The sequence below is a fragment of the Salvelinus namaycush genome, chromosome 14 (genome assembly GCF_016432855.1).
Source record: "Salvelinus namaycush isolate Seneca chromosome 14, SaNama_1.0, whole genome shotgun sequence".
NCBI lineage: Eukaryota > Metazoa > Chordata > Actinopteri > Salmoniformes > Salmonidae > Salvelinus > Salvelinus namaycush.
Genome location: NC_052320.1, coordinates 41,373,857 through 41,445,945, shown reverse-complemented (window position 1 = coordinate 41,445,945; position 72,089 = coordinate 41,373,857). Strand labels below are relative to the sequence as shown.

The following is a 72,089-nucleotide window of genomic DNA, read 5'->3' as shown; positions in this document are numbered from 1 at the left end:
GTCGCGGTTTTGTTTCACCAGGGGTGATGGTTGGATTCGCGTTTATCGTCGAAGGAATGAGCGTTACACCGAGGTCTGTACTCTGGAGCGGGATCGATTTGGAGGTGGAGGGTCCGTCATGGTCTGGGGCGAGGTGTCACAGCATCATCGGACTGAGCTTGTTGTCATTGCAGGCAATCTCAACGCTGTGCGTTACAGGGAAGACATCCTCCTCTCTCATGTGGTACCCTTCCTGCAGGTTCATCCTGACATGACCCTCCAGCATGACAATGCCACCAGCCATACTACTCGTTCTGTGCGTGATTTCCTGCAAGATAGGAATCCCATTGTGCACGTCTGGGACCTGTTGGATCAGAGGGTGAGGGCTAGGGCCATTCCCCCCAGAAATATCCGGGAACTTGCAGGTGCCTTGGTGGAAGAGTGGGGTAACATCTTACAGCAAGGACTGGCAAATCTGGTGCAGTCCATGAGGAGGAGATGCACTGTAGTACTTAATGTAGCTGGTGTCACGAACCGGCTCAAAGCCCGTAACAAAAGGGAGACAACGTGGAGATAAGGAGTAACAAAATATATATTTATTAAATAAAGTAACTAGGTATAATATACAATGATGTGTGTAATCAGTAGTGTGAGTGAGTGTTTTGCATGCTTGAATGTGATAATGCAGGGTGTTGAAAAATGCTAAAGCAACCAACCAAAAAAACACCAAGAAACACAACCAACTCTATAAAGGTGTCTGCATGGAGAGAGTCTCCTCCATGAATGGGGAAGTGGTGTATTTATCCTGGGACACACTGGGCTCAGGTGTTTCCCATGTAGCTGACGACCCTCCCAACTCCGCCCACCGGCATCCTAATAAGGAAACAAGAACAAAGAGAGAATACGGCAGACAGAGTGGGAGGGTCGTCACACTGGTGGCCACACCAGATACTGACTGTTACTTTTGATTTTGACCCCCCTTTTGTTCAGGGACACATTATTCCATTTCTGTTAGTCACATGTCTGTGGAACTTGTTCAGTTTATGTCTCAGTTGTTGAATCTTGTTATGTTCATACAAATATTTACACATATTAAGTTTGCTGAAAATAAACGCAGTTGACAGTTTCTTTTTTTGCTGAGTCACTAGTTGCCTAATTGACAGTGTTTTATCCTGAAATAACTAGGCTAATTATTGACTCCAAACTGGATGTTAAGATAAAGGAGCGATAGTTTTAAAATTTCACATGGTGGCGAAGCAAAGAGAAAATGGTGGCCAGTGCTGCTATTGGATTCTTTGGGGAGAACACCAGTGGAGGCTCCTCAGAGAAGGAAGGGGAGACCAATCCTCCTCAGTGAATTTCATAAAAATAAAAATAGTGAAACATTCAAAAAGTTATCCTTTTTAGATAAAACTATACTAAATATATTCACTGATTATTGATTAAAACATAGCACTCTGTAGGGAGGCACCATGTCGTAGCCGGAGGACAACTAGCTTCCTCTAGATACATTGACTTCAATATAAAACCTAGGAGGATCATGGTTCTCACACCCTTCTATAGACTTACACACTAATTACGACAACTTCTGGAGGACATCCTCCAACCTATCAGAGCTCTTGCAGCATGAACTGTCATGCCTAGTTAAATAAAGGTTAAATAAATAAAAACGAACATGTTGTCCACCCAATCAAAGGATCAGAGAATAAATATAGTACTGGAAGCATAAGCTACAGCTAGTTAGCACTGCAGTCCATAAGATGTGGTAAGTAGTTGACTCAAAGAGAGAGAAAGACAATAGTTGAACAGTTTTGAATAAATAAATGTATTCAAAAATGAAGGATTAGCAAGAGAGAGTGAAAGAAAGAGCAAGCTAAGAAGAGCCCTCACTGCTGCTCGATCAGCCTACTTTTCCAACCTGATTGAGGAGAATAAAAACAGTCCCACATTTATTTTGGATACTGTCAGAAAGCTAACTAAAATGCAGGATTCTGTAATGAGTCCTGTGTGTAGCTGGTGTAGAGAGTCAGGTGCAGGACAGCAGATACTTTACTCAAAAAAGACAAATATACAAAGTAACATCTAGAGCATACACAGACGGACCGAAATTACAATAAACAATCACTCACAAAACCCATGGGGGGAACAGAGGATTAAATAATAAACAAGTGATTGTGAGATTGAAAACAGGTGTGAAATACACAGACAAAACAAATGGAAAAATGAAAAGTGGAACGCCGCCCGAACAAGGAGAAGGACCGACTTCGGCGGAAGACCGACTTCGGCGGACACATTCCCCAATAGAGGATGGCCTTCACTTCAGCAGTGATGAATTCATTAATTTATTCGATGAAAATATCATGATCATTAGAAAGCAAATTATAGACTCCTCCTTGAATCTGTATATTTCTCCAAAACTCAGTTGTCCTGAATCTGCACAGAACTGATCAATGGAGACACAAGTTTTTTAATCCTGTATCTCTCAAAACATACACGAAAATAGTCAGGGCTTATCTGTCGAAAAGATATCAGTTCGTCTCTGTGGATGGTTTGTCCTCTGACAAATCAATTGTATGCTTCGGTGATCGCCAAGGTTCCATTTTAGGACCACTATTGTTTTCACTACATACAATGCATTTGAAAAGTATTCAGAACACTTGATTTTTCCCAATTTATTACGTTACAGCTACACACAATGCCACATAATGGCAAAGCAAAAACATTTTTTTACAGATTCTTGCTGATTTATTGAAAATAAAAAACAGAAACACCTTATTTACATAAGTATTCAGACCCTTTGCAATGAGACTCGAAATTGATCTCAGGTGCATCATGTTTCCATTGATCATCCTTGAGATGTTTCTACAACTTAATTGGAGTCCACCTGTGGTAAAATCAATTGATTGGACATGATTTGGAAAGGCACACACCTGTCTATATAAGGTCCCAGAGTTGACAGTGCATGTCAGAGCAAAAACCAAGCCATGAGGTCGAAGGATTTCTCCGTAGAGCTCCGAGACAGGATTTTATTTTTGTATTTGTATTTATTATTGATCCCCATTACCTGCTGCCAAAGCAGCAGCTACTCTTCCTGGGGTCCAGCAAAATTAACCTGTTTGGGATAGGGGGAAGCATTTTCACATTCGGATGAAAAGCGTGCCCAGAGTAAACTTCCTGCTACTCAGGCCCAGAAGCTAATATATGCATATTATTAGTAGCATTGGATAGAAAACACTCTGAAGTTTCTAAAACTGTTTGAATGATGTCTGTGAGTATAACAGAACTCATATGGCAGGCGAAAACCTGAGAAAAATCCAACCAGGAAGTGGGAAATCTGAGGTTTGTAGTTTTTCAACTCATTGCCTATCGAATATACAGTGTCTACGGGGTCATATTGCTAAGGCTTCCTAAGGCTTCCACTAGATGTCAACAGTCTTTAGAACGTTGTTTGAGGCTTCTACTGTGAAGTGGGGGTGAATGAGAGCTGATTGAGTCAGGGGTCTGCCAGAGTGCCATGAGCTGATCATGCGCGCACACGTGAGAGCGACCTGCGTTCCATTGCAATTCTAAAGACAAAGGAATTCTCTGGTTGGAACATTATTGAAGATTTATGTTAAAAACATCCTAAAACTTCCTCTATACATCGTTTGACATGTTTCTACGAACTGTAATATAACCTTTTGAACTTTTCGTCTGAACTTTCGCCTGGACTTGCCCGCGCATGAGTTTGGATTTGTTTACAAAACGCGCTAACAAAAGGAGGTATTTGGACATAAATGATGGACTTTATCGAACAAAACAAAAGTTTATTGTGCAACTGGGATTCCTGGGAGTGCATTCTGATGAAGATCATCAAAGGTAAGTGAATATTTATAACGTTATTTCTGACTTTTACTGACTCCACAACATGGCGGGTATCTGCATGGCTTGTTTTTGTGTCTGAGCGCCGTACTCAGATTATTGCATGGTTTGCTTTTTCCGTAAAGCTTTTTTGAAATCTGACACAGCGGTTGCATTAAGGAGAAGTATATCTATAATTCTGTGCATAATACTTGTATCTTTTATCAAAGTTTATTATGAGTATTTCTGTAAATTGATGTGGATCTCTGAAAATTCGCCGGATGTTTTCGAGGCACAACATTACTGACCATATAGCGCCAATGTAAACTGATATTTTTGGATATAAATATTTACTTTATCGAACAAAACATACACGTATTCTGTAACATGAAGTCCTATGAGTGCCATCTGATGAAGATCATCAAAGGTTAGTGATTAATTTTATCTCTATTTCTGCTTTTTGTGACTCCTCTCGTTGGCTGGAAAATGGATGTGTGTGTTTTTGTGACTAGGTTCTGACCTAACATAATCCTATGGTGTGCTTTCGCTGTAAAGCCTTTTTGAAATCGGACACGATGGGTAGATTAACAAGAAGTTAAGCTTTAATTTGGTGTATTGCACTTGTGAATGTATGAAAGTTACATATTTCAAAACAATATTTTTTAATTTCGCGCTCTGCCTTTTCAGCAGAATGTTGTCGAGGGGTTCCGCCATAAGAAGTTTTAAGTCAGTTTATACAATTTTAAAACATTGCAATATATTCACAGATGTCACAACACACCGTGTGCCCTCAGGCCCCTACTCCACCACTAGCACATATCCTACAGTACTAAATCCATGTGTATGTATATTGCGTATGTTATTGTGTGTGTGTGTGTGTGTGTGTGTGTGTGTGTGTGTGTGTGTGTGTGTGTGTGTGTGTGTGTGTGTGTGTGTGTGTGTGTGTGTGTGTCTGTGCCAATGTTTGTGTTGCTTCACAGTCCCCGCTGTTCCATAAGGTGCTTTCTTATCTGTTTTTTAAATCTAATTTTACTGCTTGCGTCAGTTACTTGATGTGGAATTTGAGTTCCATGTTGTCATGGACCTATGTAGTACTGTGTGCCTCCCATAGTCTGTTCTGGACATGGGGACTGCGAAGAGACCTCTTGTGGCATGTCTTGTGAGGTATACATGGGTGTCCGAGCTGTGTGCCAGTAGTTTAGACAGACAGCTCGGTGCATTCAGCAACTCTCATAAATAAAAGTAGTGATGAAGTCAGTCTCTCCTTCACTTTCTGCCAGGAGAGATTGACATGCATATTATTAATATTAGCTATCTGTGTACATCCAAGGGCCAGCTGTGCTGCCCTGTTCTGAGCCAATTGCAACTTTCCTAAGTCCTTTTAACACTTTTTCTTTGGTTACTATATGATTCCATATGTGTTATTTCATCATTTTGATTTCTTCACTATTATTCTACAATGTAGAAACATTTTAAAATAAAGAAAAACCCTTCAATAAGTAGGTATTCTAAAACCTTTGACCGGCAGTGTATATACAGTTGAAGTCCTGAAGTTAATCCTATACAAAATCCCTGTCTTAGGTCAGTTAGGATCACCACTTTATTTTAAGAATGTGAAATGTCAGAATAATAGTAGAGAGAATGATTTACAGCTTTTATTTATTTCATCACATTCCCAGTGGGTCAGAAGTTTACATACACTCAATTAGTATTTGGTAGCATTGCCTTTAAATTGCTTAACTTCTACTTCATCACAATCCCAGATCCGGGAGCACCCCCATCAGTAAAAAAGCTGACTAGCATAGCCTAGCATAGCGTCACAAGTAAATACTAGCATCTAAATATCATTAAATCACAAGTCCAAGACACCAGATGAAAGATACACATCTTGTGAATCCAGCCATCATTTCTGATTTTTTAAATGTTTTACAGGGAAGACACAATATGTATTTCTATTAGCTAACCACGATAGCAAAAGACAACTTTTTTTTCCCACCATTTTTTTCCTGCATAGGTAGCTATCACAATTTCGACCAAATAAAGATATAAATAGTCACTAACCAAGAAACAACTTCATCAGATGACAGTCTGATAACATATTTATTGTATAGCATATGTTTTGTTAGAAAAATGTGCATATTTCAGGTATAAATCATAGTTTTACATTGCAGCCACCATCACAACTCCCACCAAAGCAACTAGAATAACCAACGTGAATTACCTAAATACTCATCATAAAACATTTATGAAAAATACACAGCGTACAGCAAATGAAAGACAAAGATCTTGTGAATCCAGCCAATATTTCAGATTTTTTAAGTGTTTTACAGCGAAAACACAATATAGCATTATATTAGCTTACTACAATAGCCAACCACACAACAGCATTGATTCAAGCCAACAATAGCGATAACGAATAAACCAGCAAAAGATATTAATTTTTTCACTAACCTTCTCAAACTTCTTCAGATGACAGTCCTATAACATCATATTACACAATACATATAGAGTTTGTTCGAAAATGTGCATATTTAGCGGCACAAATCGTGGTTATACAATGAGAATAGTAGCCAAGCTGCCAACAAAATGTCGGGAGAAATCTTGGGAGAGGCACCTAATCTAATCATTAACTAATCATAAACTTGACTAAAAAATACAGGTTGGACAGCAAATGAAAGATACATTAGTTCTTAATGCAACCGCTGTGTTAGATTTTTAAAATTAACGTTACTACGACATACAGCGTGCGTTAAAGCGAGACCGCACCGAAATTAATGGCGGAATAGGAGTTTTACATTTTTCAACAGAACAACGAATTAACATCATAAATAGTTCTTACTTTTTGATGAGCTTTCATCAGAATCTTGGGCAAGTTGTCCTTTGTCCAAAAGAATCGTTGCTCGGTTGTAGATTGTCGCCTTCAACTTTGGAATTAGCAGTAAACATTAGCCATGTGGCCCAGACGTGCCCAACTCACTATAACGCAGCACAAAGAAATATCCGAAAATTGCAATATACTGATATAAACTGATATAACTCGGTTTAAAATAACAACATTATGATGTCTTTAACACCTATATCGAATAAAATCAGAGCCGGATATATCTAAGGCCTATAACGGGAGCTTTCCAGAACGCCATCCTGAGGTCTGTCTTGCGTCATGGCGAATGTTGAAAAGACTGCACCCCACGTTCCAAGACCCTTTATATGGCCTCAGATCTGCCTAGAAACTCCATTCCAATTCTCACTATTTGCTGACATCTAGGGGAAGGCGTATGCAGTGCATCTCGACCAATAGAAGACATGCAAATTAATAAACTGACCCCAGAACAGCCTGCCTGATTTCAGATTTCTCACTTCCTCACAGGAAGTTTGCCCCAACTTGAGTTCTGTTTTACTCACAGATATAATTCAAACGGTTTTAGAAACTAGAGACTGTTTTCTATCCAATAGTAATAATAATATGCATATTGTACGAGCAAGAATTGAGTACGAGGCAGTTTAATTTGGGAACGAAATTTTTACAAAGTGAAAACAGCACCCCCTATTGAGAAAAGGGTCAAACGTTTCAAACGGCTCATGGTTCTCACCCCCTTCCATAGACTTACAAAGTAATTATGACAGCTTCCGGAGGACGTTCTCCAACCTAGCAGGGCTCTTGCAGCATGAACTGACATGTTGTCCACCCAATCAAAGGATCAGCGAATTCATCTAGTACTGAAAGCATTATCAACAGCTAGCTAGCGCCACAGTGCATAAAATGTAGTGAGTAGTTGGCTCAAAGAGAGAGAAATAAAATAGTTCAACAGTTTTGAACAAATTAATTTCTTCCTAAATGAAAGAGAAGCAAGAGAGAAATAGTTTTTTTCACTTTCACTTTAAAAAAAAGTCACTTTCAGTTTAATTTACTTAGCTAGCAAATGTAGCTAGCTAGTTTAGCCTACTGAAACACCCTGCTCAAACAGAGGGATGCTATGTTAGCTAGCTAGCTATTACTATCCAATACAACACTGGATTTCTTCCAAGTCAAGGTAAGCTTTTGGTTTGACTAATTTATTGCCACCCGGGGCCCACCTGTGAAACTGCTTACTGACTACACTGTAACGTTACTGCATGATTGTAGCTCGTTTACTAAGTTCTATTAGCTATGCTGACTCTGACATTACTTTAGCTAATATGGTGACAATGGTTTGGCTTGGAAATGTTTTTTAGCCTTGTCACATACAGCTGATAAGTTGTGCATTGAAGTCCAGAATCGAAGGGATGAGGTGAAGGGAGGAGAGTGCATAACGTAGATGCGAGAAGTAATACAACGTGTCTGCTATGAAACTATGAACTGTGTTTATGCGTGATCAGTGGTGTATTCGTTCCCCCGATTCTGTTGAAAAACATTTCTAAAACAGAAGCAAATGGAACATAACGGGGATAAAGATACCTCAATTTGTTTAATAGAAACTCTCTTTTGCAACTGTTGGACTAATGATTACACCCATAATCATCTAGATGCAGGCAAAAGTGTGCAAGGCGGTATTAATTGTCACTGTCTGTCCATGTGTCACTGTATGTCACATCAAATTTGTCTCTCGACCTGTGTGCACCTACGTTGAAAACGTTCATTCATAGGCTAGGTTGTAGCAACCTCACGATGGGTATAGGGAACATTTGAGTATCATATAGTAGCCTAAAGCTAGCGCTGTTACATTTATCTGGGTGAATGGAATATGAATGACAGTCATCCAATATGCTGTAATAGAAATAAGGCCATGCTCATTAATTTTTTTGTTGTCCTCTCTCATTTGAAACGGCACTGACCGCCACTGATATATAAACAGTGCCTTCGGAAAGTATTCAGACCACTTTATTTTTTCTACATTTAGTTACGTTACAGCCTTATTCTAAAATTAATTCAATTGTTTGTTTTTTCCCCTCATCAATCTACCCCACAATGACAAAGAAAAAACGTTTTTTTAGAAATCTTTGCTAATTTATAAAAAAAAAATATATCACATTTACATAAGTATTCAGACCCTTTACTCAGTACTTTGTTGAAGCACCTTTGGCAGCAATTACACCATCGAGTCTTCTTGGCTATGACGCTACAAGCTTGGCACACCTGTATTTGGGGAGTTTCTCCCATTCTTCTCTGCAGATCCTCTCAAGCTCTGTCAGGTTGGATGGGGAGTATTGCTGCACAGCTATTTTCAGGTCTCTCCAGAGATGTTCGATCGGGTTGAAGTCAGGGCTCTGGCTGGGCCACTCAAGGAATTTCAGACTTGTCCCGAAGCCACTCCTGCGTTGTCTTGGCTGTGTGCTTAGGACTGTTGTCCTGTTGGAAGGTGAACCTTCGCCCCAGTCTGAGGTCCTGAGCGCTCTGGAGCAGGTTTTCATCAAGGATCTCTCTTTACTTTGCTCCGTTCATCTTTCCCTTGATCCTGACTAGTCTCCCAGTCCCTGCTGCTGAAAAACATCCCTACACCATGATGCTGCCACCACCATGCTTCTCCCATCTCCACAGAGGACCTCTAAAGCTCTGTCAGAGTGACCATTGTGTTCTTGGTCACTTCCCTGACCAAGACCCTTCACCCCTGATTGCTCAGTTAGGCCGGGCGGCCAGCTCTTGGAAGAGTCTTCGTGGATACAAACTTCTTCCATTTAAGAATGATGGACACGTGTGCCTTTCCAAATCATGTTCAATCAATTGAATTTACCACAGTTAGAAACATCTCAAGGATGATCAATGGAAACAGGATGCACCTGAGCTCAATTTTGAGTCTCATAGCAAATAGACTGAATACTTATGTAAATAAGGTATTTCTGTTTTTTATTTTTAATACATATGCAAAAAAAACTAAACATTTTTTGTCACTTTGTCATTATGGGGATTGTGTGTAGATAAAAAACAATGTTTTAGAATCTATCTATATATTTACATATCTATCTATCTATCTATCTATCTATCTATCTATCTATCTATCTATCTATCTATCTATCTATCTATCTATCTATCTATCTATCTATCTATCTATCTATCTATCTATCTATAGTTAGTCGATTAGTTGATTTCGATTAGTTGATCCGCACCACCAGCTAGGCCGAGTCACCGGCATAATTTCTGTATAAAGAAACACAGGTGTGCTAACCTCAACCGTACGCAAACGTTAGCTCAGCTAGTTAGCTACTAGACAGCTCCTAGCTAGCTAACGTATGCTGCTAGTTTACACTCACTGAATGTTAAGTTCTCAACAGAAAATATAAGGTCTCAGAGCTAGCTAACTTTAGCTACACATTTTGTATTTAGCGCGGGAAAGAGTCAATGAACTTCTGACCTAACTACCCCTTTTCAGACTGCTGGTAAAGTGTTTGTCGCTGGTGCTGTTGGCAGAATTCCATAAGCATGTTGTCATTGCTCGTTGTCCATTCATGTCAAGTTCAAAACACCTCGGAAATCTCTATCTTCCGTGAGTTCAAGACAACTAGGAAATTGTGGGCAAAAAACTAGCTTAGACTGGGAAAAATTGTGTTGAATTTAGTATTTTGTTTTATGTAACCTTTATTCAACCAGGAAAAGCCCATTGAGACACAGAGTCTCTTTTTCAAGGGAGACCTGGCCAAGAAGGCAGCACCAAAAATACAACACTTTCACGATTTAATTTCAAATGTGTAGCCTACAGTTAAAAAAAAAAGTTGTATTTATTTATTTCAGGATGTAGGATGAAATCTTTTGAGATGCACCATCTAGTTATCAAGAGGTTCCAAATGAAAAAATGAAAAATAAACAAACAAGGCTACCTATACAAATATGGCAACTACTGTCTAATAATAATAACAAATAAATAATAATAATTAATAACAAAAACTTACATTAACAGCAAAAATATACAACTCTGGTACTCGACCAATGGTTGCCATCGTCACAGTTAATTTTTCAGTTTCCTCATTCCTTGTAGGTCCTGTTGGTTAAGGGCTTGTAAGTTAGCATTTCACGGTAAGGTCTACACATGTTATATTCGGCACATGTGACAAATAAAGAATGACTTGATTTGATTTGTATTCCTTCATTTTCAGAATTTTCATCTAATCCTTCACTTTATCCATTTCAGAAGTTTCTGCAATTTATCATTCTCTGCACATTTGTAATAATGTACACACTGTGTTACGTTTCCTCTTTCGTCTTTTTAATTTTTACAATATTTCTCAGCTGAGATCGCCTATTTTCAATGGGTTCAAGGAAAGTTCTTACTTTATCTACCAGCGGGCAGTGTCGCTATTCTGGACTCCAATAGGCTTGCTACTTGGCAGCTCCTGGAACACTGTGCCTGCTAGCAGCGCTTAGAATAAGCAGTCTTCTACTGGCGGAAAAAAAATAACTGACGATTTACATAATGATATTGAGTTTCATTACTCTCGCAACATTCTTCCCTTCAAGCAATGTTCGTTTAAGAAGCTTAATCAACTCGTCGTCACTGTAATATGTGTGTTGTGGAGAAAATTACCAGGCAGGAGACGAGTACAGTTAGTGCAGTTTAGTAAGAACCACTCGTGTCCCACAGCCCCTGGCCCTTAAAAATGCCTTACAAGTATTGTATACCAAACAAATTTAAGGAAGTGCACTTTAAAATTTTACATAAGATATATCCATGTAATTATATGTTGTCCAAATTTGTGGCTATTGATGCGTTTTCTGTGAAAAAGAATGTGAAAATCTGACTAATTTGTTCTATGAATATAGATCTGTGATGGAATTTTGGGATAACCTTGCAGAATAATTATTTTCCATTTTGAACACTACCCATGTTTTTGACATGAAGGATATAATATGTTATTATTGCAATGATAACAAGACCATTGAAAGGATTGTGAATTGTTTTATTCTTTTTGCCAAATACTTTATACACAAACAAAGATTTCAGAATTCTATACCAAAATTACAAATATTTTTGATGGAATTTAATCATCTTAAGACATTATCCCAAGTGAATAACAAAAAGAATAACAGAATCATTATAATGAGATTTTTCAGAGTGAATACAATTGCACTAGAATTGTGGTTATGTTTTCTTTATTTTTGTATATATTTAATTTTTCGTATGTATTTAATATTTTCTTGTTCATACCTGTGTTTTATTTTGTTAGACATGTTTGATGTAAAGTTGTTGATAATTTTGTATTATAAAAAAAAAAAAAAAAAATTAAACAAATTAAACAAAAAATAAATGAATCAAAAAGGGAAATACGGCCCCCAGCCCAATAGTGCGCATGTGCACTTCCTATTTGGTGTTGTAACATAACACTTTTGTAATACATTACTGCTTAGTAACAGCATAGTAACTAATATAGATAGATATAGATCACCGATACTGCATATAGCACAAGTCAAAGTATTTCTACGAAATGTCACTGGACTAAAGATGAGCATTTTTTGTGTTTAGTGAGATTATAGTTTGATAATAAACAAAGCATATACCTGCAAGCAAAGTTGTAATAAAATTACTTTAGTTTATTGCATTTTGTACAGACAAATCTATAAAATGGTTTGAGGAAACCATTAACCATTGTTGATGTATAAGCCTTTGACATGGTAAAACAACATGGTAAAACAACTGTTTATATATCCTTATTGAACACAATAGATAATACATATGTCTATATCTGTAAAATATTCAACTTGCATTGACACACAAATTAAACATCTAAGTTCTACTTTGATAGTTATTGATGTATTTACAGATGTTATGTCTTTATCCTTTCCTTACAGGTACATACACCGTCATTTCTAACACACACACACACACACACACACACACACACACACACACACACACACACACACACACACACACACACACACACACACACACACACACACACACACACACACACACACACACACACACACACTACATTTTTACTCTACATCATCACTTTTGTTGCTAGGAGTGTGAACATAAAATTGTGAACACAAAACACCTACTAATCAATATATCTATCTTTAGAACTACACCAATTTCTACATTTAAAAATGCATTACAATGCTCCTATGGACCAAGTATAAATACAGTATCATAAGTGAAGATTTAGAAACACTAGTTCTTGTTTTTTCTTTTCTTGCTCGCATTAAGTGCTCACACTTCTCGAGATGATGAAGGAATCATGAGGGTTGCACAAAAAATCTACCTTCTAAAAAAAGGAGGCTTATTCAACATTAATACAACGTGTTGAGGTTTACTTTACTGTCATGAAAACGACACACCTACATGCATATACTAGGTTCTAAAGTCTGAGGGAACTAGAATACTGAACACACAGTAGTGCATTCTCAGTAAAAGCTACCAAATCCCCCTCACACTATGTATCATCCTCAGTGAAAAAACAACAAAAAAGTTCCTTGCTTAAATCAAGAATCAATTGCTATTTTAGAAGAATATGGGGTGGTTGTGCAGTACAGCAGTTGGAATTAGTACATAAAATGGGAGCATGGGGTATATTTCAAAAGTCCAAATATGCACATAATTGCAAATAAAGGGTGTCATTTGAGACACAGATATGGAGGAACGTTCTCCAAAAATAATTATGTATCTAGATTTCTTTGGACTGAATAGCCCTTCTAATGTTATTGTTGATTTAAGTTTTATTTCCCTTGTGACTTTAATGATTACACTACACTGGAAGTAGCTGACGTATGCAACCTAACATAATTGTTTTGGGGGGCAAGTCATCTGTGTTGTAGTTAAATAATTGCATAATAATACATGTTCAATCTAAATCAACATGTATAAACAGGTAGGCCTACTGAGAAAATATTCTCAGGAGGACCATTCTATTTATATGACCCCTGTGATTAGTTTCACACTGTTAATGAAATACTTGTGGCCAAATTCTTTATCTAAATTGTAAAATAAATAAATGAATATTACATTGCAGAAACAAACTGTAGAATGCACTGAGTGGACAAAACATTAAGAACACCTGCTCTTTCCATGACATAGAGTGACCAGGTGAATCTAGGTGAACGCTACGATCCCTTATTGATTTCACTTCAATCAGTGTAGATGAAGGGGAGGACACAGGCTAAAGTATGATTTTTACGCCTTAGGACAATTGATACATGGATTGTGTATGTGTGCCATTTCAGTGGGTGAATGGACAAGACAAAATATTTATGTGCCTTTGAACAGGGTATGGTAGAAGGTACCAGGCACACCGTTTTGTGTCAAGAACTGCAACACTGCTGGGTTTATCACGCTAAACAGTTTCCTGTGTGTTTCAAAAATGGTCCACCACCCAAAGGACATCCAGCCAACTTGACATAACTGTGGGAAGCATTGGTGTCAACGTGGGCCAGCATCCTCGTGGAACACTTTCGACACCTTGTAGAGTCTATGCCCTGTCGAATATTCTTCATGTTTTGTACACTCAGTGTACATTACTTGCATGCATTGAACAAGTCACAGTTATTCACATTTGTGCACATATGCGCTAGAACTATCACAGTGCAATGCCTGTATCTGCTTTGGACTGACACAAATAGCCTCGCAGCAATATAACATGTTGGATTCTACATTAATTAAGCGGTGGTCGAATTAAATTGGTCAAGTTATTTGACAGGGTTGTAAACAGAAGTGCATTCCTGATGAACACTTTCATATCTCATGGTTTCAATGTAGTCAGCAAGGCAAGGTCCAATGTAACATGGTAAGAATACATGGATTCGAGAGCCCTTTTCACACCATGTTAAAAAATGGATGTAAATTATCTGACATCTTTGTTGCTGTAAGGAAGGATTCTAATGTATATTGGGACATGATACTTTGGAAACACCTGAAGGATGGCAGCTTTACTGCAACAATTCTGTCACTGATTTTGTTGTCTTTGATAATATTGATAACTACCACAGTCACACTGCTGGTGGATCAGTAGATTGGCAGGTTATAGGGGAAATCTTATGTGTCTTTAGAAACCACATATCTAAGAGCCATGCTGTAGCCAAACATACACAGTATCTGCACAACATACATCCGTGTGCCAACACAGTCATTTTCCAACCATAGATATTTAAGCTCTATAGTTCTACGGCTCCAGCACTTGCCATCTCATGTACCCAATAACCCCACGCACAAAAATGGATGGATCTACTTGATTCAGAAGAATGAGGCAATTTAAACATCGTCCTCACGCAATAACAGTAGGCTCATTAGTGTACTCCCAAGGCCGGACAACATTTTTCGTCCATGTCAAACTGTTGATATGGGGATGGACACAGCTGAACTCCTATTCTGACAAAATATAAATTTCCAATAAATATATACACTACCGTTAAAACATTTGGGGTCACTTCGAAATGTCCTTGTTTTTGAAAGAAAAGCAACATTTTTTGTCCATTAAAATAACATAAAATTGATCAGAAATACAGTGTAGACATTGTTAATGTTGTAAATGACTATTGTAGCTGGAAACAGCAGATTTTTTATTGAATATCTACATAGGCGTACAGAGGTGTTCCAATGGCACATTGTGTTAGTTAATCCAACTTTATCATTTTAAAAGGCTAATTGATCATTAGAAATCCCTTTTGCAATTATGTTAGCACAACGCAAAACTATTGTCCTGACTAAAGAAGCAATAAAACGGTCCTTCTTTAGACCAGTTTAGAATCTGGAGCATCAGCATTTGTGGGTTCGATTACAGAATCAAAGTGGCCAGAAACAAGTAACTTTCTTCTGAAACTTGTCAGTCTATTCTTGTTCTGAGAAATGAATGCTATTTCATGCGAGAAATTGCCAAGAAACAGAAGTTCTCGTACAACGCTGTGTACTACTCCCTTCACAGAACAGCGCAAACTGTCTCTAACCAGAATAGAAAGAGGAGTGGGAGGCCCCGGTGCACAACTGAGCAAGAGGACAAGTACATTAGAGTGTCTGGAATGATGGTTTCTGATAATGGGCCTCTGTACGCCTATGTAGATATTCCATTAAAAATCCGCCATATCCAGCTTCAATAGTTATTTACAACATTAACAATGTCTACACTGTATTTAGATCAATTTTATGTTATTTTAATGGACAAAAAAAATTGCATTTCCTTCAAAAACAGACATTTCTTAGTGACCCCAAACTTTTTAACGGCAGTGTATGTCCAAGAAATGTCTTGTGTTTTAGGTTTACAGTAGGTTTGTATTGCATATATACCAGAGATTTAACACTCAAATCGTATTCCACAGTTCCAAATCTCCATATCTTTTCATGTTTTCTGTAGTTAAATGATGACTGAGGCCAAACATATTGACTCAATTACTAGTTTCCCTAGGCAGACAGGTTGCCTCCCACAATGTAAACAATGTTCCAGCTCTTGCCCTAGGTCTGGGATATCTGAGACATATCAACTACCTATTTTGAACTCAAAAGATAAACTTTGGACAATTTTCTTCATGCATTCATTTATCCGAAAAAAAAAAACTGTTGAGTGAGAAGAAAAGTGACACAACTGTGTGCTAAGTGTCTTGTCCTCCATGACAACTAACCAACTCCTGTCTAAAAGGATACCATATGAAACTACTGTTACAAACACCATGCCAACAGGAATATAAATAAATACATTGTTTTCAACCATCAACTTTTAAACAAGTCATATCATATTCATATGTCCAGTTACTGTATATACGTTATAGTATTTATATTTTACTTCAATACTATTATAGATTGTATAGTTAAATATTTCCAAGATTATATTATTTTGTTTTTTTTCTGTAGTATTTGTGTGCCACTTAAAAAGTGTGCTGACTGAGGATAACTATCTACCACTATCTAACCCCAGACCTCATCACCTCTCCCTCAGCTTAGAGCTGTCAACAAATCCGGAGTGTCTTACTGGTATCTATGGGACCTGTCAAACACCTAAATAGGTCTGTCCCCTCACTGATTTCAGCATACGTTGAAGTATATTTGGGTAACAACTGAATATTTAATAATATCTCAAATAAACTCCATGAAGGATTGTATATATTTTCATCTGCCCTTAGACCTGCCCTTCAATTTCAAGTTCAAAATATCGTTTTGTGGCTTGAATCTACATTTTCTCCAACTAAACAATGCTCAGTGGAGATGTTGATTGACTAACGTCAGCTATAAATTCTTTCATATTTTTTCACAAAGAAAACAGTGTCATGTCCAGGTCAATAACTTCATGAACTATGGGATTTGCTGGAGCAAACTGTAGCTGACTGTTGAACCTCAAGGACAGTGTTGAAAACCACTGACTAGTGTCAAACATCCCTGCCTTGCTACCCAAGTAACTCGAACCCTGTATACCCTTCCTAGTCCCCAATCTGATTTATAGATTTCTTTACATTTTTGTTTTTGGTTCAATATATACACATCAATCAGAATAGCAGCTTTAAAATTTTTTGAACATCTATAATATGTCATAATATGTTAGATAAAGAATATCCTTCACAGAATACAGTGTACATCACACACAAAATATATTGTTTTTACGTAAACTATTCAGTAAATTTAATTCAATAATTTTCTTCTGAAAACAATATCATACAAATGTATATCATATATCCTATGTTTCTATCACGTGTTCAACAGTGCCATCCAGTGCACAGAAACTAACATGTTAAATCTTTGCAAATATGAGGTCTACCTGTATGTACATATATCTGTATAATATTTGTTTACAAAAATAATTAATATGATTAATGTATTATTCCAGGGTTGATTCTTTAGACATACCTTTGTAAATATGCAGAACATAGGGATTCACAGTCATATTCTATTTAGCAAATAAATAGGTGTGCCACACTGAAAATAAATGGTTTCTTCCCATTCTAGTCCAAGGTTGTGAAGATTTCGGATGGGTTCAAAACTATCAATTCAAACCAGTTGTAATTTCACTGCTAATTTCCATCTAAAGCATAGTTTGTCCATTCTCTACATCGTTTTGCCTTTGTACTAAAAAGAGGTTTGTATCAAAAAGTTATTTATTGTCCTATGGCACAATTTGTATATTTGTATTTGGCAAGAATTGTAGAATTCACATTTCTAGACTGGAATTAGTGTAAACCAAATGATGATAAAGAAAAACAGAGGTATTTACTCAAATATATCAGTGTATCACAAACATTATATATTTATGAGTGTCTCTAAATGAGAAATTTACATTTTCTAATGTAGACTACATGGTAATATATTCAAATTGTTGCCATTTGGTATTATAGTTTCAAACACATGGACTTTTGTTTTAGATTGTAACACAGTAGTTTCTTGACATCTACTTTATATCAATACATTTTCAGGGTTTCTCCTTACAGTTGTATAACTGTAATAACAATAGTTTATGCCACCTAAAAGTCGTGTCAGCACTAGTCACTGATCAGGAGGAGCATCAGGTGCAGCTGGTAACAGTATGTATTAAATGATAGGACAAAGCACACTATTTACGGTAAACAACACCAACCATCAGTATTCAGTGAGTTCAGTGAGAAATGTAATTCATTCGATTAATCGATTACATTTCAACTCCCGTCTGTGAACGGACTGGTATGAAGTTGACCTCAACCCTGACAACAGCGTCCTAGTAGCAGTTTGCCTGTCTCCTCCACACGTCACTGTGTGCTGTGCCTATGCATGCAGTTATCCTTCCTTCAAATTGATATAGACTGTGCTGCTGCTCACGATTCGTCAACTGACCTTGTCCCCGAGGTGAAAATCCATAGGAAGACATGTTGATGGTGATTGATGAATTCTCAACCCATCCCCTTCCCTCAACACATCATGTCGTACATTACATTTAAAATAAACTAATGTGCAACAACAAAGAGAGAAAAAGATATGAAGTGTATCCTCTAAATACATGAACAGATGAATAAATCAAAGTGCAAAATCAAATAGACCAGCAATGAGAAGATATCAATCCCTCTCTTGCAAGTAACCCACATCCCTACAAAAAGAAGAAGAAAAGCAACAATATTGACAGACAGGTCAAATAAAACACAAGGACAAACAGAACAAAAACCGTGGGTCTACCAAACAGAAATTACTTGAAGTTTGGGGAATAATTTGTCTTTGGGATATGTTCACTCCTCAGCATAAGAAGAAACTCATGTGCCATTTGGAATCTAGTGATCTGATAGCCATAAAATAACCTAAACAGGTTGATGCCACAGCTTTCTAGATGATGGGAGGAGCAGCCATAATGCTGGTGGGGGTGACTGATAGTAAATGAGAATTCAGCCAGTGCCTTTAGGGGGCTAACTACATGGTGCAAAGTGAGCTGATATGTTATGAGTGTGTGTGTGTGTGTGTGTGTGTGTGTGTGTGTGTGTGTGTGTGTGTGTGTGTGTGTGTGTGTGTGTGTGTGTGTGTGTGTGTGTGTGTGTGTGTGTGTGTGTGTGTGTGTGTGTGTGTGTGTGTGTGTCTGGGGAGGGGTGTTAGTGGGATGTGAGGGATGTGACGGGAGTAAAAGTGTAGAGGGAATAGAAGCAGGGGCCATAAACCATTAAGATGCTAGGTGAGTGGGTGGTGGGGTTGATGTTTTGATTTGAGGTTGTTTTCTCAGGAGTAGATGGTGATGACCTCACGTCCACCCCCACGTACTAGGAGGACCCGGTTGAGACCCTCGGTGAGGACCTCGAGGAACTCCATATCTGACAGATGATTAGAGTTAAGGAATATGCACGTTTTCACAACTGGCGTTCATAGCCTATTCATGAAAGCTATTTGCTATCTTGTATAGCTCTTTGGTTTCACTTACTTAAATGACAGTATAAGCCACATAATGTTATAATATAATATCATATAATACAGTAGGCAATAATATGATACATCATGCCAAAGAAGTGATAGGATACAGTTTTCCTCTCCCATGCGGTTCTTGGGTGGTCCGGGCATGTTCAGCAGAACCAGTTTGGCATCCTTGGACTTCTTCATGATGACCTCGTTGAGCCTCAGAGCTGTGTGCATGCGCCTCACGTTGGACTGGTTCCTAATGGGACAGACAGGTGAGGAAGAAATACAGTACAGGGTGGATGTTGAGTCATTACTGCTATTTTTGCATGAAAGAAATGTAAACCTCATGACAATGTAATACTTACAGGCTCTCCCACTCCCTGCAGCATGGTAAGAAGAGAATGACAATGCAAAGATGACTCTTTACAATACTGAAGATACATTGAGAAGTTGTGCTGTGCAAAAGCCTTTCAAACTTTTGGGCCATTACTCCTGAAACTAGCTTTTAAACCACTGCCACTCCCCAACAGCAACAACGTATACATACTTTCTCCTTATCTTCTGTTTACTTTGGAAGTAGCTGATGTCCACATAAGCCTTTGGACACGATGTGATTGAAAGTGAAAGTGAAAGCAGACTCACGGCTTCATGTTGAAGATGTCTTTGACCCCGCCCTGCTCTGGGTGGGCTGCCGCGGCCTGGTGCTCAGCCTTGTCTGTCCAGGTCATCTGCACCTCCGACCCGGGGGTGGCAACTCCCCCTGCAGGCGTGATGGGAGACGTGGGGCTGGTGGGGGTAGCGTTCTTATTGTGGATCAGCTGCACCTGTTTAGGGCGGGAGACAGCCACAGACTAAGAGGAGGGAACCGCACGACAACGTGAGAGGGTGAAGGAAAGAAAGAGACATCTGTCGGTTGGGGTGACACATCAAAAACACCAGACCGCCACTAGGCAGTGAGTTGAAAGCACAATTGGGTCATTTATAGCAAAGCAAGTATGTAAGATGCTGCTCTGTCATATCCCTTCTTTATGCTGCGGAGGAAAAGGTCTCCTTAAAATGCTACACGCCGGAGGACAATGTCAAAGTGAGAGAATTGGCATTTTGACAGAGGACAGAGGATTAGGTAATGCAGTAGGCCTAGAGATGAGAAAGAGGATAGACTGTAGAACAAAGAAAAATGCAGTGGATGTGAAAGATGGTGTGAAATAAGAAGAAAGTTTAAACAGCAGAATGAAGGACTGATAGAGTCATCTTCTGCACCTCAGTTGGCTGAGCATGGCACTTACAACACCAGGATAGCAGGTTTGATTCCCAGGACCACCCATATGTAAAATGTATCCACGCATGGATGCAAGTCGATTTGGATAAAAGTGCCTGCTAAATGGCATATATTATTAAATTATACTACAAAGGGTTATCAAAGAGCAGTGGAAGCTCCTCAGAGGAGAAAGGGGAGGGCCATCCTCCTCAGTGAATTTAATACAAATAAAAATTGGAAAACTTTATTTTTTAAATTACTTTTTAGATAAAACTATACTAAATTTATTCACATCACTAAATAATTGATTAAAACACACTGTTTTGCAATGAAGGTCTACATTAGCATCAACAGCACTCTGTAGGGTAGCACCATGGTGTAGAGACGAAGGTCAGCTAGTTTCCGCCCTCCTCTGGGTACATTGGTTCTCAACCCCTACCATAGACTTATACAGTAATTATGTCAACTTCCGTAGGACGTCCTCCAACCTATCAGAGCTCTTGCAGCATGAACTGACCCAATCCACCCAATCAAAGGACCAGAGAATGAATCTAGAACTGAAAGCATAAGCTACAGCTAGCTAGCAGTACAGTGCAGAAAACGTGGTGAGTAGTTGACTCAAAGATAGAGAAAGAAAATAGTTGAACAGTTAGGAACTAATTCATTTATTCCAAAATGATAGCTAAACTAGCTAGCAAAATGCAACTAGCTAGTTTAGCCTACTCAAACACTCTGCTCAAAGAGAGGGATGTTATGTTAGCTAGCTGGCTATGACTATCCAACACAACACTGGAACTCTTCCAAGTCAAGGTAAGCTTTTGGTTTTACTAATTTCTTGCCACCGGGGCCCGCCGGTGTAAGTGCTAAACTTCTTACTGAATGTAAACTGTAACATTGCTTCATGATTGTAGCGGGTTTACTAATGCATTCGTTCTATTAGCTATGTTGACTATAACGTTACTTTAGCTAATATGGTGACAACGATCTAGGCTGTGTGTAGCGGATATGGTTTGGCTTGGAAAGGTTGTTCACCTGGTCACATACAGCTGATGTGTTGTGCATTGAAGTCAACAAGCAAAGGGAAAAGGTGAGAGGAGGAGAGTGCATAGATGCGAGAAGGAACACGACGTGGCTAATATGAAAGTGAAACGTGTTTACGCGTGTATTCATTCCACCGATTCTGTTAAAAACATTTCTTAAATGGAAGCAAACGGAACGAAACGGGGATAAACATGCCTGAATTAGTCCAATAGAAACTCTTGTTTGCAACTGTTGGACTAATTATTACACCATAGATCAGCTAGAAGCAGGCAAATGTTTCTCTTGACCTGTGTGCACCTAAGTTGCAAACTTTCATTCGTAGGTTTGGTTGTAGCAACCTTATGATAGGGAAAATTTGAGCATCGTGTAGTAGCCTTAACCTATCGCTGTTACATTGAACTGGGAGAATGGAATATGAATGACAGTCATCCAATATGCTGCAATAGAAACAAGGGCATGCTCATGAAAAAAAGTATAATCTTCTCTAATCTTAAACGGCACCGACCGCCACTGTCAGTGAGTTAGGTAAGATGACACTGCTGTACCTCCTCCTCCGGTTTCTCCACCACGCTGACTCCAGCCGGCTCCTCACTGCTCTGCTGAGACCGCAGGTTAGACGGGTTCTTACGACGGATAGAACCACGGGATGAATCAGTGATGCTCTGGATCTGCGGTAGTCAAAGCAACAAGGGATTTGAACTTTTAACAGATACAATGAGTTCAAACATGAGCGTTTGAGTCGAGATATGAGGGTGCTGTTGCAACACTTCAGGAAATCACATAAAAGAAATGTGTCAACACTTGACATATTATAATTTGCTCAACACAAAGCAGATTTGATGCATATTTGAAGTCGATTTTCTAGAAATGCATGACATTATAGAATGAAGACTTCTTTGTAAGATCACACAGGTTGTTCTGTAAATCCTCGCGGGGTATCTTAGATTCCCTGATATGTTATTGTTGCTTAGTCTGCTTTCTTGATTAACGAGACAGATCAAACTGGGCAAGTGCAGACGCACAGATTACATTTTAAAACCAGCTCAGTAATTATAATCATTCACACGCTGCATTGCCCTGTTGCTGGCATTTAAAATTGGGTGAGTGATGATGGCTGGTAATGAAGGGTGTTAGAGAAACTACTTAGGAGCTTTTTTTGGACACTATGGGCTTTGTTTGGTGATCGCTAACAACTACACTGATCATATAAAATCATATTCAGTTACCTATGTATGAGTTATACTGTACATATTACATGGGATGTGTCAGGGCTTTACCTCTCTCTCCATCTCGTTTTTGGTGAGGTGCATCTGTTTGAGGATCTGTGAGCGCTGCTCCATCACTAAAGTCTTCTCATATGTATAAGCCGAGATGTCACTGTCATGCTAAAAAGGGACATGGGTGTTAAAACACATATCCATGCACAGTATTCGACTGAAATGCTATTTCTCTCACCAATAAATCAATTTATAGAGCATATAATAGTTTTTCGTTTTTGTCTCTCACCATTTCCACCACCTCGACCTCAGCATCGATACGCAGGTGATACAGGAAGGTGATCAGGTCTTTCTTCATCTGGATGCTGTTGTCGTCCATCTGGGCCACGGTGAAGATACGCATCTTACACTTCCTCCACACCTGTCAACACATGGAAGTCTACGACTGATATCTCAATAACCAACACTGAAAAACATCCCAATGGGCACACACTGGTTGAATCAACATTGTTTCCACGTTATTGCAATGAAATTCAGTTGAAACAACGTGGAATAGACGTTGAATTGACGTCTGTGCCAGGTGGCATGTGCTATCTCTCCAAATCCCCAAATGGGGTCCAAATAGGGCCGTTGGTTCCCACCTTGTGCTGGCGCAGAAGGAAGGGCAGCAGCATCAGCATGCCTCCGTCATGGACGATCCACCACACGTCAATATGGCCTTCAGTGAAGCGCTCTCCATTGGACGGGTAGGCCGCAATGTTCTTAGGGACCAGCAGGGCCATGCTGGCTGCAGTCGTCTCCCTAACCACCTCTTCAAATAGATTGAACAGGAGTTGGCATATAATGATGATAACACACAAAACCATCCAAAGCATAGTTAGCCTATGGAAAAACTTCTCCTCTGACCACTTCTTTAACTCACCAATGAAGTTCCTGAAGCGCAGGTTGTCCTCAGCCTGTTTCCAGGTGCGTGGCCAGCTGACCAGCACAGTGTTGTGCTTCAAGCCTCCCAGTCCCCCGACCTGGATCAGGTGGGAGGTTCCGTCCCTCAGGTTGGAGGAGATCACCACCTGGGAGAAACCCTTCACCTTCTCGGTCTCCATCAGCTTCCTCAGAACCTGGAGCACACAGTGGGAGAGGGGGCAGGGCCAGAGACCAGGGTGTTATAAATTATTAATCAATGATTCATCAGTGTATGTGTCTGTGTCTGTGTGTTTGTCTCAGACAATACTGACCTGGTCTGCCTGCTGGGCCTCTGCATGGTTGTTGAGGTATGTGCCCACCACCGAGGTGCCCACAATGGTCAGGCCTTTTCCTGCTTTCAGCTGATTGGTCAGGGACAGCAGACGGGGCTGCTCTACATTATGTTCTGCATCCACGCTCACCAGGACCATGATCTGAGGCCTAACCAGGAGGAATATCAAATCACATTCAGACTTACAGAGAAAGTAACTAAAGCTGGAAACCGACAGAAAACATGGGATAGACATGGCCTGTTGATGTAATGTCTGTTTTTGAACACACTTGAAAATGCATGTGTTACCTACAAAACAAATACAGTACCAATCGAAAGTTTAGACACCTACTCATTCAAGGGTTTTTGTTTATTTGTAATATTTTCTACCATGTAGAATAATAGTGAAGACATCAAAACTATGATATAACACATATGGAATCATGTAGTAAGCAAAAAAGTATTGAACAAATCAAAATATATTTTATATTTGAGATTCTTCAAAGTAGCCACCCTTTGCCTTGATGACAGCTTTTCACATTCTTGACATTCTCTCAACCAGCTTCATTAGGTAATTACCTGGTATTCTTTGTTACAAGTTAATATGTGGCATTTCTTTCCTTCTTAACAGACGCGTTCTGTCTCCTAGAGATGAATGTAATTTGGTGCAAAAAGTGCAAATCAATCCCAGAACAACAGCAAAGGACCTTGTGAAGATGCTGGAGGAAACGGGTACAAAAGTACCTATATCCACAGTAAAACGAGTCCTATATCGACATAACCTGAAAGGCCGCTCAGCAAGGAAGAAGCCACTGCTCCAAAACCGCCATAAAAAAGCCAGACTACAGATTGCAACTGCACGTGTGGACAAAGATCATACTTTTTGGCAAAATGTCCTCTGGTCTGATGAAACAAAAATAGAACTGTTTGGCCATAATGACCATTGTTATGTTTGGAGGAAAAAGGGGGAGGCTAGCAAGCCGAAGAACACCATCCCAACCGTGAAGCACGGGGGTGGTAGCATCATGTTGTGGGGTTGCTTTGCTGCAAGAGGGACTGGTGCACTTCACAAAATAGATGGCATCATGAGGGAGGAAAACTATGTGGATATATTGAAGCAACATCTCAAGACATTGCAAATGGGTCTTCCAAATGGACAATGACCCCAAGCTTACTCCCAAAGTTGTGGCAAAATGGCTTAAGGACAACAAAGTCAAGGTATTGGAGTGGCCATCACAAAGTCCTGACCTCAATCCTATAGAACATTTGTGGGCAGAACTGAAAAAGCATGTGCGAGCAAGGAGGCCTACAAACCTGACTCAGTTACACCATCTCTGTCAGGAGGAATGGGCCAAAATTCACCCAACTTATTGTGGGAAGCTTGTGGAAGGCTAGCCGAAATGTTTGACCCAAGTTAAACAATTTAAAGGCAATGCTACCAAATACTAATTGAGTGTATGTAAACTTCTGACCCACTGGGAATGTGATGAAAGAAATAAAAGCAGAAATTAATAATTCTGTCTACTATTATTCTGACATTTCACATTCTTAAAATAAAGTGTTGATCCTAACTGACCTAAGACCGGGAATATTTACTAGGATTAAATGTCTTGAATTGTAAAAAACTGAGTTTAAATGTATTTGGCTAAGGTGTATGTAAACTTCCGACTTCAAACTGCATATCGTTATTACATGTTCGTTGCGTAGAACTGTCAATGTGATAATGTCATTGTCAGTCCTGTCATTGTCAGTTACAATCGGGTAATTACCACACCTGAAGATGTTACGCAATTGGGTAGCTTTGACAATCAAATGGGTGGGTATAAAATGGCATGCAATTACAATGTGTAATGATGCACAATGGCTGCTTTGGCACTGTTGGAAGATTTGGCGAATGGAAGAATTTGGAGAGAGCGAATTTTCAGAGACCAATGATGATAAGTGGCGTATGAGCCGTGCTTCTACACCTGCATTGCTTGCTGTTTGGGGTTTTATAATGGGTTTCTGTACAGCACTTTGATATATCAGCTGATGTAAGAAAGGCTATATAAATACATTTGATTTGATTCTGATTACCAAGAGCTGTTCTCTTGGATCTCTGTGCTGTAGTGGGCCCAGCTTCACAGAGAAGCACCCACAGAAACCAAGCCTTGCCTGTCCCACTTCAACTCCTTGGAAACCTCGTTAAGAGCGTTGACGGTGCCTCTTTTTGGCCTCCACTTTTATGTCAGGACCACGTCTTTTTTTATTTCTGAGATGGTCCGACCTTCTGAGCCAGCAGCATTCACAGCGCCTGCCACATGCTGCCGCTCTAACGCCTTTTTGGCTTTTGTAATGCCCACACTGTGTCCACCAAGCAACATCTTTTTTCTTGCTTCAACCTCCCCTACAATAACTTCTATTTCACACTGGGTGAAATTTCTTTTTTTTTAGCTGTCATTTTTGTCATGCAGTCATTATGGAGGAATATTAATTGGGGGTGTTTCACTGACTATTCATAGGCAACTATGGGCGTTAAAAGGGTGGGACAAGACGCTCGCTCACGTGCACCAAATTTCGAGTTGATTGTGGTTTATAAAGGGAAACCGGCGTGGGATGTGTTATAAATCAGAATATTTTTGTGCGTAAGCACTTTCTGTGTTTCTTTTAACGTGAATGATGTGAATCCTCCGTACAGTTTTATAACTGTTCCTCCACAATCACCCAACCTCAACCCAACTGAGATGGTTTGGGATGAGTTGGATGGCAGAGTGAAGGAAAAGCAGCCAACAAGTGCTCAGCATATGTGAGAACTCCGGCAAGACTGTTGGAAAAGCATTCCAGGTGAAGCTGGTTGAGAGAATGCCAAGAGTGTGCAAAGCTGGCATCAAGGCAAAGGGTGGCTACTTAGAAGAATCTCAAATATAAAATATATTTTGATTTGTTCAACGCTTTTTTGGTTGCTACATGATTCCATATGTGTTACTTCATAGTTTTGATGTATTCACTCTTATTCTACAATGTAGAAAATAGTAAAAAAAAAAAAAAAAACCCTTGAATGAGTAGGTGTGTCCAAACGTTTGACTGTAACTGTACATTTCCCTTGAGTTCAGTATGGTACAGATGATGAATAAAGCTTGTGCAATAATAGAAGTCTATTTTATAGATGTGAGTAGATGGCATTTAGCCTCTCTGTGAGTCACTGACCTCCAGTTCTTGGTGTGAGGCGGTCCCTCCTCCAGCCTCATGAGGGCAAAGCGAGCAGCGCTGAGCGAGATGCCACGTATACCATCTCCCCATTCCTTCTCCGCCCTGTCACACACCACCACGCAGAGAGTTCGATTCGAACGACCATGAATGAACTGAAATGTTCACTGATACTAAGTGTGTGGGTTTAATAACCTGTGAGTGTGAGTTACTAATGAATATAAGGACATCCCAACAGTGTTTAACCATTGTATTTGAAAATCTCCAGTTTGATTTATATTTCATTCAAATTTATTTTTGGATGGCCCATGTGTGAGAATAACATAAGTGCTGGTACATCAATATAGACTCCCTGTTTTTCTCAAGCAGCCACATTAATCAGTGTGACTAAGTTAATACAACTTGATAACCCTCTGAACAGAATCAGGATAATTTGCTAAGAAAACGGAGAAAGACAACTTTTCTCTCTAGACTCAGCCAAGTCTGTTATGGGTCTTGGCTCTGGGAAAAACCCATTTGAAGTGATTTATTATTTCTTAGTTGCAATTTTTCTCTGCTTTGTAGTCCAAGGACTGGAAGCTCACTCACCCAGCGAACTCAATGTATTTGTAGATGCAGGTAGCGATCACCATGGCAACAATGGCGTAGTACCAGGAACAGATGAACATGAGTGACAGACACAAGCTCATGCCCAGGAAGGAGAGAGCCCTGTGGGGGGCAGAAGAACAGGAAGTCACATCCTCAGTCTGTTGTTTGTTGCTGCTAGAGTCACACCACTTACTAATCATAATAATGGCCAGAGATTGGAGACAGGAAATCTTGTCTCTCTGTCTGCTGTTGTTGTGGTCTTGCCAATAGAGGATTAATATAGGCTAAGACAGGCTCCGGATTCCCACAGTGTCTCTGGCAGACTATTCAGGTAAATAACAGCTTCCTAACAGAAACCTACTTGGCCTGGCCAGATATCCGGTGCCAGACATAAATGCTATAGTAGACTGTTTCACACCTGGGAATATTAGCACTCTTTGGTGATGATCCCACAGCTAAGATCTAGAGCTATGCCTGCTATGTTGAGTTGTTCAATTCACCAGTGGTAGAACTTGAAGCGAGGCCTCCAGTTGGGGGTTCTCAGTAGAGTCTGCAGGGCACAGGCCAGGTTGACAAACATGTAGCACATCAAGAAGAACCTACACAGACAGAAATGAGAACTCAGTCAGAACAGCTGTACTTGCTACCAAGACATAACCATCTCCACAGTGTGTTTAAGGTGAAGCAAAATTAATATTAGATGTGGGATTGTCTTACATGGAGAGGATGGGGGCAACAGCGTCCAGAGAGGCGATGATTATGCCAATCTCACAGATACTAGCTGTGAGAAGCAGGGCCCAGGTAGGCTCTCCGTTGGCCTTGCCATGCCCAAACACCTACAGACAACACACAACAGTGAGATACAATGAACTATTAACTATCCCGAGTGGTGCAGCGGGCTAAGGCACTGCATCTCAGTGCTAGAGGTGTCACTACAGAGCCTGGTTTGATTCCAGGCTGTTTCACAACCGGCTGTGATTGGGAGTCCCATAGGGCGGTGCACAATTGGGTTTGGCCGGGGTAGGCTGTCATTGTAAATAAGAATTTGTTCTTAACTGACTTGCCTAGTAAAATAAAGGTTAAATAAAAAAATAAAATAACACACATGCATGCACACACACACACACACACCTGAACCTAAATCACAGCACATTGTAGTATAAAATTGAGTGGACAGTAGGAGTTTCAGTGTCTCCTTTTCTCTCATTCAGGTCACACTGGTCCCTGCTGCAGGGTGATTAATCACTATCTACCCACAAGCTGCAGACGGTGGGTTTGGCAGGGGGGGTAAAGACAGCTTCCATCACAGCAAGTCAACCTGAGCCTGGACTATAGTAGGGCCATACATAAGTAATCACTGCTAGCTCCTACACACTTGAGAGGTATTTGAATAGAGTGGACTTACATTGCTCGGAACAAACAGATACAATCTCTATGTGGTATTAAAACAGTAGTAGCTGTGGTTCTGGTAATAGTATACAGTAAATTTACTATACAGATCATTACCAATGTTGTGTGTGCGCGTTCGCTGATTGACCACTCCAAGAAATAGCTGTGCTAGCGTGGTTGTGAAAGAGTGTTTTATTTGCCTTTATATGAATGTGTGTGTGTGTGTGTGTACTCACTTTAAGGAAAGGGATGACGCTATCGCGAGAAATGGCCTGCAGGAGGCGTGGCGCTCCAGTCAAACTCTGAAGCCCAGCCCCACAGGTGGAGAAGAAGGATCCAATCACGATGACCCATGGAGATGGCCAAGCCAACGTACCAATCACAAGGTTACCGTTCACCCCCTCACCGAACCTGAGGTCAGAGTGATAGATTTCTAAGTTGCCTTTTTCAATTCATGTTTTTGCTATAACAACTGGCCTCTTCCATTGCATAATACATTCAGTGTACACAACTGTTTTTTGGATTCTCAGTGTTTTGAAAGTTATTTGTTGTTCTATGTTTTGTATCTGATTACATAGAAAATTAGTGGGAGTATGTTAGTTACAGTCGCTAGTGAAAGTCTACACACCCCTTGCGCAGTCTTCACATTTTGCTGCCTGAAAATTACATCTAAAAAGGGATTGATGTATTGATTGCGTATGTCTTCATGCCCCAGAGTTAATATGGAGCAAAGCCCAGGTAATAACTTACCTAACCCTGGGACAGAGTTTCATTTTTCAGCAAGACAACTATACACATTTTAATGCCAATGTCACTCCAGAATGGCTTTCCAAGAGGTGGTGAGGATTCCTGAATGGTCCAGTCTCAGTCATCACTTTAATCAGAGACAAGGTTTGAATATTGCTGTCCATCAATGATTCACAACCAAGTTTACTGAGCTTGATCAATTTAAATAAAAGCAATGGATACATTGCACTTAGAGTTGTGCAAGGTTGATAAAATCTTATTCAAAATGATTCACATCTGTAATGGCTGCCAAAGCTGCTTCTATCAAGTATTTACTCTATGGAGTGAAAACGTATGCAATCAAGACATTTATTATTATCTTTATTATTAATCATTTGGAGAGAAAAAAATTTTACTTTGAAAATGTGGAGTAGGTTGTGTAGATCTGTAAAAAAAATCTAATGTATTCCCTTTTTAGTTTTAATTTAAGGCAGAAAAATGGGAAGACTGTGCAAGAGGTTGTAGACTTTCACTAGGCACTGTATAGTAATAATGAAGGCAATGGATGTATAGGAGAATACTAATGACTCACTTGTCCCTCAGGACCACCCCTTCAATACAGGCCCCGAACAGGACCACTGCAGACATGTCTGAGAGAAGCAGTGAAGGAATACACCTGCAGACTGTCTCCCAAACAAAGTTAGCTGAGCATTTACAAAAGCTCAAGGAAATATAAACCTAAATAAAGGATCAAATGCTTCATATTGTTTATTCAAACAAAGTATAGTTACTATTCCAGCGTATTATCGTCAGCAGTCCCTGAGAAAGTACAAATCAGATTTCAGCGCAATGGACAGCATCGCTTCAGTAATACTGGCAGTGGACCATGTTTCAGAACCATGGACAGCTCCGCTTCCAGTAGAACTGCCAGGGGAACCACCAAGACTCTTCCAATAGCTGTCCGCCCGGCCAAACTGAGCAATCGGGGGAGAAGGGCTTTGGTCAAGGAGGTGACCAAGACCTGATGGTCACTCTGACAGACCTCCAGTGTCCCTCTGTGGAGATGGGATAACCTTCCAGAAAGACAACCTGCAGCACTCCACCAATCAGGTTTTTATGGTAGAGTGGCCAGACGGAAGCCACTCCTCAGTAAAAGGCACATTACAGGCTGCTTGGAGTTTGCCAAAAGGACTCTCAGACTATGAGAAACAAGATTCTCTGGTCGGATGAAACCAAAATGAACTCTTTGGCCTGAATGACAAGCGTCACATCTGGAGGAAACCTGGCACCATCCCTACGGTGAAGCATGGTGCTGGCAGTATCATGCTGTTGGGATATTTTTCAGCGGCAGGGACTGGGAGACTAGGCAGGATCGTGGGAAAGATGAATGGAGCAAAGTAAAGAGAGATCCTTGATGAAAATCTGCTCCAGAGCGCTCAGGACCTCAGACTGGGGCGATGGTTCACCTTCCAATAGGATAATGATCCTAAACACACAGTCAAGACAACGCAGGAGTGGCTTCAGGAACGGTCTCTGAATGTCCTTGAGTGGCCCAGCCAGAGCCCAGACTTGAAGCCGATCGAACATCTCTGGAGAGACCTAAAAATTAAGGTGCAGCAACGCTCCCCAACCAACCTGACAGGTTTTGAGAGGATCTTCAGAGAAGAATGGGAGAAACTCCCCAAATACAGGTGTGCCAAGCTTGTAGCGTCATACCGAAGAAGACTCGAGGCTGTAATCGCTGCCAAAGGTTCTTTAACAAAGTACTGAGTAAAGGGTCTGAATACTTTTTTTTATTTTTTTTATTTGTAATAAACTTGCAAAATTGTCTAAAAACCTGTTTTTGCTTTGTCATTATTGGGTATTGTGTGGAGATTGATGAGGGGAAAAACTATTGAATCAATTTTCGAATAAGGATGTCGTGTAACAAAATGTGGAAAAAGTCAAGGTGTCTGAATACTTTCCGAATGCACTGTATATACTGTATTATAAACCGGGTGGTTCGAACCCTGCATGCTGATTGGCTGACAGCCGTGGTATATCAGACCGTATACCACAGGTATGACAAAACCCTTATTTTTACTTATTTTTACGCATTATGGCTTAAGTAAAGGATACACACTATAGAAGTAGTGGTGATGGCTGCTATGGTGCCTATGGGGATGGACTTCTGGGCATCACGCAGGTCTCCAGAGCGGTTGGAGCCAGCCATGATGCCTGGGAGGCAGAGGAACAGATATAAACAGGATTAAACAGGACCAATTCTCATCCTTCACACTTGATGTGAAATGGCTTGTCCTCTGTTTCACACGTTTGACTTTTTTCATTATACTGTGCTAGGGAGTGCTTTTTGGAAAGTGAAAAAGTGGAGGCACAACAAAAAAACAAATAGAATTTTCGATAAAAGACCTTAACAAAACGTATTCTTTACTTGTAGCAACTGTGTTTATAAAAATGATCCAGCAAACTGGTGCTGTGTTCAACAAACCAGGAGCAGCTCTCACAAAACATGAGTACTGATAATACTATACTGTATGTCACAGAGCAAATGTTCATACACAATGGGCATTTTATTCAGCTGTTATGCCATTGGGATGATAGTGGGAATGTGACTCATGTATTCCCCAGAATTTCTGCTGATGTGGTTTTAGGCAGAAATTCTACTTCCTCTCATTTCGCCCTATTCAGCTCCTTTTGTGTCATCAGTTGTGGAATGTATTTCTCTCTCTCTCTCTCTGCATTTGGGCCTGTGGAGAGACTCTCACGGCACTATTTGTCACCATGAAGTGGATATTACAACAGGAATAATGTTTCTCGCTGGTTTCCTTGGGTCTAGGAGTGGTGCTTTTGATCTGGTATTTACTTTGAATTCATAAGGTAACATTTTTAATGTAATTATAATAACTTAATATAAGTTATTAGATAAATCAGGTTACTGCTTGGCTGAAACAAAAGCCTGTACCTATACTGTCTTTTTGGGATAAGCTTGACCTAGTCGGTCCCCAGCAGTGACTCCTGACCCTTGACCCAGTGACTAACCTGTGACGGAGGGGAAGTAGATCCCCACCAGCAGGGTGAAGAAGCTGGTGATATCAGCCAGGACGTAACGGTTGGAGTTGGTGACGATAGCTTCAGGATCCTGCATGGCAGAGATCCCCCGCTTCTCCAAGAAATCTCCCTTCTCCAGGTAGTAACCAAACAGATTCTCTGTGTGAGAGAGAGAGAGAGTAGAGAGAGAGAATAGAGAAAGAGAAAGAGAGAGAGACAGAGAGAGTAGAGAGATAATTACATACCTCTTGTGGAGTACCAGTACATCGCTCTACTACAGACTACATTCGATTACAATACGTTCTGAATGGGCACCTCTTACCAGCCAGTATACCACTGCTGACCCCTGGGATACCCTGGATCTCAGAAACGTTGTTGTTTACAAAGTATTCATCACAGGTAGCATTGAGGAACTCGGAGTCACAGAAAATCTTCCACAGTTTGGTGGTGACTGTGCCGTTGTCCCGCTCAATGACCTTGGCACAAACGTCAAACCCCTTGGAGATCAGAGTGCGGTTCCCCAGGATACACACGCTGTAGCGGGTAGGACAGACATGACATAATCATTAGCTCCTTATTTATTTAGAGGTTGGGGAAAGCACAACATAAATCAACATAACTATGCAAGGCACATGGCTTGATTGAGTGAATGGAGTAAACATTAAACAAACAAATCAAAATCCGCTGGTTGCTTTGTGCTTATGGCTAGAGACAAGGTCATCGTGGTTTCGTTTGTTTGGTTTGTAAAGCTCCGAAAGCTTTAAAGCTGGAATCCTTAACAACGAATATTGTTTTTTCCCCCTCAGACATCATTGCACGAGGACAGCAGGATATGCACTGCAATTTATTTTACCACGCTGCCGAATGCTCCTCTCGTCCGTTTTCATGAACAAAACAAAAATAATAACAAATACACTGGGGTGAACAGTGGCACTGTTTCCCCTAATGCGGATTCGATCTGTAAGGGACAGTTTGAAAATTACTGGGGTGAGGGGGGAGTCAGAGACCACTCAGAGGTCAGAGAAGTAAGTGAACGTAATGGTCATCTCGTTTTTGGCATGCTGGATGCCCTACGCCACAGTGGCCTGGTACATCTTTACCAATCAAGGAACCAACTTCAGCCCTGTCATGATGACCATCCCCAACCTTCTTTGCCAAGAGTGCTGTCCTCTACAACCCAGTCATCTATACTGAGTGTACAAAACGTTATGAATCTGCTTTTTCCATCACATAGACTGACCAGGTGAATCCAGGTGAAAACTATTATCCCTTATTGATGTCACTTGTTAAATTCACTTCAATCAACACAGATGAAGGGGAGGAGACATGATAAAGAAGGATGTTTTAACCTTGAGATAATTGAGAGATTGATTGTGTTTGTGTGCCATTCCGTGGGTGATTGAGCAAGACAAAAGATTTAAGGGCCTTTGAATGGGGTATGGTACGTAGTAGGTGCAAAACACACCGGTTTGAATCAAGAACTGCAACGCTGCTGGGTTTTTCTCTTTCCCATGAGTATCAAGAATGGTTCACCACCAAAAGGACATCCAGCCAACTTGACACAACTGTGGGAAGCATTGGAGTCAACATGGGCCAAAAAAGGGTGCAACTCAATATTAGGAATGTGTTTCCTAATGTTTTGTACACTCAGGTGTTCTTAATGTGTTTTACACTCAGTTACTAGGGTGGAGGGTGGTCCAAAATAGGTGGGTTTTCTTTTAGCTTTTGGGAGGGTTGAGTGTGTTTTTTATTAGGCACGGGAGGGTAGTGCATTTTCCTCCTGGTTTACATTCACTATTTTGCAGGCGTTACTATATAATAGATTCCATCTTTGGCAAATTTCCTCGTCTGCTTCCCTTATGCACTATGCTAACCATACCACATGTCAATATAGTCTACCTTGTCCTCTATCCACCATTCATACAGTGGGGCAAAAAAGTATTTAGTCAGCCACCAATTGTGCAAGTTCTCCCACTTAAAAAGATGAGAGAGGCCTGTAATTTTCATCATAGGTACACTTCAACTATGACAGACAAAATGAGAAAAAAAATCCAGAAAATCACATTGTAGGATTTTTTATGAATTTATTTGCAAATTATGGTGGAAAATAAGTATTTGGTCAATAACAAAAGTTTATCTCAATACTTTGTTATATACCCTTTGTTGGCAATGACAGAGGTCAAACGTTTTCTGTAAGTCTTCACAAGGTTTTCACACACTGTTGCTGGTATTTTGGCCCATTCCTCCATGCAGATCTCCTCTAGAGCAGTGATGTTTTGGGGCTGTTGCTGGGCAACACAGACTTTCAACTCCCTCCAAAGATTTTCTATGGGGTTGAGATCTGGAGACTGGCTAGGCCACTCCAGGACCTTGAAATGCTTCTTACGAAGCCACTCCTTCGTTGCCCGGGCGGTGTGTTTGGGATCATTGTCATGCTGAAAGACCCAGCCACGTTTCATCTTCAATGCCCTTGCTGATGGAAGGATGTTTTCACTCAAAATCTCACGATACATGGCCCCATTCATTCTTTCCTTTACACGGATCAGTCGTCCTGGTCCCTTTGCAGAAAAACAGCCCCAAAGCATGATGTTTCCACCCCCATGCTTCACAGTAGGTATGGTGTTCTTTGGATGCAACTCAGCATTCTTTGTCCTCCAAACACGACGAGTTGAGTTTTTACCAAAAAGTTATATTTTGGTTTCATCTGACCATATGACATTCTCCCAATCTTCTTCTGGATCATCCAAATGCTCTCTAGCAAACTTCAGACGGGCCTGGACATGTACTGGCTTAAGCAGGGGGACACGTCTGGCACTGCAGGATTTGAGTCCCTGGCGGCGTAGTGTGTTACTGATGGTAGGCTTTGTTACTTTGGTCCCAGCACTCTGCATGTCATTCACTAGGTCCCCCCGTGTGGTTCTGGGATTTTTGCTCACCGTTCTTGTGCTCATTTTGACCCCACGGGATGAGATCTTGCGTGGAGCCCCAGATCGAGGGAGATTATCAGTGGTCTTGTATGTCTTCCATTTCCTAATAATTGCTCCCACAGTTGATTTCTTCAAACCAAGCTGCTTACCTATTGCAGATTCAGTCTTCCCAGCCTGGTGCAGGTCTACAATTTTGTTTCTGGTGTCCTTTGACAGCTCTTTGGTCTTGGCCATAGTGGAGTTTGGAGTGTGACTGTTTGAGGTTGTGGACAGGTGTCTTTTATACTGGTAACAAGTTCAAACAGGTGCCATTAATACAGGTAACGAGTGGAGGACAGAGGAGCCTCTTAAAGAAGAAGTTACAGGTCTGTGAGAGCCAGAAATCTTGCTTGTTTGTAGGTGACCAAATACTTATTTTCCACCATAATTTGCAAATAAATTCATTAAAAATCCTACAATGTGTTTTTCTGGATTTTTTTTCCTCATTTGGTCTGTCATAGTTGAAGTGTACCTATGATGAAAATTACAGGCCTCTCTCATCTTTTTAAGTGGGAGAACTTGCACAATTGGTGGCTGACTAAATACTTTTTTGCCCCACTGTAGTGGCAGAAGTGGTAGGTGGATTGTTTGTCCAGATCTGCAATAGGTTAACTAGCAAAGTTACCACACATAAAATAATTTAATCTGCACCAATTTTATATATACTGTAAATCCACAAGAACTAGAAGGAATTGCTGATAAGCAGGGGAGAGGCCAGGTGTGTCATAATGCATGAAAGAACAACGAGACATGCAGCTCAAAAAGCTCCCCTATTGATTTTGTTTAGGGACAATAAAATGATATAGACAACACCACAATGCAATGAATAATTCCATTATTGTTTTCAAGTGAGTACAAAATCCCGACACTAGGCTGTAAACTGCAATGAAAATGTCATTTGAGTAATGGCGCAAAAGCGCTGTCATTTGAATGTTTCATTCCATTCCGATCAGTCGTGGGTCTACTCCCGACAGTTGATACAGTATAGAAATGCACAGTGGAAGGCCAGTCTAGCTGTATTTTAAATGATGATACTGAGATGAGCTTGTCTGTTGCGGGTGACCATTCTTCCAAGTCATCCTATAATAATGTGGCCACATATGATCCCGGCAGGCCCAGTTATACAGCAAAGTTTAACACGCACTCTGCCTCTTCTCCAATTCCGAGTGGCTATTCCTCGCGCACCTAGAACCTAACGCTTCAACACAGCCTACATATTTGTCTATTAACTTTATGTTAAGTCACAATGTTTTAATCTGATTAGGCTACTTCAAATGAGTCCTGTAGGCTACCTGCGCACTTTTGTCCAAAATATAATTCCAGCATCCAAACTGTGCACCGGCCACTCCATTTGATGAACGTATATCTGCTACGAAACACCAAAAGGTGTAATGACATTCGAAGACTGTCAAGCCTAAACTTAGATACCGGGTACAAGGTAGGGACGGATTTATTTTCTGTTTGTCGATATTGACATAGTCTATTTGATTAGGATGTTGAAAATGCAAACCATGACATGGAAGCACCCGACGTTGGTAACACACAGGTTAAAATATCAAAATCAACTTAATTAATTTGGGGGCATGTCGAACACACATGAAACATTCATTGACATTTTGCTAGCTTGCAATTGCTAGCTAATTGTTCCTGGGAGATGAACATTGGGTTATTTCACCAGAAATGCATATGATCATTTTTTTCTGGATCTTTGAAGAACTCGCTGTCACGACTTCCGCCGAAGTCGGCTCCTCTCCTTGTCCGAGCGGCGTTTGACGGTCGATATCACCGGTCTTCTAGCCATCGCCGTTCCAATTTTTTTGTTCCATTTGTTTTGTCTTGTTCCCCGTACACCTGGTTTACATTCCCTAATCACACTGCACATATATATTCCTCTGTTCCCCCCATGTTTTGTGTGGAATTGTTTTTGTATTGTGTTTATTGTATCACGCCAGTCTGTTTTTTTCACCCTGGGCATTGCCTGTAAAACTTATGGTTGTTTGGTGAAACTTATGGTTGTATTCTTGACGGTATTATGCGCTTGTCACTTTTGCTGGTTGGCTGGAGTTGTGTAGCTGTTTGCGCCCGTCTGTTATTGCTCTTGGCAAATAAAGTCGCCTGATCACCTATCTCTGCTCTCCTGCACTTGACTCGAATGACCAGCAGCGAAAACCCAGACACTCGTATGTTTCTCTATTCTGACTATTAACTCTAGAAAAGCTGGGCATCGAGCAATGCGTTCTGAGCCAAAGTCAAAACAGTCAAATTAATACGTCATACATACATTATGAAGGTTAGAATATTAGAATACATTAGAATACGAAAAAATACTTTCTTTAGTTTAAGTTACTGTAAAAAAAACTAAAAACACCACAATTCAAGTGTTATACAACATCACAAAGAAATGTATTTTAATTTTGTTAAGGGAGGACTTTAGAAGCATAAAAAATGAATACATTTTATTTCAAAAGAACATAATATTATAGTTTTATTATGTTACTAGTCTGTGCTTAGTGGCCTATGGCTATACTGCTGCAAGTTCTCACTTGTAGAATGCATGGAACAACGGACGTAATATTCAATAAAAAATGATATTTGAAATATCGCATCCCTTAATTTTAAGAGTTGTTTGGCAAATGAACAGTACCAGTTAAAAGTTTGGACACACCTACTCATTCAAGGGTTTTTCTTAATTTTTTACTATTTTCTACATTGTAGAATAATAGTGAAGACATAAACACTATGAAATAACACATATGGAATCATGTAGTAACCAAAAAAAGTGCTGAACAAATAAAGATATATTTTATATTAGTAGCCACCCTTTGCCTTGATGACAGCTTTTCACAGTCTTGGCATTCTCTCAACCAGCTTAATGAGGTAGTCTCCTGGAATGCATTTCAATTAACAGGTGTGCCTTGTTAAAAGTTAATTTGTGGAATTTTTTTCCTTCTTAATGCATTTGAGCCAATCAGTTGTGTTGTGACAAGGTAGGGGTGGTATACAGAATATAGCCCTATTTGGTAAAATACCAAGTCCATATTATGGCAAGAACAGCTCAAACAAGCAAAGAGAAACGACAGTCCATCATTACTTTAAGACATGAAGGTCAGTCAATATGGAAAATTTCAAGAAATTTGAAAGTTTCTTCAAGCGCAGTCGCAAAAAACATTCAGCGCTATGATGAAACTGTCTCTCATGAGGACCGCCACGGGAAAGGACAACCCATCCTCTGCTGCAGAGGATAAGTTCATTAGAATTACCAGCCTCAGAAATTGCAGCACACTTAACCAGCATGGGTACCACAGCATTCTGCAGCGATACGTCATTCCATCTGGTTTGCGTTTAGTGGGATTATCAATTGTTTTTCAACAGGACAATGACTCATCACACCTCCCGGCTTTGTAAGGGATATTTGAACAAGAAGGGGAGTGATGGAGTGCTTTATCAGATGACCTTGCCGCCACAATCACCCGACCTCAACCCAGTTGATATGGTTTGGTGTGAGTTGGACCGCAGAGTGAAGGAAATGCTAGCCAACAATTGCTGAGCATATTTTGGAACTCCTTTAAGACTGTTGGAAATTAATTCCAGGTGAAGCTGGTTGAGATAATGCCAAGAGTGTGCAAAGCTGTCATCAAGGCAAAGGGTGGCTACTTTGAAGAATCTCAAATATAAAATATATTTTGAGTTGTTTAACACTATTTATACTATTTTCTACATTGTAGAATAATAGTGAAGACATCATAACTATGAAATCCGACAAATGGAATCATGTAGTAACCAAAAAAAGGAAAGATCCTTGAATGAGTAGGTGTGTCTGTCACACCCTGATCTGTTTAACCTGTCTTTGTGCTTGTCTCCACCCCCCTCCAGGTGTCACCCACCTTCCTCATTATCCCCAGTGTATTTATACCTGTGTTCTCGGTTTGTCTGTTGCCAGTTCGTCTTGTCTTGTCAGATCTTACTAGTGTGTTTTCCCGGCTCCCTGCTTTCTCAAGTTCTGTTCCCTAGTTCTGACCATTCTGCCTGACCTGACCCCGAGCCTGCCTGTTGAGCTCTACCTGCCTGACTGACCCGTTTATGAACTTCTGCCTGTCCTGACCCCGAACCTGCCTGTACCTTTTTGACTCTGCCCTGGATTACGGACCTCTGCCTGCCTTTGACCTATCTTTTGCCTGCCCCCTGTTTGGGTCAATAAATCTGTGACTCTAGCTGTCTGCATCTGGGTCTTATTCTGAGTTCTGATAGTGTCCAAACTTTTGACTTGTACTGTATGTGTTTTAGAAACCTTGTAAGAACCTGCTCTTTCCGTTATGAAATCAAAACATCTTACCTCCATGAAGGATAATTTGAAAAAGTTGCTTCTTGGTAAACTCTGTTCCCTTCTTTGTCAATTACCCACGCTGTTCTGCTGTCTCTGTCACGCCCTGACCGTAGAGAGCTTTTTATGTCTCTATTTTGGTTTGGTCAGGGTGTTATTTGGGTGGGCATTCTATGTTCATTTTCTATGTTTTCTATTTCTTTGTGCTTGGCCGGGTGTGGTTCTCAATCAGAGGCAGCTGTCTATCGTTGTCTCTGATTGAGAACCATATTTAGGTAGCCTTTTCCCACCTGTGTTTTGTGGGTAGTTACTTTCTGTTTAGTGTTTTGCACCTGACAGGACTGTTTCGGTTTCGGTTATTCTCTTTGTTATTTTGTTATTAGTGTTCAGTTTCAATAAAAAGCATGAACACTTACCACACTGCGCTTTGGTCCGATTCCTGTTCTTCAGACGAAGAAAACCGTTACAGAACTACCCACCACAAGCCGACCAAGCAGCGTGGTATGGAGGAGCAGAGGGTTCAGGACTCCTGGACATGGGAGGAGATATTGGACGGACAGGGACCCTGGAGACAGGCTGGGGAATATCGCCGCCTGAAAGAAGAACTGGAGGCAGCTAAAGCTGAGAGGCGGCGATATGAGGCAAGGCAGCGCAGCAGGCACGACAGGCAGCCTCCCAATTTTTTGGGGGGGGCGGCACACGGGGAGATTGGCGGAGTCAGGCGATAGACCTGAGCCAACTCCCCGTGCTTACCGGAAGCAGCGTGGTACTGGTCAGGCACCGCGTTATGCGGTAAAACGCACGGTGTCTCCAGTGCGCGCGCATAGCCCGGAGCGCAATATGCCAGCCCCCCGCAAGTGCCATGCGAGAGTGGGCCTCCAGCCAGGGCGGATTGTGCCAGCTCAGCGCGCTTGGTCTCCGGTGCGCCGTTTCGGCCCAGGGTATCCTGCGCCGGCTCTGCGTACTGTGTCTCCGGGGCGCTGGGACGGTTCAGTTCGTCCTATGCCTGTGCTCCGCCCGTGCCGGGCTAAAGTGGGCATTGAGCCAAGTAGAGAGGTGCAAGTGGTAAGCACCAGATCTCCAGTGCTCCCCCACAGCCCGGTTCGACCTGTGCCTGCAGTCTGGAGGGGCCGGGCTAAAGTGGGCATTCAGCCTGGAGGAGTGGTGCCAAGGCTGCGCACCAGAGCTCCAGTGCTCCCCGACAGCCCGGTTCATCCTGTGCCTCCTCTACGCACCAGGCCTCCTGTAGGTCTCCCCAGCCTGGTGGGCCCTGTGGCAGCCCTCTGCGTCTCCTCCCTCCAGCGACGCCCTCCAGTCCGGAGCCTCCAGCGATGCCCTCCAGTCCGGAGCCTCCAGCGACGCCCTCCAGTCCGGAGCCTCCAGCGACGCCGTCCAGTCCGGAGCCTCCAACGAGGATGCCCAGTCCGAGTCCCGCTACTAGGGTCCCCAGTCCGGGGCCCGCTACGAGGGTGCCCAGTCCGGGCCCGCTACGACGGTCCCCAGTCCAGGGTCGGCGGCGAGGTGGAGCGGGGGCTACGTCCCGCACCAGAGCCGCCACCGCGGAGAAATGCCCACCCAGACCTTCCCCTATAGGTTCAGGTTTTGCGGCCGGAGTCCGCACCTTTGGGGGGGGGGGGGTACTGTCACGCCCTGACCATAGAGAGCTTTTTATGTCTCTATTTTGGTTTGGTCAGGGTGTGATTTGGGTGGTTATTCTATGTTCATTTTTCTATGTTTGGCCGGGTGTGGTTCTCAGAGGCAGCTGTCTATCATTGTCTCTGATTGAGAACCATACTTAGGTAGCCTTTTCCTTTTTGTGGGTAGTTATTTTCTGTTTAGTGTTTTGCACCTGACAGGACTGTTTCGGTTTCGGTTATTCTCTTTGTTATTTTGTTATTAGTGTTCAGTTTCAATAAAAAGCATGAACACTTACCACACTGTGCTTTGGTCCGATTCCTGTTCTTCAGACAAAGAAAACCGTTACAGTCTCTTCATTCACATTTTAGCGCCCGGCTCTGCAGCGCGCAAGGAGTGCGCAAGGAGTGTGGATGAAATGATTGAATAACATGTACAAGTCAATTTATTTTGGAACGCTCGCACAAGCAACGTGTCGCTGAAATCCAAACAAATAAATTGTAATTTGTCTCTTGCTTCGTAAACAACAGGTGTAGACTAACAGTGAAATGCTTACTTACGGGCCCTTCCCAACAACGCAGAGAGAATATTTTAAAATAATAGCAAAATAATAACATGAGGGATAAATACACAATGAGTAACGATAACTTGGCAATATACACGAGTTCGAGTAACGAGTCGATGTGCATGGGTACGAGGTGTTTGAGGTAGATATGTACACAGGTAGGAATAAGGCGACTAGGCAACAGGGTAGATGATAAACATTAGCAGCAGCAGCATATGTGATGAGTTAAAAGAGTTAGTGCAAAAAGGGTCAATGCAGATAGTCTGGGTAGCTATAATTGGTGAACTATTTGACAGTCTTATGGCTTGGGGGTGGAAGCTGTTGAGGGTCCTGTTGATTCCGGACTTGGTGCATCGGTACCGCTTGCCGTGCAGTAGCAGAAAGAACAGACTATGACTTGGGTAGCTGGAGACAATTTTTAGGACCTTTCTCTGATGGTGCAGCTGTATAACTTGCTGAATTTTTTCAGTCCTCCTGAGTGGGAAGAGCCTTTGTCGTGCCTTCTTCACGACTGTGTTGGGGTGTGTGGACCTTAGTGATATGGACTCTGAGGGACTTGAAGCTCTCAACATGCTCCACTACAGCCCATCAATGTGGATGGGGGTGTGCTCGGCCCTCAGTTTCCTTTAGTCCACGATCAGCTCCTTTGTTTTGCTGATGTTAATGGTGAGGTTGTTGTCCTGGCACCACACTGCCAGGTCACTAACCTTCTCTGTATAGGCCGTCTAATCGTCGTTGATCAGCTCAACCACCGTTGTGTCGTCAGCAAACTTAATGATGGTGTTGGAGTCGTGTGCGGCCATGCAGTCGTGAGTGAACAGGGAGTACAGGAGGGGACTTTGCACGCACCCCTGAGGGGCCCCCATGTTGAGGGTCATTGTCTGGTTTGGGTGTAAGTGAGCAACAGCAGGAAAAAGTTTTGGAAGCACCAATGTGTATGGGAGAGCATGTAAAGGACACCAGCATGCACCAGCACAAGGCTCAGTCAGGTCAAACTTACGGGAAAACAGGGGGTTCAAAGGCCGTCTTGATGACCCCAGCATAGACAGCCAGGATGGACAGAATGACGCAGGCCAGGAAGACCAGAGCCAGCTTGTTGACATATTTGACCCCCACAAACACCACCGTGGCCATGAAACTGAGCACAATGGTGCCGTATACACGCATGTTGTTCAGCATCGCTGCCTCCATATCAGCCCCCTCCAGACCCTCCATCTTAAAAATGGCTGCCTGGGGGAGGATGTAGATCTGGAGAAGGGAAAGATGGAGGGAGAGAGAGAAAGGGAGGTGGAGGGAAAAGGAGAGAGGAAGAGAAAAGAGAGTAAGAATAGGATGGAGGGAGAGAAAGGGTGTGTTAAAAATGACAGATGGTGGGACGAGGATGGAGGGAAAGTGGGAGCGAGCGACAGAAAAGGATGAGGAGAAAAAAGGAAACAGGGAGTGAGTGAGAGGGTGTGGGAATAGAAATCAGATATTATCTCAAACATTGTCGAAATCATATAAATGTAGTGGATAATGGATTTCTTTTATATCATTATAATGGCACAGACAAGGCACTAACAAATGAACAGTTTTCTGTGAGTGTGACAGCTTGCTGAATTAATCAATTATAATTTAGATATTATCAGGAATTGCAACAGCTTTTCATATTTGTCTAAAATGAAAAGGTATCAACATAATTGATTGTATTTAATGGATAATTTTTGGCATAATCTATTGCACCACAATCTGTAGGCAGAAGAACAAACATCTTCCTCCTGCATTCATCATTATTGCATGTGGTCTCGCCCCCAAAATAAAACGCTGGACACAAGGCACAGGGGGAAAGAAAACAGATAGCAAACAAAACAATAAAACAATAGCAATCATCTTTCCTTACCAGCAGAAGTTCGATGGCACCAAGGATGTACATTGCACCTGCAAAAGTAGTTCCCAGATAGAAGCAAATTCCGACAGCTCCGCCAAACTCAGGGCCAAGGGAACGGGAGATCATGTAGTAGGAGCCTCCGGCTGAAAGACACAAACACAAACACAACCATTGGCATTCCTCTTTGGCTCGATCTCAGCAATATTGTTTTCAATGATAAACCCCAGGTCTGCACATAAGTCTGAAGACTTCGGGCTTGAATATGCAGAAGTAGTAGTTTGTCAACAGAAACATAGTGCTGCATAGACATTGCTTTGGCATGTTAGATAGAGCTTATCAGGAAAAAAGCCCTAGCCTTTCTATACAGTATCATGACTCTATGGATAGGCACAGAATAGTTTGAGTTTACGAAAAGAAATAGAAAGGTTTCTGATGTTTCACACTTTCACACTTCAACACTTTCATACTTTGTACAGACGATAGAAGGGGTGCTAGTACAGTGTGGTTCTGATTTAGCCATGCTAGCATTAACTGTCCTATCACAGACCAGAGCCATATCAGATGTGAAAACCTAAGTGGTTGGAAAAAACAACAAGATTGCCATGCGTCACCAAGACCTTCCATTCATGCACGCACCAAGGTGTGCCTGTGATACACACTCACCTGGCACCACTCCGTTTGTGGCGATAGCACTCATGGAGATAGCTGTCAGCATGGTCTGAGAGGAGACAGAGGGGAGATAACACTATTATAAAATGGAGCAGTTACATCTATTTTAGCCCTCAGCTGCAGAGTGATGATTCTTAGTTAAACAGTTTAAGGCAAGGCACCACACCCTCATAGGGTAATTACACCCCTTTAATCATATCACAGTCAACTTTTACCAGTTGAATGTGGACACAAATGTAATACTTTTTTGTATTACAAATTCTTCTGAAATATTGGATTAAAATAGGAAATGACATCTCATGAAATATGCATCTACAGTATTTGCACAGCACTCAAATACATTTTTCTGCACCCTGGATGATGTCAGCCTTTTGGTTTCATTTTGTTAAGACACTCCAGGACTTACACATAGCAGATTGTGGATAATTACGTTTTTCATCTTTCTATTTGTAAAATACAAAAGAAAGGTATGTAAATTGCACTTTGGGTGCTTTTAAAAAAAAGAAAATGTAATCTAGAATAAAACTTTGACATCATATCAACAAATCAAATACATTTTTATTTGTCACACACATGGTTAGCAGATGTTAATGCGAGTGTAGCGAAATGCTTGTCTTTCTAGTTCTGACAATGCAGTAATAACCAACGAGTAATCTAACCGAACAATTTCACAACAACTACCTTATACGCACAAGTGTAAAAGGATGAAGAATATGTACATGAAAATATATGAATGAGTGATGGTACAGAACGGCATAGGCACGATGCAGTAGATGGTATAGAGTACAGTATATACATATGAGATGAGTAATGTAGGGTATGTAAACATATAAAAGTGGCATTGTTTAAAGTGGCTAGTGATACATGTATTACATAAAGATGACAAGATGCAGTAGATGGTATAGATTAAACGGCTTCCTACTCAATTCTTGCTCGTACAATATGCATATTATTATTATTATTGGATAGAAAACACTCTCTAGTTTCTATAGCCGTTGGAATTTTGTCTCTGAGTGAAACAGAACTCAATCTACAGCACTTTTCATGATAGGGAGTCAGATTTCAGACATCTTGGCCCCTGATCTGGAGTCAGTTTAAAGGTCCCTGTAAATGCTATGGAGAAACAGACACTTCTTACGTCTTCCCCTGGATGTCAGTACGTGATGACGCTTTGAATGGAGTCGATTGCGCAATCAGGGGCTGTATAAAACAGCAAATACCGGAAGTAGCTTCCCTTTGCTGCCTGCGCCTGGCGCACGAAGGACGTCGGACTCGCCTCCTTCCAAGCTTTTGTTTAGCCAGTAATATTTCTCTGGTCATGTTTTTACTCGTTAGAGGTGTTAAAAACATCATAAGGTAGTTAATTTAAACCGTTTTATAGCAATTTATATCCGTTTAGTGCGATTTTGAGGCATTTATTTCTGAGACACTTTGAACCGCTGGGCACGTTTCCAGTTCATGCCGAACGTTAGTGGGCATTTCCACATGGCAAGAGGACAGCTTTCGACCAAAAGACGATTAGACCCAAGAAAGGATTCTTTGCCCAAGATTCTGATGGAAGAACAGCTCACAGTAAGAACAATTTATGATGATAAATCGTGTTTCTGTCGAAAAATGTTAAACGCTTATGTCGCCATTTTGTTTTGTATAGCTTCGCTTGGCGCAACCTGTATTGAAAAGTAAGGATAATTAAAAAAATGTAAATCAGCGATTGCATTAAGAACTAATTTGTCTTTCGATTCCTGTCAACCCTGTATTTTTTTGTCAAGTATATGATTAGCTATTGATTAAACTAGATCACTCAAAGATGGCGACCGACATTTTCAGGCTTGTTTTGCTACTATTTTCATTGTATAACCACGGTTTTTTATGGCTAAATATGCACATTTTCGAACAAACTCTATATGTATGTTGTAATATGATGTTACAGGAGTGTCATCGGAAGAATTCTGAGAAGGTTAGTGAAAAAATTAATATATTTTGGCGATGATAACGATATCGCTCTCTTTGGCTTGAATTCATGCTGGGGTAACGTTTGCATATGTGGTATGCTAATATAACGATTTATTGTGTTTTCGCCGTAAAACACTTAGAAAATCTGAAATGTTGTCTGAATTCACAAGATCTGTGTCTTTCCATTGCTATGTGCTGTGTATTTTTAAGAAATGTTTTATGATGAGTAAATTGGTAATACAAGTTGCTCTCTGTAGTAATTCTAGTCGCTTTGGTGAGATTTGTGATGGTGGCTGCAATGGCAAACTATGATTTATACCTGAAATATGCACATTTTTCTAACAAAACCTATCCTATACCATAAATATGTTATCAGACTGTCATCTGATGAGGTTTTTTCTTGGTTAGTGGCTATCAATATCTTAGTTTAGCCGAATTGGTGATAGCTACTGGTGGAGAGAAAAAATGGTGGACAAAGAAAAATGGTGTCTTTTGCTAACGTGTTTAGCTAATAGATTTACATATTGTGTCTTCCCTGTAAAACATTTTAAAAATCTGAAATGGTGGCTTTATTCACAAGATCTGTATCTTTCATTAGGTGTCTTGGACTTGTGATTTAATGATATTTAGATGCTACTATTTAATTGTGACGCTATGCTAGCGATGCTAATCAGTGTGGGGGGGGGGGGGGGGGGGTGGGGGGTGATCCCGGATCCGGGGTTGAGGCTCGTTAGAGGTTAAAGTGGCTAGTGCTGAATTTTTTTCATCAATTTTTCCATTATTAAAGTGGCTGGAGTTGAGTCAGTATGTTGGCAGCAGCCACTCAATGTTAGTGGTGGCTGTTTAACAGTCTGATGGCCTTGAGATAGAAGCTGTTTTTCAGTCTCTCGGTCCCTGCTTTGATGCACCTGTACTGACCTCGCCTTCTGGATGATAGCGGGGTGAACAGGCTGTGGCTCGGGTGGCTGTTGCCCTTGATGATCTTTATGGCCTTCCTGTGACATCGGGTGGTGTAGGTGTCCTGGAGGGCAGGTAGTTTGCCCCCGGTGATGCGTTGTGCAGACTTCACTACCCTCTGGAGAGCCTTACGGTTGTGGGCGGAGCAGTTGCCATACCAGGCGGTGATACAGCCCGACAGGATGCTCTCTATTGTGCATCTGTAAAAGTTTGTGAGTGTTTTTGATGACAAGCCACATTTCTTCAGCCTCCTGAGGTTGAAGAGGCGTTGTTGAGCCTTCTTCACAACGCTGTCTGTGTGGTTGGACCATTTCAGTTTGTCCGTGATGTGTACGTCGAGGAACTTAAAACTTTCTACTCTCTCCACTACTGTCCCGTCGATGTGGATAGGGGGGTGCTCCCTCTGCTGTTTCCTGAAGTCCACGATCATCGCCTTTGTTTTGTTGACGTTGAGTGTGAGGTTATTTTCCTGACACCACACTCCGAGGGCCCTCACCTCCTCCCTGTAGGCCGTCTCGTCGTTGTTGGTAATCAAGCCTACCACTACCATCTGCAAACTTGATGATTGAGTTGGAGGCGTGCATGGCCACGCAGTCGTGGGTGAACAGGGAGTACAGGAGAGGGCTCAGAACGCACCCTTGTGGGGCCCCAGTGTTGAGGATCAGCGGGGTGGAGATGTTGTTACCTACCCTCACCACCTGGTGGCGTCCCCTCAGGAAGTCCAGGACCCAGTTGCACAGGGCGGGGTCGAGACCCAGGGTCTTGAGCTTGATGACGAGTTTGGAGGGTACTATGGTGTTAAATGCTGAGCTGTAGTCGATGAACAGCATTCTCACATAGGTATTCCTCTTGTCCAGATGGGTTAGGGTAGTGTGCAGTGTGGTTGAGATTGCGTCGTCTGTGGACCTATTGCGGCGGTAAGTAAATTGGAGTGGGTCTAGGGTGTCAGGTAGGGTGGAGGTGATATGGTTCTTGACTAGTCTCTCAAAGCACTTCATGATGACGGAAGTGAGTGTTACGGGGCTGTAGTCGTTTAGCTCAGTTACCTTAGTTTTCTGGGGAACAGGAACAATGGTGGCCCTCTTGAAGCATGTGGGAACAGCAAACTGGGATAAGGGTTGATTGAATATGTCCGTAAACACACCAGCCAGCTGGTCTGCGCATGCTCTGCGGATGAGGTTGGGGATGCCGTCTGGTCCTGCAGCCTTGCGAGGGTTAACACGTTTAAATGTTTTACTCACGTCGGCTGCAGTGAAGGAGAGTCTGCAGGTTTTGGTAGCGGGCCATGTCAGTGGCACTGTATTGTCCTCAAAGCGAGCAAAGAAGTTGTTTAGTCTGTCTGGGAGCAAGACATCCTGGTCCACGACAGGGCTGGTTTTCTTTTTGTAATCCGTGATTGACTGTAGACCCTGCCACATACCTTTTGTATCTGAGCCGTTGAATTGCGACTCTGCTTTGTCTCTATACTGACGCTTAGCTTGTTTGATTGCCTTGCGGAGGGAATAGCTACACTGTTTGTATTCGGTCATGTTTCCGGTCACCTTGCCCTGGTTAAAAGCAGTGGTTCGCGCTTTCAGGTTCGCGCAAATGCTGCCATCTATCCACGGTTTCTGATTTGTGAATGTTTTAATAGTTGCTGTGGGTACGACATCGCCGATGCACTTGCTAATAAACTCGCTCACCGAATCAGCGTATTCGTCAATGTTGTTGTTTGACGCAGTGCGGAAACATATCCCAGTCCACGTGATCGGAGCATTCTTGAAGCGTGGAATCAGATTTGTCGGACCAGCGTTGAACAGACCTGAGCGCGGGAGCTTCCTGTTTTAGTCTCTGTCTATAGGCTGGGAGCAACAAAATGGAGTCGTGGTCAGCTTTTCCAAAAGGAGGGCAGGGGAGGGCCTTATATGCGTTGCGGAAGTTAGAATAACAATGATCTAGGGTTTTACCAGCCCTGGTAGTACAATTGATATGCTGATAGAATTTAGGGAGTCTTGTTTTCAGATTAGCCTTGTTAAAATTCCCAGCTACAATGAATGCAGCCTCAGGATACGTGGTTTCCAGTTTACATAGAGTCAAATAAAGTTTGTTCAGGGCCATCGATGTGTCTGCTTGGGGGGGAAAATATACGGCTGTGATTATAATCGAAGAGAATTCCCTTGGTAGATAATGCGGTCGACATTTGATTGCGAGGAATTCTAAGTCAGGTGAACAGAAGGACTTGAGTTCCTGTATGTTGTTATGATCACACCACGTCTCGTTAATCATAAGGCATACCCCCCCGCCCCTCTTCTTACCAGAAAGATGCTTGTTTCTGTCGGCGCGATGCATGAAGAAACCAGCTGGCTGTACCGACTCCGATAGCGTGTCTCGAGTGAGCCATGTTTCCGTGAAGCAAAGAACGTTACAGTCTCTTATGTCTCTCTGGAATGCTACCCTTGCTCGGATTTCATCAACCTTGTTGTCAAGAGACTGGACATTGGCGAGTAGTATGCTCGGGAGCGGTGTGCGATGTGCCCGTCTCCGGAGCCTGACCAGAAGACCGCTTCGTCTGCCCCTTTTACGGCGACGTTGTTTTGGTTCACCGGCTGGGATCCGATCCATTGTCCTGGGTGGTGGGCAAAACAGAGGATCCGCTTCGGGAAAGTCGTATTCCTGGTCATAATGATGGTGAGTTGACATTGCTCTTATATCCAGTAGTTCCTCCCGACTGTATGTAATAAAACCTAAGATTACCTGGGGTACCAATGTAAGAAATAACACGTAAAAAAACAAAATACTGCATAGTTTTCTAGGAACGCGAAGCGAGGCGGCCATCTCTGTCGGCGCCGGAACAATTCCCTAAGTGTAAGTCTGGAGAACATGTCTAATGAGAAATACACAACATTTGATGAATGCAGATGGTTCTGCGGCTTAGAAAAATTTGTTGGCATGTGGGAAGAGTCTGCCTTTTGGAAAATGGCAGTTAAAGATAAGTACACTGAATTTAGACTACCAAATGCCAAACACCTATTTAGACCCAATCACCATCTCTCCAAACTAAGTTACTACATAATGAGTTTGTAACATTCTCTATGAAATGATGTGTGATTCAATGTAGTGAGCTTTGAAATGATGCATGTATGTCCATTTACAGGTGGTGACACTTCAATACATTCAATACATAATAATTCAATTCAATACATTCAATACATAACAATACATATAATTAAGCAACAAAAGTATACACTTTCATCAACTTTTTGACATTTTTACTTCTACTTTTTGAAAATACTAATATTAATGGACCAAAATACCCCAAAATCTCAAAATTGTAATTTTAGCCTGTGGTGCCTGACCTTAATAATATATTGTTTGTGATGCTCCATCCTTATGCCAAACTTCCGTATGAGTATGAACTTTGGGAGGATGGTTCCAAACAGTTTCTTAGCTATTTGGCTGATGATCGATCATGACAACATACACAATGCAACCTTGAACTAAACTGACGCCTCATCAATCTAATCAACATCCTTGATGAAGATCACAGCAATCAATAGTTTCAATATTTATAACTAAGGTGTGAATAATCTGCAGGCTTGACATAGAAGTTTCCCTTAACCACAGATCTAAGATCAGATGACACTACCTCCAAATAACCATACCCGTTCGATGGGTGAAAAAATAGCTGACCCTGGATCAGTGGTTTATGTATACCCAATCTGTGTTGCTTATTTAATCTGCCCTTTCAGCTGGGTGCCAAAGCCCCAGAGGAGAAAAGGGCATCAGCTAAATAAAGGATTAATCATTTATATGTTTGGGCAGGCAGACCAACCATCTCTGCTAAAGCTCAGTGCAGGTAGGGCATTTCACAAAACTACAAGGCAGAATGACAATGAGGAGAGAGAGAGGGGGGAGAGGCAGGAAGACAGAGAGGGCAGGAAGGGGGGTGAGAATGGAGAGTGGAGAGAGAATGAAAGGGACAGATATGGAGAGAGGTGGGAAAAGAAGGAGGGGGAATTACGCTCATAAGAATGGAATCATGAGAGATAGAGAATGAGAGGAGTAGAAGGGTGCCTGTGAGAGGGGAAAGGTGACAGTAAATAAACAAGACAGAAGAGAGAGAAAGTTGTGGGGTGTCAGGAAGAAGGCGAGAAGGACAAAGTAAAAAAAAGGAGGTAGAGCATGAGGGATGGTATTAGAGAGAGGCAATCATTAAAAGAGAGAGGGGTAGTTAGCCAAAGAAAGATAGAGCTAGTCATGGGGAGAGAGAGAGATGGCTAGATAGAGACAAATACTGAACAGATCAGGGAAGAGTCGAACGGAGAGAGAACAAGATATCTGGAGAAAGGGAAAGCGATGGATACAAAGAGACACTGAAGAAAATAGATCTCAGGACAGAGGGAGAGAGAAGAAGTCAGGGAGAGACAAAAAAAAGTGTGACATAACAAACGTGACAGAGAGAGATGATTGAGCTCAAACAATAAATCAAATCAAATGTTATTTGTCACATGCGCCGAAAACTGTGAAATGCTTAGTTGAAGAAATAGAGTTAAGATAATATATACAAAATAAACTAAAGTATAAAATAAAAGTAACACAATAAAATAACAATAAAGAACTTTGGGAGGAGGCAACAGTGCATTTGGAAAGTATTCAGACCCCTGGAATTTTCCCACATTTTGTTAGGCTACAGCCTTATTATAAAATCGATTAAATAAAAATAAACATTTTAGAACATTTTAGAATAAGGCTGTAACGTAACAAAACGTTGAAAAAGTCAAGGGGTCTGAAAACTTTCCGAATACACTGTATATACAGGGCATACCAGTACTGAGTCAATGTGCAGGGGTACAGGTTAGTCGAGATAATTTGTACATGTAGGTAGGGGTAAAGTGACTCTTCCGTTTGTGTTTCCAGTGTATATGCCTGGAGCTGTGTGTGTGCCTGTGCGTGTGCGTGTGCGTGTGCGTGTGCGTGTGCGTAATCTGGTGAGTAGTAAGTGCAGAGGGGACCCTCTCAGGGCCCAACAGTAGTGAAGGGAAATTCGTCTCTCTGACAACTAATCGTCTCTCGTTCACATGTCGTTAACCATAGGGTGCTTACTGGATTTGTCATTTGTGTATGAGACTTGTAAAAGTGTGCTTTAAACAATGTACATTTGTTGATTGCTCGGCATACAAATAAGATTATATATTGATCTATTTGAAACAAGATCTAGTTGTGGCCGCAACCAGACTAGGTTGCGAATGACTTTTGGCGGAATGCATTTCTTGCCGTGAGGGTGATAGGCACAATATCATTTGTAGCCCCCCAAACTATTTGTTCTCAAGTTCAAGTTTGTTAAGCAGAGGCTATATATGTTTTTGTTCTACAAAGCTATGTCCATAACATTCAATAATCAATTAATTGCATACATTCTTGCACCACGGGATCAATTATTAGTTCTAAACACGCATTTTTGTTCTCTATGCTCAGTTGTTGGTCAGAGCACGTCTCTGGAGCCGCTAAGCCGGAGGAGCGTGTGCGGCCAGCAGGTCAAACGAACGACTAAAATGAACAAATCACTCAGAAAAACAAATCATGACTCTCGAGTCAGTGAAAAGAGTAGTTCAAAAAGAATGAATCGTTTGATAACTGCACATCACTATCCAAAAGGCGTGGTAGGAGTCACTGCTCAGTGACTCCTAATCAGTTGGTAATGCTACCCGAGGACCACAGATAAGGCCCTAATTAATGGGACTTGTGACAGCAAACGTCCCACTTTAAATCTACATCATACTTCTTCTTATTATTTGGAACGCTACTCCTCTTACACCGTTTAAGCTAGAAACTCTGTGCAGACTTTAGTACTTGTAGACCGGTCTTGATTAAGTTGCTTGTATACAACATTTTGACATATTTTCAACTTTTTAAACTATTAAGCTTTTTGTCAATCTTTCATGGGATTTCCTCAACATTGTACAGGGCTCAGTGTGACATTGTGACTCCCAGCATTCTATTCTATTCACTCTAAACAACGTAACTTTTGACACAAATCAGCTATTTTGACCACTTTCCCAACGACCTAGATAAAAGTTCGAGTATATTAAATATTCCTCTACTTCTCTGCTATTCATATCTGAAATGAGAACAAAAATATATTCTGCTAATCTGTTGATACAGCTGTTTTAGTAACCACATTAACTACCCCCCCTAACTTCTTACGACTTTCCCAGCACTTTAGACAACAATATTCATTTTTTTTGTTTTTTTTGGGGGGTTGCGGTGGATCAGCTTTAATATTGGAGATAGATTGTAGCTTCCATCAATGTAATTATCTCCATCATTTCCAATCCCCCATATATTTTTGGGGTAAATATATCTATCTATCTACATAGAGTTGAAGTCGGATGTTTACATACACTTAGGTTGGAGTAATTAAAACTCGTTTTACAACCACTCCACAAATTTCTTGTTAACGAACTATGGTTTTGGGAAGTCAGTTAGGACATCTACTTCGTGCATAACACAAGTAATTTTTCCAACAATTGTTTACAGACACTTATAACTCACTGTATCACAATTCCAGTGGGTCAGAAGTTTAAATTCCAGAAAACGATGTCATGGCTTTAGAAGCTTCTGATAGGCTAATTGACATCATTTGAGTAAATTGGAGGTGTACCTGTGGATGTATTTCAAGGCTTACCTTCAAACTCAGTGCCTCTTTGATTGACATCAAGGGAAAATCAAGAGAAATCAGCCAAGACCTCAGAAAAAAATGGTAGGCCTCCACAAGTCTGGTTCATCCTTGGGAGCAATTTCCAAATGCCTGAAGGTACTACGTTCATCTGTACAAAGAATAGTACGCAAGTATTAACACAATGGGACCACGCAGCCGTCATACCGCTCAGGAAGGAGACGCGTTCTGTCTCCTAGGGATGAATGTAATTTGGTGCGAAAAGTGCAAATCAATCCCAGAACAATAGCAAAGGACCTTGTGAAGATGCTGGAGGAAACAGGTACAAAAGTATCTATATCCACAGTAAAACGAGTCCTATATCGACATAACCTGAAAGGCCGCTCAGCAAGGAAGAAGCCACTGCTCCAAAACTGCCATAAAAAAAGCCAGACTACAGATTGCAACTGCACATGGGGACAAAGATCATACTTTTTGGAGAAATGTCCTCTGGTCTGATGAAACAAAGATAGAACTGTTTGGCCATAATGACCATCGTTATGTTTGGAGGAAAAAGGGTGAGGCTTGCAAGCCAAAGAACACCATCCCAACCGTGAAGCATGGGGGTGGTAGCATCATGTTGTGGGGGTACTTTGCTGCAGGAGGAACTGGTGCACTTCACAAAATAGATTGCATCATGAGGCAGGAAAATTATGTGGATATATTGAAGCAATATCTCAAGACATCAGTCAGGAAGTTAAAGCTTGGTCGCAAATGGGTCAACAATTTAAAGGCAATGCTGCCAAATACTAATTGAGTGTATGTAAACTTCTGACCCACTGGGAATGTGATTACAAAATAAAAGCTGATATAAATCATTCTCTCTACTATTATTCTGACATTTCACATTCTTAAAATAAAGTGGTGATCCTAACTGAACTAAAACAGGGAATATTTACTAGGATTAAATGTCAGGAATTGTGAAAAACTGAGTTGAAATGTATTTGGCTAAGGTGTATGTAAACTTCCGACTTTAACTGTATATACACACACATACATATATACACATACACACTGTTTTTAGAATATATCTTTATTATTCCCCACAAACCCTACCACCCCTCCCCCAATTGGAGTAAACTAAATAACAATAACACTTAGGCTTCTACCTTCAGTTTATACATACTATACACATTTTACAGAAACAATCTATTTAAAAAAAAATATATTGTTAGTCCTGTTCTTCCTCTATTTCTGATGTCCATCCAGTTGATTTATATTTGTAACTGTGCTATTTCAAAAAAGTTCTGAACCTATACACATTTTACAGACCCAGTGTGTTTTACATTTGTTTTCTTGTTGTTATTAGTCTCACCCTTCAGCTCCATTCAACCACTCCCATCTATTGCTTAACACCATCCATTTTGGATATTTTTCAACTGTGCTGTGATGCTTCACAAAAGTACTGAACCTTTCTCATCTCATAGTTTCTACAGATTGTAAATTAAAGAAAAAATATATATGTATTATACAAAATTCTTGTTTAAGTTTTGAATCCGGTGTCGTTTTGTGTGTCAATTCATAAACCATGTGCCATGGAATCGGTACATCTCTTCCCAAATATTTACAATTTAGATGGCACCTCTGTCAATTTTTTGGTCCTTAAATGAAACTGGTATATATTTTTATTTATCACAAATTTCTTTAACCATTTTTGGTCTTTAATGCAGGGACGACAGACAAGTTCCTTACTTTTTCCCCCTTCCACTTGCCTCTTCCATTTTTGTGGTAATGCTGCAATTAGTTGGTTGTAATTTTGGGTAACAACAATTTAGAGTGTATGACATTTTGGTCTATGCTGCTATTTAAGTCATGCTCTTTGGCACAGAACTGAGATCAGGTTACCTCTTATTAAGTGAGGATAAATGATATGTGTAAATTGATGGTGATGTGAACTGATCACCATGTACAAAGCATAACAAGACATTAAATACATGAAGTGGCAAATCAGTGTTGGGTTGGGAAGCACACACACATCTCTTATAATAAGATAGCTCAGGCACTTCTCCCATCCTGCTGTCTTTTCTATCCAACACATCTGATGGATCTCCACATGCATTTCCACAGACTGCTGAACAAAGAGCAGGTTTTGCTGCTCAGGGTCTTCTAGTCTGTTAGTAATGTGACACACAGCCCTCTACTATCCCTGGGGTGGGACTGGAACAGAGGTCCAACTGGTCACCACCTTTATGTATTGCCCCAAGGAACAGTTCTTTATAGTCCTGAGCTCACTGCTGAATCAGAATTGTTGGGGTTTGATGCTGTCTTTGATCAGTTCGGGACGGGTTATATCTGCCTTCAGGGTCAGTGCTGCTGCTGACATGCTAATCGGCAGTCATTGAGCTGATCGCAGCTCAGAGCGCTAGCCAGCCTTCATTTGTCACTGGATCAGTGACAGACGTGGGCAAGGGCAGTCATCCAGTGTTTGGGGATTGGCTCATGGGGGAGATAGTTCTCAAGGCTAGTACTAAGTACCAAGGCTTTCAGTCTCTTTGGGGCGCAAACCAAAAGGAACACTGTTTGGATAAACACATTCTAAATGCATTATGAAATTTAAGTTACCGTTCTTGTGGGTTCAATAATTATTTTCAGTAGAAAATGATGAAATTACTGTGAACCGGAATGTGATGGAATCTGAAAATATACAACACTTTAAAAAAAGAAGCTATTTATGTAAGTAAGTTAAGGGATGAATAGTACATGTATTCTGTAAAGCTTTCAGGGCTACCTCAGGTCAAAATAGGATTAAGCTAGGATTTACTCAACTGGGAGAGCTTTGGGACATCAAACATAATTCAAATTGAAGTGGCGTTGAGTATATCCCTATCAGTGCTGCAAACGTGCCTCTCTTTCTGCTCTGGCTGGCACAGTGCCCATACTAACAATGATGGAGAGAGGATAGAGGGGAGGGGAGAGACAAAGTGGAAGGAAGGGCCAAAGAGAAAAAGAGCTTTCACATGGAAAGGGAAACACGGAGGGTGATATAAAGAGAGAGAGAGTTTGAGGGGAAGAAAAAAAAGAAGGAGGAGAACAGGAGAGAGAGTGAAAATAATATGGTCCAGAGCTGTGACTCACCGTGGAGCAGCACATGAAGACGATGATGAAGGAGCCAAAGACCCCTCCGATGCCCACCATCCAGGTCATCCGCAGGAACAAGATCACACCAAAGATATTCTGGATGCAGGGCAGGTACACCCCCATCAGAGTGCCCAGCGATGGTGCCTGGAGAACAAACACAAATCAATACTGATTAAATATGAAAATGTTTAACTGTGGCATGGCAGTACAAGCTTTATACAAGTACAGTAATGTACCCCACACCATGAGTGGAACAAATCAAATTCCTCTAGTGACTTGCTCCGGCATCTGAGTTGAGTGGATACAGTACCGATTCATACTGCACTCATCATACTCATATACAGTACAGACTCATTAGAAACTCACAAGCCCTCCTCTATCCCATCACAAAAAGACAGTAATCATATGAGGAGAGAATGACAAGCTCTTTGTTCAGTCAAAATGGGGACATTTCCTCCCTCATTAACCTATTTCAATGGCAGCCGAAAGATAACACTTTCTCCTCCTTTTCCTCATTATTTTGGGCTGGCGATACGTTTGTGGCACTCCATGATTGAAGGCTTTTTTGCTTCTGAGGCATAAAGCTGAAATTCAGGCAACAGAGATTCCTCGGTGTCTAACTACATGGAGTTAAAATAATCCAGATGTGTGATATCATGTTAGTGGACACTTACTTTCACTCTTCTATTCACGCAGGTGGAGGTGGCTCTAGGATACTGGCTGAGGTTGCACAAATCCTCTATCTTTGTCAGCTCAATTAGCTAATGACCAGCAATTGTCCTGTTACCAGGGAGAAGGACCATCTAATTATTTTATTAATGTGGGCCTGTCTGTCTAGATACTGTATGTATAGAGGAGAAAATGTACTTCTCAAACTCTTCAATTGATTAGACATGGCTTTCAGCTATTGAGTTATATGGGATTGGATCTCCCATAGGACTTCACTTAGTCGACATTTTACAGACCTTGTAACATTCAAATGAAGTGTCCAGTCATCCAGTATAATACATGTATTAATAAAACATTATGGTAGTGCAGGATTCACAATTTCTTTGACTAAATTCATTACTTTTAAATGCAAATTATTCCAGGATAAGATGTCTGTTTTATTTCCAGTTGCCTAAAAAATACTTTTTTTGTCCATCTCCAACAGAAACATCAACGACAATGTCTAATAATACAGTACAGGTAGAGGTACAAGCAACCCTTTGTAGTCTTAGTCCTTGCTTGTCTCCCTGACTCTCCAATTAAGTGTCTAAAGGAGATGAGACATGGGAAAGAAAATTAAATCGGTATCTTACTCAAATACCTCGTACCCCTGCACATTGATATTACTTCCTGTGTATTTTATTCCTCTTTTGTTACAATTTTTGATATACACTGCATTTGGAAAGTATTCAGACTGCTTCAGTTTTTCCACATTTTGTTGCATTACAGCCTTATTCTAAAATTGATTGAAATGTTTTTTTCCCCCATCATCAATCTACACACATTACCCCATAATGACAAAGCAAAAACAGTTTGTTTTAATTGTAGCAATTTTATAAAAAAATATAAAACGGAAATATCACATTTACATAAGCATTCAGACCCTTTACTCAGTACTTTGTTGAAGCACCTTTGGCAGTGATTACAGTCTCAAGTGTTTTTGGGTAGGATGCTACACCTGTATTTGGGGAGTTTCTCTCAATCTTCTCTGCAGATCTATCCACATCGACGGGACAGTAGTGGAGAAGGTGGAAAGTTTTAAGTTCCTCGGTGTACACATCACGGACAAACTGAATTGGTCCACCCACCCATCCACCCACACAGACAGCGTTGTGAAGAAGGCGCAGCAGCGCCTCTTCAACCTCAGGAGGCTGAAGAAATTCGGCTTGTCACCAAAAGCACTCACAAACTTCTACAGATGCACAATCGAGAGCATCCTGTCGGGCTGTATCACCGCCTGGTACGGCAACTGCTCCGCCCACAACCGTAAGGCTCTCCAGAGGGTAGTGAGGTCTGCACAACGCATCACTGGGGGCAAACTACCTGCCCTCCAGGACACCTACACCACCCGATGTCACAGGAAGGCCATAAAGATCATCAAGGACAACAACCACCCGAGCCACTGCCTGTTCACCCCGCTATCATCCAGAAGGCGAGGTCAGTACAGGTCAGTACAGGTGCATCAAAGCAGGGACCGAGAGACTGAAAAACAGCTTCTATCTCAAGGCCATCAGACTGTTAAACAGCCACCACTAACATTTAGTGGCCGCTGCCAACATACTGACTCAACTCCAGCCACTTTAATAATGGGAATTGATGGAAATGATGTAAAAATGTATCACTAGCCACTTTAAACAATGCCACTTAATATAATGTTTACATACCCTACATTACTCATCTCATATGTATATGTAATACTGTACTCTATATCATCTACTGCATCTTGCCATCTTTATGTAATACATGTATCACTAGCCACTTTAAACTATGCCACTTTATGTTTATATACCCTACATTACTCATCTCATATGTATAGACTGTACTCTATACCATCTACTGCATCTTGCCTATGCCGTTCTGTACCGTTCTGTACCATCACTCATTCATATATCTTTATGTACATATTCTTTATCCCTTTACACTTGTGTGTATAAGGTAGTAGTTGTGGAATTGTTAGGTTAGATTACTTGTTGTTTATTACTGCATTGTCGGAACTAGAAGCACAAGCATTTCGCTACACTCGCATTAACATCTGCTAACCATGTGTATGTGACAAATAAAATTGATTTGATTTGATTTGAGATCCTCTCAAGCTCTGTCAGGTTGGATGGGGAGCAACGCTGCACAGCTATTTTCAGGTCTCTCCAGAGATGTTCGATTGGGTTCTAGTACGGGCTCTGGCTGGGCCACTCAAGGGCATTCAGAGACTTGTCCCGAAGCCACTCTTGCATTGTCTTGGCTGTGTGCTTAGGGTCGTTGTCCTGTTGGAAGGTGAACCTTCGCCTCAGTCTGAGGTCCTGAGCGCTCTGGAGCAGGTTTTCATCAAGGATCTCTCTGTACTTTGCTCCGTTCATCTTTGCCTCGATCCTGACTAGTCTCCCAGTCCATGCCGCTGAAAAACATCCCCACCATATGATACTGCCACCACAATGTTTCCCCGTAGGGATGGTGCCAGGTTTCCTCCAGACGTGACGCTTGGCATTCAGGCCAAAGAGTTCAATCTTGTTTTCATCAGACCAGAGAATCTTGTTTCTTATGGTCTGAGAGTCCTTTAGGTGCCATTTGGAAAACTCCAAGCGGGCTGTCATGTGCATTTTACTGAGGAGTGGCAGTCCTCATGAAAGCCAGTTTCATCATAGTGCTTGATGGTTTTAGCGACTGCAATTGAATAAACTTTCAAAGTTCTTGAAATGTTCCGTATTGACTTACCTTCCTGTCTTAAAGTAATGATGGACTGTTGTTTCTCTTTGCTTATTTGAGCTGTTCTTGCCATAATATGGACTTGGTCTTTTACCAAATATGGCTTTCTTCTGTATACCACCCCTACCAGGTCACAACACAACTGATTGGCTCATACACATTAAGAAGGAAATACATTCCCCAAATGAACTTTTAACAAGGCACACCTGTTAATTGAAATGCATTCCAGGAGACTACCTCATGAAGCTGGTTGAGAGAATGTCAAGAGTGTACAAAGCTGTCATCCGTGCCAGGGGTGTCTACTTTGAAGAATCTCAAATATAAAACAAAACATAACTTTTTTGGTTACTACATGATTCCATATGTGTTATTTCATAATACCACATCCTAATATTCTCTCATGATACCAGCCTCCTGTGGCCTCTTGGCTGGAAGGAGCTGTCAAATTAGGATGTGGATAACAAGAAAAGGAGTGGAAGTGAATGATACAGTAATCTGACTCAGACCAGTGTAACAAGACAGGCCTAGAGAGTAGCTTCTTGTATCCGGATTATGCTCCGCTGCACACCTTGTCAGGTGGACAACGGTGGCCTGGAAGGGACATACTCCAGCTAATGTTTATGTTTAGGACCAGACTTTAGTTGAGATTAGATGAGGTACCTTGACAGCAGGTTTTTTTTTGGATGGAGCCGCCCCCTCCTCGTTCTCGGCCTCCTCGTGCTCTTTGCTGCCCTGAGGCAGGTTGGAGTAGTTGGCCAGACTGCTGAGTATGGACGACACCATGGGACTGTTGTCCATCTCCTCCTACAGTACACAGGGACAGGTGGACAGACATCATATCAGCCCTCATTTTACAGCCCTCTAAGCTGTATTGACAACCGAGAAACCAGTACTTATTTCAAAGAATTCAAACCACCTGGTGCCTGAGCAAGCAAGGCGTCGTATATACGGCAGGTGGTTGTTTCAAACGAATGGAACAAAGTAATTACAGTATTTAATGATTGTGTAATTATAGGTAAGCAGTGTTAAGGGAGCCCTGTGTTACAGACCTCAAACAGGGCCATATTCTTGCCATTGTACTGCTGGCTCTTCTCCACGTCGCTGGCACTGCTGCTGTTGATGAAGGGACTGCTCTCCTTGGGGTTCCCATCACCTGCAACAAACAGACAAGCACAGCAACAGTTAACAGAGAAACACACATTACACTAAATATAATCATTAAAGGAGAGATGTTGATTAAAATGGGGGCGAGGGGTTTTACATTTTTTTCTTTCTATGAATATAAATGTTTGCAAAACACAGACATTAGCCACACTGAAAATGTACTTTCTCATTTACTTTTAAAATGAGAGACCCAGTTTGTTTTAACAGGAGGAGAGAAATGATTGGATTTCGATGAGTATGAATGTGTTGTTTGTAAAAAAAAAAATGATGTCAGCTTGGAGAAATGATTCATTGTTCAGGATTTGATTACGTTAGCACTCGTAGTTGCTAGAGCCAGGAAACGCTCTGTTTAGATGGACCTATACAGGCTTTGTGTGGGGAGGGTCTGTGCTGGCAATGACAAATGGAACCAGACATTCCAAATTGTGTGTATTCATTATCTTGGTAAACTAGTATCATATCACACAGAGTACCTCATAGAAATTAAAACAAATCAGTGTTTCTAACACACAGAGAGGCCCAGTCGTCCAATCAATACTTTTTGGATTGCCTGCCCTGTTCCCCCTCCAGCCTGGCCAGGCGCTCTGATTGTGTCCCCTGCATGGCCCTGTCTGCTGCCTGCCACAGACTCTGTGCGCAGGGCTATTAATAGTGTGTATGGAGGGCGGTAGGGAGCGGTGGCCGAGATGGGTACTGGCTGCATCTCTTCCCCGCCGCTCCACGCCAGTCCCAGAGGAGACCCTTCTCAGGCGGCAGGAGAGGAATACTAAAGAGCCACTGCAGTGCATTAGCGCCAGGCAGCCAGGTAGCACAGAACAACCAACCACACCAACCAAAACTAAAACATGCAGCACGTCACTGCACAGTCAAACCAGCACATCACTGCACAGCAAAAACTGAGAGTCTACACACTCTTAGAAAAAAGGGTTCGATAAGGATTCTTCGGCTGTCCCCTTTTTCATTCCAGGTAGAACTCTTTCGGGTTCTATGTAGAACCCTCTGTGGAAACGGTTTTACATGGATCCTAAAAAGGTTATACCTGGAACCAGATCAAACTCTTGGAAGGCAATCTCTAACAAAGCATTTGCAGCACACTATGATCTTGCATGGTAGAACCCCTATACCGTATGGGTCTGGATAGCACCATGCTACTGGAGGTATAACATGTCAGCTTAATATGCCCGTATACAAACCTGAACATCATCCTAATCTCATTCCTGAGAGATGCCCATTAGGGAGCAGATGGAGTGGCTCATGTCATTAACAATAGCCCGGCTCTTTTAATCAACAGGCATGGCCTCGCAATGTGCACAGCAGTTTATTCTGCTTTATACGTTTCTATGGCCCTATCCATGTGCATGTGCTTCAACATTGAATTAGTCCTTAACTGCATGCTTTATAGAAATGGGCCATAAAATGGGCTAACTTTTCTCACGAGGTCTCAAAGCGCTTTTAAGATGTGTTTCATCTATCTGCATGCTCTGTTTGCAATTCAAATTGCTCACTGAACATATTCTCACTGTAGTAATTGATTATTCATTCTAATTATTGTAAACTAAATAGATTGTTATTGAGTTGAGAAATCGAGAACAAGAGAGGATGTTGTAAGGGAGCGTCGGCATGCCTGTGCCATCTGTGAGTGTGTTTTGTGTGTGTGTGTGTGTGCGGTAGATCGATTTGACCTCCGTTAGATTTACATACAGCTCTCTTCGCCCTTTACCTGCCATATTGATCGTGACAGGCAAGGACGTCCACACACTTTAGTTGTGAACTGATTCTCCCGCCCAGCTATCCTGCACCATCTTAACTGCTTTGGTCCCGCATACCTCACTCTCTACCTCCACAGTGATACCAGTTGGAGGGAGATAGGGTAGAACATTGAGAGGGACAAAGTGAAAACACAGATCTAAGCCTAGATTCAATCATGTCACGCGTTAACCCGTGGTAGCTGGACCCGCACAGCTGGTGTTTTGCGTTAAGAGCTGTCAAATCAGAGTGGCTGCTCGTGTGGTCATTGTCACCAAGCCACACGCATCCCATTTGCATTAGAAGAAGTTCAGAACGAGAAAGCGTAGACTATAGAGAAGTAATGGCACTGACAAAATAATAGTGATTAATATCAGCCTAATCGAGGTGTAGATTCCAACACACATTCCAGTGTTCCAACTCGTCAGATCCAATGGCAATGTCCGCAATAGGTATAATGCCAGGAGCCGCTTGCTGATTTGACAGCTCCAACGCAGTTACACCTGCACACGACACGCCTAAATAAAAACAATGAAACCTCTAGGCAGTTGTCGGTTATTGCGGGTTAAGGCAGAACTGAATGAATTTCTGGACATGTGGAGAAGGGGGCCATTTAGTGAGGGTAGGTGGTGGTGTGTGTGTGTGTCAGCGTGTGTGTGTGTGTATGTGTGTGTCTGTGTGTGGGTGTTTGTGTGACTATGCTCTATATACATTCTCTTTAATTAAGACCACAGTGTGTGCGCTCATGATAAAGGTCGCCTCATACAGCGTGTCCACTGAGTCCTTGGTGCCACAGAAAATGTTGCTTGATGCCTCAGGATAAGGCTCTATTTAGACCACTCCCCTTTCCTCTGTCTCTACAGGTACCTGTACAGGTACACTGTAAAAATATAAAAAGTTGATTCAACGTACAATGTAACTCTTTATGACAATACTTTACATATATCCTAAGGCCTTTCTTTGAGGGCCTAGTTACACCCTAATGCAATGATCTGAAATTCCTGGTTTTCAGGCCACGGCAAGCCTGCAAATCACATTATGCTGGCTTGCAAAGGGCAGTGTAATTCCTATTGGAATCAAGCCAGAGTGAGGATATCCAACAACTGGGACTTTTAATCACCCGCAACCTAATCACCCGCAACCTATTGAGAATAACTGCCATAGTAATGAAGAATGATTATTGAGAGTACTTAAATCCTATAAACTTGAACAGCCATTTCAGTCATGGGTGCAAAAGTCCAACTACTAACAGATTGGATTAGTTCAGAAAGATTTATGTTAATTATGTTTGTGTAGCCTAAAATTAATCAACCAATCAATGTACTGTAATTGCAAAAACACAGTTATTGAAACAAACAATTCTGAAAATTCTGAAAAAAGAGCTAGCTGGAAAATATGATATTGATGGGTGTGGTTTTGAGTGGTTTTGAGCAAACATGTTTGTGTTTTTACTCAAGAAGCATGTTCAAATTCAGCTCATTCCGATCAGAGTTTGTTGATTCAACGTACAATCGTAAGGCAACAAGCTACAATAGGATTGTGAGTTAGCTCAACATTTGTGCAAATAGCTAAACCAGCATACAGTGTTGCCTTCCAAAGGCAAACATGCATTTGTAATTCGACACAACACATTTTTATACATTCAGCTCACTGTGTGCAAAGTTTGTTTAGCTCAATTTGTTGTCTTTCTGAAGTCCACCCAACTCACAGAATAACTATGATTAAGTAATTGGTTAAGTTGGCATTTTTACAGTGCTACAATGTACTGCCTAGAAGGCCAGCATCCCGGAGTCGCCTCTTCACTGTTGACGTTGAGCCTGATGTTTTGCGGGTACTATTTAATGAAGCTGCCAGTTGAGGACTTGTGAGGCATCTGTTTCTCAAACTAGACACTCTAATGCACTTGTCCTCTTGCTCAGTTGTGCACCGGGGCCTCCCACTCCTCTTTCTATTCTAGTTAGAGACAGTTTGCGCTGTTCTGTGAAGGGAGTAGTACACAGCGTTGTACGAGAACTTCTGTTTCTTGGCAATTTCTCGCATGGAATAGCTTTCATTTCTCAGAACAAGAATAGACTGATAAGTTTCAGAAGAAAGGTCTTTGTTTCTAGTCATTTTGAGACTGTAATCGAACGCACAAATGCACGATGCTCCAGATACTCAACTAGTCGAAAGAAGGACAGTTTTATTGCTTCTTTAATCAGAACAACAGTTTTCAGCTGTGCTAACATAACTGCAAAAGGTTTTTCTAATGATCAATTAGACTTTTAAAATGATAAACTTGGATTAGCTAACACAACGTGCCATTGGAACACAGGAGTGATGGTTGCTGATAATGGGCCTCTGTACGCCTATGTAGATATTCCGTTTCCAGCTACAATAGTAATTTACAACATTAACAATGTCTACGTTGTATTTCTGATCAAATTGATGTTATTTTAATGGACAGAAAATATGCATTTCTTTCAAAAACAAGGACATTTCTTAGAGACCCCAAAACTTTTGAACGGTAGTGTATGTGTGGCTGTGGGTCCTAAACTACCTCGCTGACACTATCCAATCCTCTCTCCCAAGCAGATCAATGACGTTCAAGGCATTAACTATGCACACACAAACTGACTGCAATAACATAAACAGGGAATCCATGACTTTCATCATCGGCTTGAGCCATAGGTCTATAATATAAGGAAGTATAATATAAGGTCTATAAGGAATATAATACAAACATCAACACTGATTGTGACACCGCATCACGGCGATTGTCCTTTTATTGTAATCTGTGTAATGTCTCCGGTGCAGATAATCAAACCAGTATACAGACAAGTAGAAAGCGACACAAACACAAGGCCTTAATCCCTGTGGTGTTTTAAAACACTGATACACTACAGCACCTGAGTGGATGAGCCAAAACACTTGGGGAGAGTGCAAGGCGATGGAAGAGACAAAGCCCTTTAATTGATTGGATGGAGAGAGAAGAGAGGTGGCTAGGGGATAGGGCTGTGATAGGGCTGGGAAACCTGCTGTAAATCATCTGTCTCTCTCATAAGTTCCACTGGTGGTGTCTGTGGAGAGATATGTTAACTCCTCAGCTAACTAAAAGACCAGCCATTCACATTACAACACGCTTAGTTAAATTAGCTACATAAGGAATTTACTTGAACTGTATAGCTAGAACAGAACCATATAGACCTAGAATGGGGGCATTACAAATCCTGCTCAGTACCAGTGGGCTTCCTTCTTTCTTTACATGCAACGCCTGCCTCACTGTTTAACAGTCAAACCTGTGCTCAACACTGACGTGATCAGGCAGCTGCAAAATCACTATTCATGTGCAGCAGAAGTGGAGCATCTTTTCTTCAGCTTTTTCTCAGATATTATGATGCGCTGAATGAGTGACCCGTGGAGGTTAAGTGTTTCTCATCCATATTCATGAGCTACAGTTGGGCTGGGGTAAGGCAGGGTGCTGCGTGCATTCGGAAACAGTTTGGACTGAGAGACACTACAATTTTAAGCGCGTCATTGGAACAGCAACATGCTGTACCCTTTCCCGTGAGCCAAGTTAGCGCCCGCAGCAGGGACATGCAGAGACAACGTGCACTTCCTCTTCAGAGTCTGACAATTCCTGTAATTGTCTCATAGTATGAGCCAAGACAAGCATTTCTGACGATGAACATGTAGAGGTAGCTACAGGCTGGTCATAATAGCTCATAGTCAGTCAGTTGTGTTTTTTGTATCGAGGGCTCCAATGGTGTTATACTCTAATCTTAAAAGCAAGGACAAAAATGTAAATAGCAGCCAAATTGCTCTCACACAGCACAGTAATCCTTTGAAACTTGGAACATTACCCTAAAGACTCATTACCTGTCAAATTTGATTGGCAAACACTTAATGTGATGTAGTTTGAGCTTGTACAGAGGATTACAGCATTTAGCCGCATTGGTGAGCTTATCCATACCTGATCTCAATGCTCCCTCATCTCAGTGCTATACCTGAATGTAAAGCAGTGCTCTCTTTTACATCGATGTAATGAGACCAAAAACATGTCCCAAAATCACAGCTTGTCAATATTCGAATGGACCTATCACTTCACATCATGCGGAATTGTATTCTGAGCTTTTTATTCCCTTCGTAAAATAATACCAATGGCCAACCACCTGAATATACAATAATCCACAGCAGTTTTCAAATCTGCACATAAACCCATGTTTTTTGCTTTTGGTTCAGAATGTAATCTGCTTTGATTTTTTTGTACTTTTTCCAGGTTTTCTAAAACGTCTTTATTTGTGTGCATGTATGTGTATGTGTGTTTATATTTTTCATCTTCTCTGGTGCATTACTTTCCCTCTACACTTTGAGCAGTGCACTTTGAGTCCCAGTCACCCAACATCAGAGCCATGTATCTGAAATGTCTAATCTTTGGTAGGATGGTAGAGGCATGAAGATTATCCAACACTGAGGTCAAGCAGGCCAACATCCCACTGCTGGCTGCTGATTTAACCTCCGCCGATACTTTTTCAAACACTAGACACACAGTTAAAAACTGCTGTATCTCTCTCCCTCTTGCACTCTCTCTTTCTGTCTCTCTCTTTGTCTCTTTCTGTCTCTCTATGTCTCTCTCAGGCCTTTATTGCTTCTTGCCACACCCTGATCTGTTTTACCTGTCTTTGTGATTGTCTCCACCCCCCTCCAGGTGTCGCCCATCTTCCCCATTATCCCCTGTGTATTTATACCTGTGTTCTCTGTTTGTCTGTTGCCAGTTCGTTTTGTTTGTGAAACCTACCCGCGTTTGTTCCCCTGCTCCTGCCTGTTTCTTGCTCCTATTTTCTAACCCTTCCAGGTTTTGACCTTCTGCCTGCCCTGAGCTTTTATGCCGTTTTGTACCTTACCCCACTTTACTGGATTATTGACCCCTGCCTGCCCTGACCCTAAGACTGCCTGCCATTCTGGTCCCTTTGCATCCTCTCTGACCGCTGCCTGTCTTTGACCTGTCGTTTGCCTGCCCCTGTTTTAGAAATAAACTTTTGTTTCTCGACACTGTCTGCATCTGGGTCATACCTTAAACTTCTTTGGGATAGGGGGCAGCATTTTCACGTTTGGATGAAAAGCGTGCCCAGCGTAAACTGCCTGCTACTCAGGCCCAGTTGCTAATATTTTTATATATATATTTTTTATTTAACCTTAATTTAACTTCTTTGGTGTAGGGGGCAGCATTTTCACTTTTGGATGAATTTCGTGCCCATAGTGAACTGCCTCCTACTCTGTCCACATGCTAATATATGCATATTATTATTACTATTGGATAGAAAACACTCTGAAGTTTCTAAAACTGTTTGAATGATGTCTGTGAGTATAACAGAACTCATATGTTTACCGTGCTTCTACAGTTTACCGTGCTTCTACACCTGCATTGCTTGCTGTTTGGGGTTTTAGGCTGGGTTTCTGTACAGCATTTCGAGATATTAGCTGATGTACGAAGGGCTATATAAAATAAACTTGATTGATTGATTGATATGGCAGGCAAAAACCTGAGAAAAAATCCAAACAGGGAGTGAAAATTCTGAGAGTGGTCGTTGTTAACTTCTTGAGGGCAGGGGGCAGAATTTTCACTTTCGGAAAAATAACATGCCAAAATTCAACTGCTTGCTACTCATCCCCAGCATATAAGATATGCATATTATTAGTAGATTTGGATAGAAAACACTCTGGAGTTTCTAAAACGGTTTAAATCATGTCTGTGAGAATAACAGAACTTATGTAGCAGGCAAAACCCTGAGGACAAACCATTCAGAATTTGTATTTTTTTGATGTCACTGTCTTTTCAATGAAGTTTCTTAGAGACACCAGATTTCTAATGGACTTGCTTGCAGTTCCTACCGCTTCCACTGGATGTCACCAGTCCTTGGAAATCGGTTGAGGTTATTCCTTTGTGTAGTGAAGAAGTAGGGCTATCGTAAATGAGGGTCACATGAAGTACATTTTTTGAGAGAGTCACGTTACGAAAAAAGTTGCGTCAGTTTGTTTTCTTTTTGTATTGAAAACAGATCATCCCGTCTTCAAATTGATCAATTATTAACGTTTAAAAATACCTAACGGTGTATTACAAAAGCAGTTTGAAATGTTTTGGTAAAGTTTACATGTAACTTTTGATATATTTTGTAGTGACTTGGCGAAAGTTGGAAGCTGTGTTTTTCTGGATGAAACGGTCCAAATAAATTGACATTTTGGATATATATCGACGGAATTAATCGAACAAAAGGACCATTTGTGATGTTTATGGGACATATTGGAGTGCCAACAAAAGAATTTCGTCAAAGGTAAGGCATGATTTATATTTTATTTCTGCGTTTTGTGTCGTGCTTGCAGTGTTGAATTATGCTACTCTCTTTGTTTACTGTTGTGCTATCATCAGATAATAGCATCTTATGCTTTCGCCTAAAAGCCTTTTTGAAATCTGACATGTTGGCTGGATTCACAACGAATGTAGCTTTAATTTGGTATCTTACATGTGTGAGTTAATGAAAGCTTGATTTTTATATCATGTTATTTGAATATGGACGTTTGCGTCCCACCTGCCCCAGAGAAGTTAAAGTCATCGCCTATTCAATTCCCTGTAATACATGGATCTGTTTGCACTTCATACACCTTCCACTAGATGTCAACAGTCAGTAGAACGTGGAATGAAGCTTATGCTGTGTTGTGGGACCGGATGGGAGGGGAATGAGTCAGTGGTCTGGCAGATTGCCAGTTCTTGGTCACGCGCTTTCCTCATTATATCGTCATGCGTTCCATTACTTATAGAGACTGAAAAGAATTTTCCGGTTGGAACGTTATTGGATATAAATGATAACAACATCCTGAAGATTGATTCTCTACTAAGTTTGACCAGTTTATTCGACCTGGAATATAACTTTTTGAAGTTTTCGTCTGACGTTGGACTCCATCTGCGCGAGCGTTTGGACACGTGTACTACACATGCTAGCAAAATTAGCTAATTGGACATAAGTAATGGACATTATCGAACAAAACAAAGATTTATTGTGGAACTAGGATTCCTGGCACTGCATTCTGATGAAGATAATCAAAGGTAAGGGAATATTTATGATGTAATTTCGTATTTCTGTTGACTCCAACATGGCGGAGAAATGTTGTTACATCTGAGCGCCGTCTCAGATTATTACATGGTGTGCTTTTTACGTAAAGTTTTTTTTAAATCTGACACAGCGGTTGCATTAGGAACAAGTGTATCTTTAATTATATGTAAAACATGTATCTTTCATCAAAGTGTATGATGAGTATTTCTGTAATTTGACGTGGCTCTCTGTAATTACTCCGGATATTTTGGAGGCATTTCTGAACATGGCGTCAATGTAAACCGAGATTTGTGGATATAAATATGCACATTATCGAACAAAACATAAATGTATTGTGTAACATGATGTCATATGAGTGTCATCTGATGAAGATGTTCAAAGGTTAGTGATTAATTTTATCTCTATTTCTGGTTTTTGTTACTACTATCTTTTGCTGGGGAAATGGCTGTGTTTTTCTGTGGCTATGTACTGAGCTAACATAATTGTTTGGTGTGCTTTCCCCGTAAATCCTTTTTGAAATGAGACATGTTGGCTGGATTCACAACATGTGTAGCTTTAATTTGGTGTCTTTCATGTGTGATTTCATGAAAGATTGATTTTTATAGTAATATATTTGAATTTGGCGTGCTACATTTTTTCTGGATTTTGGCCGTGGGACGCTACCGTCCCACCTATCCTAGAGAAGTTAACCAGGAAGGGCTCATTGAGATTTAAAATCTCTTTTTCAAGAGCGTCCTGGCCAAG

General features: G+C 41.3%; 1 protein-coding gene across 1 annotated transcript; it reads right to left on the bottom strand.

Moving 5' to 3' along the window:
• Nucleotides 1-19,373: 19,373 nt before the first annotated feature.
• On the bottom strand, nt 19,374-64,238 carry slc12a5b (solute carrier family 12 member 5b). Its single transcript, XM_039007498.1, has 26 exons — nt 64,232-64,238; nt 62,397-62,500; nt 62,008-62,151; nt 57,937-58,083; nt 45,252-45,306; nt 44,601-44,731; nt 43,722-43,969; nt 33,557-33,768; nt 33,226-33,393; nt 32,305-32,403; nt 30,779-30,836; nt 29,697-29,871; nt 28,789-28,907; nt 28,572-28,670; nt 28,072-28,191; nt 27,484-27,588; nt 24,299-24,467; nt 23,986-24,181; nt 23,705-23,874; nt 23,353-23,484; nt 23,124-23,231; nt 22,392-22,514; nt 20,190-20,371; nt 19,913-19,927; nt 19,670-19,803; nt 19,374-19,465 (listed from the first exon to the last, which is right to left on the bottom strand). The coding sequence occupies exons 1-26, from the start codon at nt 64,236-64,238 to the stop codon at nt 19,374-19,376; spliced, it is 3,312 nt and encodes a 1,103-aa protein (XP_038863426.1).
• Nucleotides 64,239-72,089: the final 7,851 nt, after the last annotated feature.

Bases quoted from the DNA above. Each gene is read 5' to 3' on its own strand.
- slc12a5b (XM_039007498.1), bottom strand. The intron at 24,468-27,483 runs GTCAGTGACTCA...CCTCCTGGTTAG, and splicing joins CCTCACACCAAGAACTGGAG to GCCTCAGATCATGGTCCTGG. The intron at 19,466-19,669 runs GTATCCTATCAC...ATCATCTGTCAG, and splicing joins CCGCATGGGAGAGGAAAACT to ATATGGAGTTCCTCGAGGTC.